The sequence below is a fragment of the Esox lucius genome, chromosome 17, assembly GCF_011004845.1.
Source record: "Esox lucius isolate fEsoLuc1 chromosome 17, fEsoLuc1.pri, whole genome shotgun sequence".
NCBI classification, from domain to species: Eukaryota; Metazoa; Chordata; class Actinopteri; order Esociformes; family Esocidae; genus Esox; species Esox lucius.
This window is the reverse complement of record NC_047585.1, coordinates 25,645,850-25,704,701: the sequence shown is the minus strand read 5'-3', so window position 1 is coordinate 25,704,701 and position 58,852 is coordinate 25,645,850. Positions and strand designations below refer to the sequence as shown.

The following is a 58,852-nucleotide window of genomic DNA, read 5'->3' as shown; positions in this document are numbered from 1 at the left end:
ATAGACCACAATAAACCGATTAAGCTAATAGTTTGCACACAATGTACAACATTTTTAAGAAATTATACTGAGGCCTGTTAGTCCTTCCTTTGAAGTGATGGCTAATCTTGGTCGCAAAGGCACTTAAATGGCCTATACGCCCTCTTCTGGCCGTTGAATTCCTGGAACAATCTCTATTAGTGCTGGGCTGGGGCAGAAACCTGCACACCCTGTAACTCTTTAAGACCTGGGAAGAGGAACGCTGGTGAACACGGGGAGGTACGCTGGCTAGCTATCCTCTCCGTCCCCTTTCTCTCCCTCTATCTCTCCATCTTAAGTCCAGCCCCTGGTGCCACCCACGCTCTCCCCTGCCCTGGCGGAAGGCTAACAGCAGGCCCACGTGAAGGCCTGCTCTCTGTCCACAGGTTTGCTTGCACACACAGACATACAAACGGAGGGGGTGGGGGTGGGGGGGGGGGTACAGTCTCTCGGCAGGGACGAACGGGATGGTGGGGTTGAGGGGAGGGCTGCCTTTGCCCCACACAAAGGCAGCCCTGAAATAGCCCCCTCACACAATGAGACCTGCCACTCTGTCTATGAGATAATGTCTAATTGAAAACACTGCAGCCATTGTGCTCCTGTCACCGGGCCTATTGTCCAGATCGCCCTCCCCCACCTCTCTTTTTCCATTGACGCGGCACGATTGTTCACTGCCATTGTAGCACCCGCACCCTACCCTCTTTCTCCCTCTCCACCGCTCCCTCTCTCCGTATTGTTATAATTTCATTACTCGTTTGTTTTTTGTTCTGCTTCTCCTTTCGATCCCCAGCAGCTCTTTTGTTCAACACATTTAGGCACTTCATTTGGGGCTACCGTCAGTGTGTGTGTGTGTGTGTGTCTGTGTGTATGTGTGTTAAGCAGGTGTCAGTTTCATGATTAGATAAAACAGGAAGTAAATAATCTGAAAATATAGTCTTTCATATTGTAACATTATGGGATCCCGGTACATATCTGCAGATGGCAAGACAACAATTATGAAATCTATATCTTTGGTATTGTAATCACAGTCAGAAAGACAGTGATAATGTATTCACAGTCAATTTTAAAGACAATTGTAATTTATTCATAGTATGTTTTAAAGACAGTGGGAATGTAATCACAGCAAGTTTTAAAGACAGTGGTAATGTAATCACAGCAAGTTTTAAAGACAGTGGTAATGTAATCTGAGTAAGTTTTAAAGAGAGTGGTGAAGTATTCACATTAAGTTTTACCGACAGTGGTAATGTAATCACAGACTCATTACACAGCAATGCACTCCTATGACCTTTTGTAGTTATGAAATATTGGTTGTACATCGATAGGCCTTGTTTGTACGCAGTAAACCATAGTGGTGGCCGGGAAGAGTTACTTTATATGGTGGCTTTTGTCCCAGCCAAGAACTAATACATTACATTCTAGAAAATATCAACTATAGGTCTAGACCAGGTATCAGGTAACATGTATTGCTAAATTAACAGGAATATATTAACAGGATGCTACCTATTGTCCCAAACCCTAGGTTAACATTGTTACAGCTGTAACACTGAGACACCACTGGTACAGATTTGGCCTTAACGCCAGATTTTAGATCAGATTCTGTGTGTTGCAGCTAAAGAGTCGCACAATGAAAAATCTCTCCACATTTCCTTTTTTCCACAAATGGTATTTCAAACAAAAAAGCCTTATCGGACCTGAGTATTAATCATAGTGTTAATTGGGGGAAAGTAAGTTTACTGTGAATCGTAACGGCCCTGTGAAAACAAGATAAGGGTCTGGTGAACAGGTTCTAGCCGGGGGCCATTCAGTGGGTTGTTGGATAGAAAGAGTGTGAACAAGTTGAAAACAGGTTATTTTCTTTTTTTCTATGAGCAAGTCTGTCTTCCTGAAGAGAAACAGTAAACAGTCTGGAAGTCCCCCACTTCTGTTCTGAGAGAGTTAACTGGGTGCTATCAGTGATCGGAACATGATTGTGTTTGAAACAATGCTTCACTGCATAGGTCAAAAGTCATACATACCTGTTAACCGGTTGATTGACTAAATTTGTTCTGAGGAGAAAACGTACAGAGACCAGTCTGAGGTACATGGTGTAAACACTGACAAATATTATGATGTATCCATCTTGTTTAACTCGGATGACCAAAAAGGGAGCGTACGTTCTCCACAAAATAACAAATGTCATGGAAGTGTTTTCAAAAGCCAAGTGGAACTGACATTCCAAGGAGTTGCATTCCTCACCAGAGAACGCATAAAGCCCCAAGTTGATTATCCGTTTTGTAACATGGCTATAATTTAATGTTTTTACTGCTAGAAAATGCAATTACTGGCCAGAACACGTGACGACATCCACCGAAGTAGTGGAAGTTTACGTTCAAGGAAACAACGCGTGCCCTGGAAGATTTGAAGACAAGGTGAAATTAGTATTTAACAATGTCACGGTATAAACATACACATTGCCTATGTCTCGCTCTCTGGTACATGTATGCACAGACCAACACAGGTTAATGTGACGAATGAGGAGACCGACATGCTGACATTGCCACCATGCAGTAACCAGACGCAGTAAGCAGTATTTGCATTACCACAAGCTATCACTAGCTAACATCTGCTATTCCAGTCTGACTTAGAACTATATAATAGCAGTATGGTAAGATTCCTTAGAATACTTTGTGAGCTTCACTTTTTTTCCTTTTTATTTGAGTTAACAATAAAAATAAGGCTATTAAGGACAATTGACACTATTAAACACGTAATCATCATAGTATAACACCAAGTAAATTAAACTTCGGGAATATCAATCTGTCCAGTTAGGAAGCGTAAGCGGTTGTGAATCAATATCACCTGTTTTGATGGAAATTAAAGTGAAAACAGGTGCATTGGAAAGGCAAGAGCACGAAACCCCCAAAAAAGGGAATGGTTTTGCAGGTGTTGGCCACAGACAATTGCTCTTTCCTTATCCTTCCTGACAGATTATTCTCTAGTTTTACATTTTGTTAGTGTACTTGTCACTACTGGTAGCATGTGGCAATACCTGCAGCCCATTCAGGTTGCACAGGTATTTCAACTCCTCCAGGATGGCACATCCATAAGTGCCATTGCAAGAAGGTTTGCTGTGTCTCCCAATACATTCTCAAGAGCATGGAGGAGATACCAGGAGATGGGCCATTGCACGAGGAAAGCTGGATAGGGCCGTAGAAGGGCATCAACCCAGCAGCAGGACTGTTATCTGCTTCTTTGTATGTGGAGGAACAGGAAGAACACTGCCAGAGCCCTACAAAATGAACTCCAGCGGACTACTGGTGTGCATGTTTCTGACCAAACTGTCAGAAACAGACTCCATGAGGGTGGCATGAGAGCCTGTCGTCCTCTAGTGGGACCTGTGCTCACAGCCCAGGACCGTGCAGCTTGATTGGCATTCACATGAGAACACCAGAATTTGCAGAATTTTCACAGATGAGAGCAGGTTCACTGAGCATGTGACAGACGTGAAAAAGTCTGGAGACTCCGTGATCCAGCATAGTTTGGCAGTGGGTCAGTGATGGTCTGGAGAGGCATCCTTGGTGGGTTGCACAGACCTCCACGTGTTAGCCAACGGTACCCTGACTGCTGGTATGTACCAAATGAAATCCTCAGACCCATCATCAGACCTTACGCTGGTGCAGTGGGACCTGGGTTCCTCCTGGTGCAGGACAATGCCTGGCCTCATGTGGCCAGAGTGTAGGCAGTTCCTGATCCAGATCAGGGAGGACATCCCCCAGAACACCATCCACCATCTCATCAGGAGCACGTGGGGGCCATACACACTACTGAGTCACATTATGTGTTGCCGTGTTTAAATTCACACAAGTTGGAACAGCCTGTGATTCCGATTGTTTACTTTGATTTTGAATCCAGCCTTCAATCGGTTGATGATTTTGGTTTCCATTGGCCGTTCTTATGTCATCTTGTTCTCAATGAATTACACAATGTACAGTAAAGATTTTGATCTTTAATATATTTTGTTCATCGAGACCAGAAGTTTGATTTAAGTGTTCCCTTTATTTTTTGGAGCTGTGCATTTCTTGCTATTCTTACACATTGACCTAATGCAAAAATAAATCTTAAAAAATCCTAAAACCTCCAGAAATTGTGAGAATGACTAACATCAACAAAACATAATTATAAATGTCTGTGTAAAGTGGCGCATGGCAAAGCTGAAAAGGTGGAAAGTGTATTCACATTGTCTTATTTAGGAAATAAATCGAATACAAGAACAATCAAGAAATCCAATTAGCTATGGTTGGAATTAAATCATATTTTCTTTACAGTTTACTGTAAATGTTTTGTTTGTTGTTTATTATAAAAAGTTATTCATAGAAAAGAGTTAATGCAGTAAGTGTGCTTTTACCATCATTAATAATTTAGGTGCTTTTAGGGGTGAATTTTTTTTGCCGGTTTTAGGGTTAACCACTTCTCTATCCACAGTATTTATATAACGTCTTAGTAGAAGTTCTGGTTTTCCCTGCGATGCAATGTTAATAACATGACATCGACTCATTTAGTGGATATTTTGTACACTGCAGAACACAACCCCCAACACTTTTTCTTCTTATTGTCAACGCCTGTTAAGTTAGGTAAGATCAACCTTCAATACATAAACGATTTGATTGGTTGCCCCAGTGGTGATTTAAAATACCTGCATATTCAGAGGACAAGGGTTAGAAACAGGTTTTATTGTGTAGTTCTACACACACATTTTGGAATGGACCACATAACACGCTTTGCTCTGTTTGCATGAAGTGTGAAGCAGCCTTAACATCAACCCCAACCTAACCCAGTGTCTACTTATATGGGGTGATGACAGAGATGGAACATATGCTCCGCCCTTATCAGTTGCCATGGCGATGTGAAAGCGCCTAGGTACCCAAGTGGGAAAAAGAAACTATTTTACTGCAAATTAGGAGTAATATTATACTACCTCTGTAAGAGTCTCATTAGCATTAAAGATAATTAAAACCATATAAAAGTGTTTTCTGGGATTTTGATAACCTGTTGAGGGTTGAGCAAAAATATAGGGTGGTAACTCAGGGAGTTGAAAGATGAATTCTGGCAAATTGGTTTACTCCATTGCTAGTTAGCTGGCTAATTTAATCAAGTAAAACACCAGATTTCTGTTCCACCTGTCATAGTTTCTGTAAGGATGTGGAAAGTGGTGTGAGCATGGGGGCTTTATCGGTCACTCAATATTTCCATCTGACATTAACTTGTGGTTAACGTCTGTGGTGATGTCACAATGAAGAATATAAAAAAACTGTAATCAGCAATATGACAATCTGTTACCCATCAGTTTAAACGTAGAGAGACAAGTCGACAGACAAGGTGGCAGAATCTTGCCTTGTAGGAGACAAGTTGCTTTTTACTGCAGAGCTGTGGTTGTATCTCAGACACTTATAGATGCAGAAAAATCATCTAGGTAGGTGCTATAGTGGGTGTTTGATGTTCCAGCCTACGTACTAAGGAGGAGTAACTGGGAACTTCAAAGACAGAGGTGTCTCATGAAGTAGTCCTGGCCTGACTGTTGTTTCTCCCTCTCTGTATCATTGACACCAGCTGCACTCAAGCTAGTCCTTTATTGAACTGCATCATCTATTTCTGGAAAGCCATCTCCTATTAACTGTTTATCTTCTTTTAAACATCTTTGACATTCTGTAAGAAAAGTCCTATTGTAAATGTATATTTTATTATTACTTTTGAGGCAACCAATCCAGAAATGTGGCAATGTTCATTCAGTGGATATCAAAAGTTAACACCTCATTATTGAAAATATAGTTTTTCTTTATGTAAATGCTAAAATCAAGACAAATGTTGTCAGACAAATCTTTCAATGCTTTGGTTGTGTAAGTGTGCACAGTCTTTACAATGAGGTTGTGACTGTTCAGAGGTAACCAATCTGAAATATGTATCCTGTGAACCAGTGTCTCTCAACATCTGAAAAAATGATGTCCTGTATACAACAAATCTTCCTGCAAGGCAGATCTGAAAAAATTGTCATGTACACAAAATGCATTTGCATTTTTCATACGTGTGTTACACATTTCTAAGAGGCAATTTTAACAAAGCTTGAACTCTTCTGCAAAGATGATTTGGATAAAATAAAATATATATATATATACTTTTTCCAGTTTTAATGAGACCTACAGGTGCTGGTCATAAAATTAGAATATCATCAAAAAGTTGATTTATTTCAGTAATTCCATTCAAAAAGTGAAACTTGTATATTATATTAATTCATTACACCCATACTGATATATTTCAAATGTTTATTTCTTTTAATTGTGCTGATTATAACTGACAACTAATGAAAATCCCAAATTCAGTATTACTGAATATTGAATATTACTTAAAACCAATAAAAAATTTTTTTTTAGAAATGTTGGCCAACTAAAAAGTATGAACATGAAAAGTATGAGAATGTACAGCACTCAATACTTAGTTGGGGCTCTTTTTGCCTGAATTACTGCAGCATTGCAGCGTGACATGGAGTCAATCAGTCTGTGGCACTGCTCAGGTGTTATGAGAGCCCAGGTTGCTTTGAAAGTGGCCTTAAGCTCTTCTGCATTGTTGGGTCTGGCGTATCGCATCTTCCTTTTCACAATACCCCATAGATTTTCTATAGGGTTAAGGTCAGGCAAGTTTTCTGGCCAATTAAGAACAGGGATACCATGGTACTTAAACCAGGTAATGGTAGCTTTGGCACTGTGTACAGGTGCCAAGTCATGTTGGAAAATGAAATCTGCATCTCCATAAAGTTGGTCAGCAGCAGGAAGCAAAGAAGTGCTCTAAAACTTCCTGGTAGACGGCTGCGTTGACCTTGGACCTCAGAAAACACAGTGGACCAACACCAGCAGATGATATGGCACCCCAAACCATCACTGACTGTGGAAACTTTACACTGGACTTCAAGCAACGTGGATTCTCTGCCTCTCTTCTAATCCTCCAGACTCTGGGACCTTGATTTCCAAAGGAAATGCAAAATTTACTTTCATCAGAGAACATAACTCAGCAGCAGTCCAGTCCTTTTTGTCTTTAGCCCAGGCGAGACGCTTCTGACGCTGTGTCTTGTTCCAGAGTGGCTTGACACAATGAATGCGACAGCTGAAACCCATGTCTTGCATATGTCTGTGCGTGGTGGTTCTTGAAGCACTGAGTCCAGCTGCAGTCCACTCTTTGTGAATCTCCCCCACATTTTTGAATGGGTTTTGTTTCACAATCCTCTCCAGGGTGCGGTTATCCCTATTGCTTGTACACTTTTTTCTACCCCATCTTTTCCTTCCCTTCGCCTCTCTATTAATGTGCTTGGACACAGAGCTCTGTAAACAGCCAGCCTCTTTAGCTATGACCTTTTGTGTCTTGCTCTCCTTGTGCAAGGTGTCAATGGTCGTCTTTTGGACAGCTGTCAATTCAGCAGTCGTCCCCATGATTGTGTTGCCTACAGAACTAGACTGAGAGACCATTTAAAGGCCTTTGCAGGTGTTTTGGGTTAATTAGCTGATTAGAGTGTGGCACCAGGTGTCTTCAATATAGTTGTCAGTTATAATCATCAAAATTAAAAGAAATAAACACTTGAAATATATCAGTCTGTGTGGAATTAATGTATACATTATACAAGTTTCACTTTTTGAAAGGAATTACTGAAATAAATCAACTTTTTGATGATATTAAAATTTTATGACCAGCACCTGTATAATGAGAGCAATTCAATTGAAAAACAAACTGAAATCTTCGAAGGGGAAAAATGAAAAATAAAAACCTTACAATAACCTGGTTGCATAAGCGGTGAACCGACGACAGGGTCATGGGCGGCCAAGGCTCATTGATGCACGTGGGGAGCGAAGGCTGGCCCGTGTGTTCCAATCCATCAGATGAGCCACTGTAGTTCAAACTGCTAAAAATGTTTATGCTGGTGTCGTATGTGGGTGATTGGAACTGTAATCTATACCATGCCTGTTATGTATGCTCGATGTTTGTGTGGTTGGCGGGCTGTACAAACTGACACTTACCTGTGGGCTGGAATACTACGTGACGGCGATTGCGTAGTGGCAGGTGCCTGGCAGCCGATGATTCGTGCAGATGGACTTTGATTGGCCCAAGGACTGATAAAGCGGATGACAAGGAACAGAAGGGGAAGGGGGGAACGTGGAGAGAGGTCGGATGTGTGCGAGGAGGTCGGAAGGAAACTCTTGACGAGCAATTGGACGAACTACTGAGGAGCGATCGGACCAGTGGACGTGATGTCATGCTCAACGCTTGCTAAGTATAATAGAAAGGGACGCCATCATTCTGTAACCTATCGTACTCTTGTAAGAGTGTGCTACAGGTTGGAAGGGAGTGTGTCACTCAGTAACCGTGTTTGCCCCCGACAGATGGCGAGCAGGGAGGCAACAACTAGCGAACGACAACTCCACCAGGTCGATTGGGAATTGGAACAAGGACGTAGGGGCACTGCCGGTTTCCCAAGAGGGTACATTCTTCGGTGCGGTAATCGGCGCTATAAAGACTGGCAGAGATGCTTTTAACCGTACTGGCCGTGGGGATCCGCGACCAGTACAGGATATTTTATCCTCAATATCATTGTTTGTAATTTTATGTTTTGTATCATCAGGGAGGGAGGTAACCAGCTGCCATGAGGAGGCTGTGGGTGCTGTCTATAACGAATGCTTAGAGGGAGGGGTATAAGCAGGGAGTAGAAGCATAGCATGTAGCTTCCAGTACATACATGCATACATACATACATCTTCTTCCGCTTCATCCGGGGCCGGGTCGCGGGGGCAGCAGTCTAAGCAGAGATGCCCAGACTTCCCTCTCCCCAGACACTTCCTCCAGCTCTTCCGGGGGGACACCGAGGTGTTCCCAGGCCAGCCGGGAGACATAGTCCCTCCAGCGTGTCCTCGGTCTTCCAAGGGGTTTCCTCCCGGTGGGAGGGGACCGGAACACCTTCCCAGGAAGGCGCTCTGGAGGCATCCGAAACAGATGCCCAAGCCACCACAGCTGACCCCTCTCGATGTGGAGGAGCCGCGGCTCTACTCTGAGCTCCTCCCGGGTGACCGAGCTTCTCACCCTATCTCTAAGGGATCGCCCAGCCACCCTGCGGAGAAAGCTCATTTCGGCCGCCTGCATCCGGGATCTTGTCCTTTCGGTCATGACCCAAAGCTCATGACCATAGGTGAGAGTAGGAACGTAGATTGACCGGCAAATCGAGAGCTTCGCCTTGCGGCTCAGCTCTTTCTTCACCACGACAGACTGATACATCGACCGCATTACTGCAGAAGCTGCACCGATCCGTCTGTCAATCTCCTGTTCCCTCCTTCCCTCACTCGTGAACTCACCCCTAGATACTTAAGCACATGTAGCTTCCTTTATTTACTAATGTGTGAATTGGGGTGGAACTTGGCTGTGCCTTTGAGTTAAATAGGAAAGTGTGGGTGGGTGGGTGTATGTTTACCTATAGATATGAAATGTGTGCTGTGAGGTTGTGGTGAATATTTATGTTTTTTGTCAATGCAGTTTGTTTTCTGGGTATACTATTTCCTGGGGGGACATTTGTGTGAACTGTAATTTACTGTGGCTACTTACCTGTCGGTTTTGGGATGCCCAATCCCTGGTGTAACTATTTATGTGCATATATGAAATTATGAAATTAAAGTTAGTTGTAATTCATCTTGGGTTGCATTATCTATGAGCCTGGGAGATCTCGCTTGGCGGCACTTGCCCGTGACACTGGTATTGATAAAAAGGTGTGAGGACACACAGTGCATCGCAGTTTGTTGCGTATGGGGCTGCGTAGCTGCCGACCAGTCAGGGTACTCATGCTGACCCCTGTCTACTGCCGAAAGCGCCTACAATGTGTGTGTCAGAACTGGATAGATATATATATATATATATACAGTAGTGCTCAGAAGTTTGCATACCTTTGGAGAATTGGTAATATATGTACCATTTGTATGTACAGTGGGGCAAAAAAGTATTTAGTCAGCCACCAATTGTGCAAGTTCTCCCACTTAAAAAGATGAGAGAGGCCTGTAATTTCATCATAGGTACACTTCCAAAAGAATTCCAGAAAATCACATTGTAGGTTTTTTATGAATTCATTGGTAAATTCCTTGGTAAAATAAGTATTTGGTCACCTACAAACAAGCAAGATTTCTGGCTCTCACAGACCTGTAACTTCTACTTTAAGAGGCTCCTCTGTCCTCCACTTGTTACCTGTATTAATGGCACCTGTTTGAACTTGTTATCAGTATAAAAGACACCTGTCCACAACCTCAGACAGTCACACTCCAAACTCCAATATGGCCAAGACCAAATAGCTGTCAAAGGACACCAGAAACAAAATTGTAGACCTGCACCAGGCTGGGAAGACTGAATCTGCAATAGGTAAGCAGCTTGGTGTGAAGAAATCAACTGTGGGAGCAATTATAAGAAAATGGAAGACATACAAGACCACTGAAAATCTCCCTCGATCCGGGGATCCACGCAAGATCTCACACCGTGGGGTCAAAATGATCACAAGAACGGTGAGCAAAAATCCCAGAACCACACAGGGGGAACTAGTGAATGACCTGCAGAGAGCTGGGACCAAAGTAACAAAGCCTACAATCAGTAACACACTACACCGCCAGGGACTCAAATCCTGCAGTGCCAGACGTGTCCCCCTGCTTAAGTAAGTACATGTCCAGGCCCGTCTGAGGTTTGCTAGAGAACATTTGGGTGATCCAGAAGAGGATTGGGAGAATGTCAGATGAAACCAAAATATTACTTTTTGGTAAAAACTCAACTCGTTGTGTTTGCTGAGTTGCATCCAAAGAACACCATACCTACTGTGAAGCATGGGGGTGAAAACATCATGCTTTGGGGCTGTTTTTCTACAAAGGGACCAGGACGACTGATCCGTGTAAAGGCAAGAATGAATGGGGCCATGTATTGTGAGATTTTGAGTGAAAACCTCCTTCCATCAGCAAGGGCATTGAAGATGAAACGTGCCTGGGTCTTTCAGCATGACAATGATCCCAAACACACCGCCCGGGCAACGAAGGAGTGGCTTCATAAGAAGCATTTTAAGGTCCTGGAGTGGCCTAGCCAGTCACCAGATCTCAACCCCATAGAAAACCTTTGGAGGAAGTTGAAAGTCTGTGTTGCCCAGCGACAGCCCCAAAACATCTCTGCTCTAGAGGAGATCTGCATGGAGGAATGGGCCAAAATACCAGCAACAGTGTGTGAAAACCTTGTGAAGACTTACAGAAAACGTTTGACCTCTGTCATTGCCAACAAAGGGTAAATAACAAAGTATTGAGATTAACTTTTGTTATTGACCAAATACTTATTTTCCACCAATATTTACCAATATATTCATTAAAAATCCTACAATGTGATTTTCTGGATTATTTTTTCTCATTTGGTCTCTCATCTATGATGTAAATTACAGGACTTTCATCTTTTTAAGTGGGAAAACTTGCACAATTGGTGGCTGACTAAATACTTTGCCCCACTGTACCATTTCTGCATACCCTTAGTTCTTAATACTGTCTATAGCCCCTTTAGCATCAATGACAGTGTGCAGTCTTTTGTAATAGTTGTCTATGAGGCCCCGAATTCCTGCAGGTGGTATAGCTGCCCATTCGTCTTGGCAAAATACCTCCAGGTTATGCAAAGTCTTTGGTCGTCTTGCATGAACCACATCTTTGAGATCTTCCCTGAGTGGCTTGATGATATTAAAACATTAATGGCTGCTCCAGAACCTTCACCTTTTTCTGCTGTAACCACTGGAGGATCAACTTGGCCTTGTGCTTAGGGTCACTGTTGTGCCGGAAAGTCTAAGAGAATCCCATGTGCAGCTTTCGTGCAGAAGAATGCAAATTGTTTGCCAGTATTTTCTAATAACATGCTGCATTCATCTTGCCATCAATTTTCACAAGATTCCCCCTGCCTTTAGAGCTCACACACCCCCAAAATATCAGTGAGCCACCACCATGCTTCACAGTGGGGATGGTATTCTGTTCATTAGGCCTTGTTGACCCCTTTCCAAACATTGCGCTTATGGTTTTGACCATGAAGCTCTATTTTGGTCTCATCACTCCAAATTACAATGTGCCAGAAACTTTGAGGCGTGTCAAGTTGTTGTCTGGCACAGTGTAACTGGGCTTTTTTGTGGCATTGGCGCAGTAAAGGCTTCTTTCTGGCAACTCGACCATGCAGCTTATTTTTGTTCAAGTGTCGTCATATTGTGCTCCTTGAAACAACCACACTGAATTTTTCCAGAGCAGCCTGAATTTCTCCTGAGGTTACCTGTGAGTTTTTCTTTGTATCCCGAATCATTCTTCTTGCAGTTTTTGCTGAAATTGTTCTTGGTCTACATTACCTTGGCTTGGTATAAAAAGATAGTTCAATTTTCAACTTCTTAATAAGTAATTGAACAGTACTGACCAGCATTTGCAAGGCTTTAACCAGATAGCACAAAAATATGCAAATACTAACAGAGGAACATACAAGTACATTACAATACTGACCGCACATTTCTAAGTAATTATTGCCTAAACCCCATTTAACACCAAAAATACATACCCACCCAAAACAGACAAACATAACCAAACAAATCATTCTAAACAAACATCTCCGTTTAGAATAAACACAACAAACGTTAATAATAGTCATTGAAATAATAATCCCATTACAGCACCGTGGTGTCAGACAAACCGCAGCTAATGGCCCGACATAATGGAAGGGGGTTACATATACTGTAGACAGGGGGTGGTACACATACGTCTAGGATCCAATCCTGCTCGCGGTTAGTTTGAATAACAGCAAGTGTGACTGTTTAAATAATAATGAACAACTGACTTAGTACATATCACTATTAATAAACAAAATACAATAAAAGACAGATAGTCAGAGAGCATACCGAATTCCTGTGGACTATGGATAGCTGACTATTTTTGCTAGTTTTGACTGAAGACATTTTTAGTGCTGCCACCCAGACCTTGAAGGCCAAATTAACCATCCTCCCACCCCCACACAAGAGCAAAAAGTGTTTGACAGCCACTGCTGTGGACAGACAGAAGGGGGCAGGGCGGATGCAGGCACCAAGAACAAACTAAGACCAGGGCCAGGTGGCTTAGGAAGGGTCAGATGAAGACACACATGGGAACAGGAAGTGGTCTCTGGAGAAAGGGGGTTATCTGACCCGGGCACTATTTCCTGTCTGTAAGATGGCCGACAAAGAGAGGTGAAGTCTGCCCTAAAACTGGTGTGTCTAGTTAAGCCTTTTGTCACCCAAGCTCACCAAAATATCTCACTATGGCCAATTTCACTGCACATCTTTTTTCTTTTTTTTTTACTTGTCCATTGGGACAGTCAACTGCTATGTCTGTGGACTCAATATTCTCAGCCAGACTTAAGATGTGGGAGGCGTGTGGCATTGGGTCAGACCATTCCTCCCCTGACAGCACAAAGAGTCAGCTGGCACTTGAAAAACGACGTCCGATGAGCGATGCATGCTGCCACAAGCTGAGGTAACCCTTCCTTTTAAGATGAGGCGTGGGGATTCGGGCCTGTAAGAAGACACCTCCACCCTCGCAGTTCAGACTCCTTGCTCCTTTTCTTACTACCATTTGTGGACTCCCATCTGTCCTCGGCTGCTCGTTTCCATCACACTTCCTCCACAGATAGACGCCCGGCCTAGTGTTGTAATTAATACTATTGTTAACTGCAAACTCAAGGTTGGCCTCCCTGACTCAGATCATCATGTTACATCAATGTTGTACAACAGTGAAATGGACAACCTAGCTTCATATAATGCAGTCCATTAATACCATATGGAATACTTTGACCACTTATGGTAAGATGGTTGGATCATGGTCAGTCAGAACTGTTATTTCTCAAGCTGCAGACAAACTTAAAATATTTTCAAATGAATTCAAATGACCGTCTAATGACCCTGTTAAATTACACATTCAAAAACACTGTGGGCACAGCACCCTCTGGTGGTCCATCAACATTATGACATTAAACAAAAACGTGGAAGCAAATGTAAAGGCTGCTGGAGAAGAAATCATACAGAAATCAAAATTTGTAGTGAATTCAACAACACAGCTATTTTCCTATTGGTAGTTTTTTGAATTCTTAAGTAATATGGTTAAATGTATGAGGTGTGTGTGTGTCTGAGGGCACGTGCATGTTCCTGGCCTGCATATTGGGAAACTAAGAATAACTGGTTAAGATGATACATTTCATAATTGAAAAAAGACAACAGTTACGAAACAAAACGTAATTTATTTCAGAGGAAGTTGGTAAAAAATTCTAAGGTATATTACCCTACACAAACACTATTGAGCTGCAATGTTGTATGCACAAAACAGAAAAAATAAGTGGAGAAAAAAAAAATAATCACTAGATCCTCAAATCCTAAACCGCATCTGTTAGCCTTTGTCCTGATGGACTGAGTTAGGTGGCTACGCTCTGAAGAAGGGTGATGTTATCTCCTTTCAGCATGATCCTCCCTAAGAGACAGAGGGAAGAAGAGAAAGTGCAGTGATAAGCTTAGTGTAACTGACACCTCAGAATTCATGAAGACCAGACACCAACATTTCTAGAGATTAGTCTATTGCAAATGGTGTTTATGTCACCTCATCACTACAGTGTGAATTGAGCTATATTTTACTTAAAACCTTTATTTTAATTAGCTTGGTGAAATATTTTTGATATAACCCCAACGCTATTAACTAACATGTGACCTAAGAAGCTTTGTGCAACTGTGCCATGAGGCTTCTGTTCAGAGGACACCAAGAGCCAAAAAGCCCCAAATCATCTGGAAGACACTGAAAAAATTTAATAAAACCTTAGTAACCAAAAATGTGTTGAAACCAAAATTGACATTTGGCCTAAATGCAAAACACTGTAGAACAAATCCAATACAGCTCATCTCCCTGAAACGACCATCCTCACAGTAAAGCATTATGGTATGGGGAGCAGATAATGGGAGATGTCTTGAAGGAAAATGTATTTAAACACACAGCAGTCCATAAGTATTTGGATCATGACAATTTATTGTAGTATTGGCTGTCGTTTTGAAGTCGCTGTAGATGTAAAATGTAACAATGACTAAGAGGTTGGAGTATAGTTGGTTAGCTTTCATTTGAGGGTATTTACATCCATGAATGGATTTTTCATATTCCTTCCCTTTTAGGGGACAAAACAAGTAAGGGTGTTTTGTTAACCTTTAAAGGATTACACAAACATCTAACATCTAGTTCAATTCAACCAGATGGACCATATAACGTCGCCCTTGACACGCTAAAACAAACAACGCATGATTGAAGTGGTTCAGTCTGAGAACAACCTCACAAAACCTACCCAAAGGCTTCCTGTTCTTGGTCTTCATGTGGACCTCCTCAGCATCATCCAAAACCAGATTCATGTACTCATCAAAGCCCTAAGGGACCAAAGGACAGTGTAAACAGGGTGGGAGTCTTTTGACAGTTTCAGCTGAACAGTATATTTACGCCACTTCTCTGAACGGTTGCATATCTTGTACAACCTGTTTGGGGTCATGAGGGAAAGCTCGAAAACCACTGCCACAAATGAACAGCCACCAAAATGCGGGTAGATTTTTGCATTGGTTTGTAGAATGTTCATTTCATCAGTTATGCTGGCGGGCCGCAGACTGCAGGTGTTTCACTCACTTTTATGGGACAAATGAATCACTAAAATAAAACTAATCGAGAAGGTTTCTGGGGGTTTTACATTGTATGGTTAACATTACTTTTTTACATATTAAAGTTTGAACTGAAACTGCTATCAAAGACATATGACAGTAGTCAGTATACCCTATTAGTAATGTATATTACTAGTAAACACATAACATTACTGAGGTTGGGTAACCAGAAATTACACGTGTAACCAACAGATTACATTTAGATAACCTACCCCACCATATACATTACATATCCCACCATGAAGCTGACACATTGATTAACCATGCTGTTGTGAAAGTGAGACAATATCTTGGTGCCACTCTATCTTAAAGCAGACGTCTTAGCTAGCAAGGGCAGTGTGATCGCAAACGAACATTGAAAATCCATCAGGCATTTAAACAAAAGAACATACATAGCTGAGAAACAAAGAGAAAGTCCCACTTATCCAGATACAAATAATCTCATGCAAAATAAATGTTCCATTTGCCAGCGGGCCTATATCTCAGCCTTCGGCTGCCACCTCTGGGTGCTGGTGCATGCAATTAAAAGATTAGCCCTGGCATGAATGCAAACAAAAATTCCCAAACCACAAGGACTAAACCCTTCCGAACTGTCTTGTTAGCTAGTATAGGAATAAACATGAGGATTGTAACTTACAATGATGCAGCCCTCTATCCTCATGTTCACCTGTTCATAAAGCCACACCTGGATACGAGAGCGCTGCAGGGAGGAGAGGCTGGGATTACATTTCAATAAGCACTTTAAGGCCGAAATATACCAATCAAAAAAATATTTGTATAGAATTTTTTTATTTGAAATAGATAGTTGTCACTTTCACCAAATAATGTATTGTGAAAGGATAAAGACAGCAGCACATTTGAAACGAGAACCACAACCACAAAACATGCTTAAAATAATTAAAGGATGGAACACTTACATTCTGTAGATATCTGAAAATAAGGTTCTGGTGGCCACAGGGTTAAAGAAATATGCCAGATATGTGGTAGCCTAGTAACATAGCAAATATGAAAACAGCTAAGAGATCACACAATATTACCACAATACCTGGGTGCCATTCTGTGGAACTGACCTTCTGAATGTATTTTAATTCAATAACGCGATAGAGATGCACATGGAGATGAGCTCCATGAAAAAACACTTGATCAATCATGGAAATAATGTAGGCAATATGAAATTTTCTCTTCAAGACATTAAGAAGCCATGAGATACAGGAACATTGGGGCAGGTACAGGAAACCAGCAGAGAAACGATAGTACATTGCTGAGCTCATAAATAATATCCTGTATGTATGTAACTATTGCTCACCCCATCACTACTCTGACTGAACTGGACCTCAGGCCAGGGCTTCAAACTAACACCGTCCACAGGTGGCACTGGGGCACCAGTCCTTCAGTGGATGGCACAGGCACATGACTGGGATTTCAATCAAGTCAGTAACGCCCAGATCGCCATACAGGTCCCACTGTCGACAACCGATAAACTGAAAACTCAAGAATCTACATACAAGCGTGTCTTCAGACTAAGAGGCTATTGCAGACATATGTTAGACTTGTAAATGTGCGCATTAAACGAGACATGAAAACAGAATTTCCTAATACATTTAAAAATGAGATGGAGTTGTGAATAAATGGAAGTTTTCTGCATGACCTAAAGGCCGATGGACACAGTCACACATCACTTCATTTTGCAATCAGATCTGCAGCCTATTTGTTACATTTTCCAATACAATGCTACAAAACCAAGAGGATATTTTATATTTATAGGAAGTTTGAACGTGTTTCCTTGCAGAAAGATCTCAGATTTAAACGATGTTAATGACATCTCGCCTTTGGTGACATAGTAGGCCATTTTGAATTTGGCTAGGATCTCGGCTTGCGCACTTTATCATTCTGCTTCTTTCACCGCTGAATTGCAAAAATTAAAACTGGAACCCAAAAAAGCCAAGAAATGGTTACAGTCTGGAGCTCTGTCTTAATACTTCTTCATATCACAAAGTATTGTATTACCACACGAATGCTCTACACGTAATATAGTTTATTCAAGACAGGAGAAATGTAATGTTTCAGGGCCATTATCATTGCTAAAAACTTGGTAGCAACTTAAGACAGCTTACAAACGGACTAAGGAGATAACTACTTGTTCCCTTTACAACTAGCACCACTAGAATTGGTAAAAAGGACATTCGTCAGAATGAAAGGTTTTGTAACGTGAACGAGGTCGGAAGCCATTACGCCTTGGTCACACACATTTTAGTACAACAGAAGTACAGTACATTCATGTCCAACAATGAAATGAGGGAGCATTTTCAGTGCAGACGGCAGAACTGTATGGTTGAAAACACGTCACAGCTGTCCATAAGACAAATCAAGAAATCGAGTTCTTAGCTGCATATTCTGGTCACTGGAGATGAGAGAACACACGTTTCATAACGCTTTACATAAGTTGTTTTCAACTCCAGGCCACGGGACCCACAGTACTGCTGGTTTTCATTCTAGCCCTCTCAGTATTGACTCATTTAGACCTAGGAAACCAGGTGAATGCAATTAAATGTAAGGTAGAATAGAAAACCAGCAGTAGACTAGATCCCGAGGCCTAGACTAGATTTCAACGTATCATTGATTCTCGCAACAGGGGAATGTTTAACTTTTTTTGCCTACCCTGATACAATTTAATCACTCTGTACCAGATGTAAGAAAGGTGCCGTCAGGGCAGTCATCGAAGAATCTTTACTTTAGCTGGCTAGCTAAGCTTGTACGAAAACATAGCCAGCTATCAGGCTATCCATTTACATTCCGACTGGTTAAAATCACGGAGATTCAGTTACCGGGCGAAATGTAAGCGCTTTCAGGAATTTCGTTTACTGCAGTAATGGTAGTCAACCAATTATAGTATAATAAAATGTATATTAGCTTCTACCTACGTTGAGTAGCAGTTACAATGAATACAGCTAGCTAGGCAACTACTACTACTAGGCCACTACACTAGTATTACACTGTAGGTATGCTAACGCTAGTACTGCAGTTAACGACAATTATTGGCCAGCATAGTACTAGTAGCATTTTCATTACAAAAGGATACAATTGGCTGCACCATAACCTTCTGGACCTTCTGTCCTTGTCCCCTGTACGCCATTCTCCTTGTGGGTTTACGCCGTGTTGCCTAAAATGTTTTATTCGCCAGACATATGCACTCGCAGGCCGATATCGAAATCTTCACGTTGTGTGGTTCTCTACAATGGCGCGCTTCCGGACTTCCGCTTACTAAAGAAATTAAGTAACCTTTCCTTAACGTTGTTGTGCCCCTACCGGCAGGAGGCAAATAATGCAGATTCCGTCATATACGGTGCTGTAAGGAAATACGTAAACATATTTGGACGTAGATTTGGATTGAAGTATCCATATATGGCATCTGACCGTATATATTGTGTACAATCTGAGGTCCTACTGTCTAAACCACAGGTTGTTTTAATTGGTGCTCTTCAAGGTTTAGATCTCTGGTCAACCATATTCAGTATATAAATCAACAATGTTGCACTTGCTGCTTACTGATTCCCTTTAGTTACCTCTATGCATACAACACGTTTGTTTACGTATGGCTACTGTCTGCTGATCACTCTTCAACAGAAATAACACACATCAATAACATCGCTAATATTTACCTCAATACGTTTGACATTTTTTCCCACATTGTCTCACCGGGTTAAATTTGGGTTTTATGCTTGATATTCGGAGTTATCAAGCATAAAAATATAAAATCACGTGAAAGTAGAGAGCAAGGTACACCCTTTGGTTTGTCGGTTTTGTTCCGTTTTTAAAAAACGATTTTACGTTACTTTCAATGGAGGATAAGGCAAAGGGACCGTCTTGAAAGTGCATTCGCAGAAATCATTGTTCAAACATTTTCTTTCTTTGCGACTTTTCCCCCACATTTACAATTAAAAAAGTGTGTAATCATTTGTTTATACTAAAAAATAAATAAATAATTAGATTAACCCTAATTCATTTTACAGATGATGATATTATCCAATTGAACTATTAGTTCTAAATCCATATATACTTTGGATCGATGTATATTATAAGTATCCGTTATAATTGCTGTTTTTCCTTCTACTTTAATCTCTCATTCTAAACTGCAGTTTTCGAATAGCTCAAAACATATATCAGCTAGTGACGTACAGAAAAGTTTACAATGTTCCTGTACCTGTCCTTACAAAGGTACACCTCTCATTTTCCCCATTATTTATCTTCATTTTTGTAAAAGTGTTGACCTTATTACAACATACAGATGCATTTTACAATAGGTTCGTATCCAGGTGACATGCACCTCTAAAAACAATTGTATCTATGCAATACCTTTTTAATAGCTCATTATTATACATATATGGGATGGAGATCTACAAACAAGTGTGGTGTGTTCCTGTACCTATCCTCTCAAATTTACACCTATGTTTTACAAGTCAATTTTCTGTATTAAAAATATATGTATCAATACTATTGCCAAACATAGATTAACATTTTTAATAATTTCCTATCAAGACATGTACCTCTGAAACCACATTTATTTTTGTCATTTTCAATTTTGTTAATTTTAGCAGCTTTTGTCCTTCTCTACCGCCATTTTTAATAGCTCGCTATCGCTGAGCTACAAATCTACCAACATGTGGTGTGTTACCTTTCCTCTAAAAGTTACACCTCTTATTTTTTCCAAAACAATTCTCTGTATAAAATATACTAACTACAATTTTGTTATTACAACTCAATGAATTTACAGGAATTTCTTTATAAAAGACTACTTTTTAATAACTCAGTATCCATATGAGTTAGAGATCTCCAAACAAGTGTGCTGTGTTATGGTAACTCTTCTGAAAGGTACTCCTTTTTTCAAAATTAATTATCTTGATTTTATTTTAAAATTACATGCATTGTTACAACTCTTACCTAATTCACATGAACTATTTTTAATAGCTCCCAATCCAGATGTATCTCTAAAACCACTTACATTTTGTTCACTGACCTTCCTTGCCAAGAGTACGCCCCTTACATTTTACATTTTCAGTTTCAGTGAATTTACAGGATTTTTTTCTGAACAATGATTTTTGAATAGCTGACTATCCATATGACCTGGAGATCTAAAAACAAGTGTATTGTGTGACCGGTACCACTAAAACCACTTGCAGTTTGTTCATTGACCTTCATAGAGTACACCTCTCAGTTTTGCCATTTTCAATATCAGTGATTTTATCAAAATGTTTTACTTTGTCTCCAACACTGTTGGTTTCTATCTATCAGAACGCTAACATTCTTTAAAAATCCGATAAATCAGCCCATAAAATAGGTGTTCCTAAAGCATTATTTGTTTTTAGCTGTCACTGTATGTCAACCCAATCCTTTGCCCCGAAGTTGTCTCCTTATGGCGAAGAAAATTATTCCTGAAATATAGCATTAAAGGAATTAAATGAATTCCTCTTTTTTATCCAAAACAATGTCCTATTTCATGCATGTTCACTAATACTAATACTAGTACTAATACTCAGTGCACTTCACAAAGTCCGACTTAAATGTGAAAAGGTTTAAACAAGTATTAAAGATTGATACATGGGCCTTCCATTGATTTGCTGAAATTCACAAGTAAATTCTTTTATAGCTTTCCTGTAAACTCACTCCTTTAAAAAATGAAAGGAACAGTTAACCATTCCATTCCAATATGAAAGGAACAGTTAACCAATCCATTCCAATATGAAAGGAACAGTTAACCATACCATTCCAATACGAAAGGAACAGTTAACCAATCCATTCTGACAATCGTACATTCCTAATATAAATTCAGTGAAGGGTAAATGTAGACATGAAATGTTATTTTGAAATAAAATGTATTTTTGGATCCAGTATGCATTTTTAGGTTCTCTTTAAATATGGTCTGTGTTTCGTGTAGTCTTTCACCACTTCAGTTTTAGTAACTGTAGATATCTATAGAACAAGGTGACATTTCTCAATGTCTTGACCAATATTGTGTGCCTATGTCCTCCATACACAGGAGCAGCGCAGCGCGGTTTTCCCAAACTGCATTGACAGTTCTACTTTTAAAGTTCCATCGTAAAGCGGGTGGCCTTGGAATGCATCTGCTGCAACACGTTTTGGAGCGCCAGAGAAAAAAGTGGCACAAGCAGTTAAATCTGCAAAAAACACCTTCAGGAAGCTCACCCTTGCTGAACAAAGTTGCTGCAAGGTCAGGTTCAGCTGGTGAGCATAGCAGTGAACAAACTGGACACGTGGGTTTGACTTCCACAAACTCCAAAAACCTCTCTGTCACTGTATTGTCAGGCAACATGTATTGCAACACAACCACCATTTGTGATTTACAGGAGACATCAGTTGTCTCATCTGCCTATATGGCAACAGATGATGTCTCGTTCCACTTGCTTGGCTCCCTGTACACTTCATACATACAGTCCTAACAGTTTGTTTTGCTACAGTGGCTAGATGTCCCTTTGAAGATGGGCTGAGCGTCATAGTGCCTTTGAAGTCTTGAATCGCCCTCACACAGTCTCTAAAATGCATCTGAATATTCCAGGATTCATGGAGTCCACCGACTCGTCGTGCCCCCGCAGTGCAGTTTCACATTTTCCACACAGTTTAACATGGTTTTTTGAAGTAAAAGTGGCTAACGGTTAGCATACAAAAGAAGGCACTCTTCTGTTTTCCATGTCTGCTATTTGGTGGAGATGGTTACTTGGTCGTGGATGGGTTAAACCCACAGTTACTTCTACCAGCAGTTGAGTGATGACTATATCCCGTGGATGATGGGCACCAAGTCTCTTTACTTCAAGCTTCTCAAGTGGGGCTGACAGCTACCGGCTGTCAGCCCCACTTGGCATCAAGTTCATGTGATCTGTGACACTATCATTCTGAGCAAGCATATTAATATTTTCACACGTACATTGCATTGTGAGAGACGAGCTAAGCCCCACATTCAAGCTTAGCCTAAGGCCCTATTACTACGAAGTTGATTCGGCAGAACGCAGTCTGAAGCAGCAAGGCAGGGACCAATGAACATGAAATAAAATCCTAACACAAATTATATGCAATTTAGGAAGATGCTACATTCATATATAATAAATTATAGGAGAATTAAAAATAACAATTTTGTTGTAGTTCTTTCTGTTGACAACAGTTTTTTTTGCCCCTAATGACCAGTCGCCCCTGGCTGCTGTTACCTTTGATAATGTCATCACATTTCCTCAGATAGGATGAAACAGACTGTGTGAAAAAGAGGGCAAGGATTTGCATCAAGGCTCAACTGAAGTCACATTCAACCTTATTATTTGCTTTCAAGGTTGTGTGTCTTGACGGTGCAACAGGAAAGTGCTGGAGCCAAGCAGTTATGGATGGAATTTAATCGTTATTTGTCAACAATCTCAGCTACGGGTAATGGGGGCATGTGCTTCCCATCCCCTGGTAATGCTAGAGCATAACAAAGCACTCTTTTGGATTGGTCGGTAACCAGTTCTTCACCACACCTCTTGTGTGGCCAGTGAATAAAGATTCACTGGCCTTTGGTGGCGGAGCTGCTGAATTAGTATGCCTACACCAGCTTCAGTGTACAGGCGCACACCAAAGGGATCTACAGTGGATATAAAAAGTCTACACACCCCTGTTAAAATGCCAGGTTCTTGTGATGTAAAAGAATGAGACAAAGATAAATCATGTCAGAACTCTTTCCACCTTTAATGTGACCTATAACGTGAACAATTCAATTGAAAAACATTATGAAATCATTGAGAACCCCCCCCCCCCAAAAAAAAAAACAATAACCTGGTTACATAAGTGTGCACACCCTTAATCTAATACTTTGTTAAAGCACCTTTTGATTTTATTACAGCACTCAGTCTTTTTGGGTAGGAGTCCATTAGCATGGCACATCTTGACATGGCAATATTTGCCCACTCTTCTTTGCAAAAGAGCTCCAAATCTGTCAGATTGCGAGGACATCTCCTGTGCACAGCCGTCTTTAGATTACCCCACAGATGTTCAATTGGATTCAGGTTTGGGCTCTGGCTGGGCCATTCCAAAATGTTTATCTTCTTTTGGTAAAGCCATGCTTTTGTGGATTTGGGTGTGTGCTTTGGGTCGTTGTCGTGCTGAAAGGTGCACTTCCTCTTCATCTTCAGCTTTCTAACGGATGCCTGAAGGTTTTGTGCCAAAATTGCCTGGTATTTGGAACTGTTCATAATTCCCTCCACCATGACTAAAATCCTGGTTCCAGCTGAAGAAAAACAGCCCCAAAGCATGATGCTGACACCACCATGCTTCATGGTGGGTATGGTGTTCTTTGGGTGATGTGCAGTGTTGTTTTTGCGCCAAACATACCTTTTTGAATTACGGGGGACTTTTGGGGGACTTTTGCAAACTTCAGCCAGGCTTGGATGTTTTTCTTTGTAAGAAAAGGCTTCCCTTTTGCCACCCTACCCCATAGCCCATTCATATGAAGAATACGGGAGATTGTTGTCACATATAGCACACAGCCAGTACTTGCCAGAAATTCCTGAAGTTCCTTTAATGTTGCTGTAGGCCTCTTGGAAGCCTCCCTGACCAGTTTTCTTCTCGTTTTTTCATCTATTTTGGAGGGATTGGCTGGGATCAGATAGGTCATCAAACTCTAGATTGTGAAGGTTGATCTTGTTTGGCCGGCTGTGTTGTTGTTAAAGGCTGCGTTGTTGCTAAGTTATGCTTTGTTCTTGAAAGTGTTTTTGTTGAAGGTGTTGTCGTTAAAGGCTTTTGTTGTCGGTGTTGTCGTTAAAGGCTTTTTTATTGTCGGTGTTGTTGTTAAAGGCAGTGTGGTTGTAGGTGTTGTTGTTAAAGGCAGTGTTGTTGAAGCATGGATGTCTTTGTTGCTGCAGTTAAGCAGGCTGTAGATTTTGTAACTGTCAGTTTTTAAAAAATCCCCCTGTTTTTGAGGACGACAGGATTGTTGTTGGTTTGGTTACTGTTATTGGTTGTTAGAGTGTTTTCTTTCCTATTGCAGGTAAAGGAGATGGAGGTTTTCTGGCATTTTCTTGTTGAGTGTCTGTGGTTTGGAGAATTGTCTTTTACACCTCTCCTATTGTTGCTCCACCCAATCCACAGCCATTTTCTATTTGACCGCAGGTCCTCTCATAACAGTTCTGTGGACATAACAGTTCTGTGGACATATTTCCCCAAATGTCTGACTTGTATGTCGTTGAATAATCAATTTGGTCCTTTTCCAAGACCTCAACTAGTTTGTTTGGGACTCCAATTTCATCTCATATATTAGGTCTTTGTAGTACCTTTTTTCCCTTCACTCTTGTTCACTCTAATAGAAAAGGATTAAGATTAAGTGTTTTTGTAAAGTGCTGGATTGGGGTAAATAACAATATTATATATTTTTAATACGTATGTCATTCAGGTGTACACAGAGACTATATCATGATGATAACATTTTCACATTGAAACTATAGATTATTGTCTTATATATTATTATATGTTTAGTACAAGTACAATGTATAGGAAGTTACTTTTTATCTTGGAATTTTAAAACATCTGTCTTTACAATCTTTAAATGAAAGCACTTTCCGTACCTAATTTCCCAATGGAATCGTTTATTGAAATTGGGAAACATAAATGTACATCTGAAAATCTTTAGATAGGTGCATAAAGTTAAAAAAGTCGTTTGCATATTCTTATTTATTTATTCTTTTAATTTTAAAACAGGAACTGAACTCTTAGTCTCGTATTTCTTTGTCACCTAATGTAAATTAGAATGCAACATGTTTCTGGACAATTCTACATACATTTGGACACTGCCACGGATATACATTTATCATACATTATTTACAATTTGTATTTTCAAAATATGATTAATTTCAAAATGGCCTGTCTGATATACAAGGTCCTTCACTCCCTCGCTCTGCCACCTCTGAAGGACTTTATTAAATCTAGAGATAATTCTCTGAGGACCACACAAGCCTCTACCAGAGGAGACTTGATAATACCTCACAGGTGCCCCACCTTCAGTCAGACGGTCCTGTCTGTCTGGGGTGGGAACCTGTGGAATAGTCTTCCTCTAACACTAAGAGAATGTACTACTTATAGCTCGTTTAAAGTCCAGTTTAAGAAATGGCTATGGGCAAATCAAAGTTGCACACATTAGTATGTATGTTTTATCCTTTTTTAAATTGTTTTACTTTTTAATGTGTACATGGATTATTGTTTGTGAAGTTGAATGTAGTCTTGTGTGAATATTGTACATTGGATTTAGCTAATTTATGAACTGACTGTAGATGTAAATTTTATTTTGCAACAGAACCAAAAGGACAGGCTACGTAACAGCACAACAACAAAAACAAAACAGAACAAAACAGAACCTTACACTGCTGGCTTAATGTCGTCAGCATAAATGTCTTCAGTTAAAATGTTCTTATTAAATATACAAAATTAACAGTCATTTTGTGGTTGTTTCTCGACTGAATGATGGCTCATAAAGCTTTCAGAAGACAGATGTATATTCTGTAAATCCACAGGTGTGTGTTTAATTACAGAGTTCAAAAGGTCAAAAACAGAGCATGAAAGATGTTGGATTCTTTGTTAAAATATATATAATTAAATGTGGGATTGTCTTTGGAAGGACAAAGGACACAAGACCAGTCTTTAGATTTCTAGTAATAGTCTCTGAGTTTTCACAATTACATTCATAAATGGAAATATGGGCTGTGGATGCAGAAAGAGATGAGATTTGAATAGCATGCAACAGGATTTTATTGATTAATTTGTTACATTGTTTGATAGTGACTGGGTCACCAGACACAGTTGTTTACACATCCAGAAAGACTGAGGTTAGATCTCGTCTTACAGGTGTTTCCTTGCTTTGTCACAGATCTTAAACCTGTGAAAAAGTATCAAATTTAAAGACACCTGTCAGACAAGATCAGTGTAATTACATGATTTCAATGTGTTTTATGGCCATGTTTGCTCTTGTATTGTTAATGATTAGTTTGATGGTGACTGGGTCATTTAGTCACTAGTCAAGCTGTTTGACCTCTTTTAACGCTCCACTAAAATTTTATCTTGGAATTGTGAGCAGTATAACATTTAAAGTAAAGTGTAGTTTAACTTGGATTGACTTTACTAACTGTAATGTCTCTATTTCTTTCCATGTTTGGTCTTTTATTTCACAAAAAAATATTTTCTTGTTGAGTAGGGCATGTTCCCATCCCTATATTAAAATGTTTCAAAATGATATGTATAGGCGTCATGCCAAAAAAAATTCACCAAAAGTAAAGCAATTGGAGAATTAGGTATGAATACCTACTGCAATCAAAATAACTCAAATTGAATTAAACACAGACAAAACAGTGTTGACATTAGAACATTTCCCAACTCCTCCTTTATAAATTGATGGGTAATTTCTGAAAGCTAAATTAGTCAAAGTTCCTAGGGTCGATCATCACCCACAATCTCAAGTGAGAAGACAACATTGCAGTGCTCACTAACAAGGCAAAGCAAGAGATGCAGCATCTGAAAACCAAGTTAAATCTCACATTAAATTCAAACTCAACTCTATACTGGTCATCAGTCTCAGGATCCATTCTCATTTTCATCTGTAACCATCTGGATTGTGCTTGTATCTGCCCGCTGCAGAGGTAAACTGCAAAACATTGTTCTGTCCACTGTAAGGGCCCGGAGATTGCATCTGCCATAACGGCACCTGTATAGCCCCTTTGGCTAGAAATCAGACAATAAATATCATTACTGAACTTTCCCACACTTGTCACACACTTTTACTGCAAGGCATTACAGCGGGGATAATCAAATCTGGCCCTCAAAGCCAGTTCCACTCTATTTTGCAACCCTCTAATTAGGGACTTATTTAGACCTGAGACTCCAGGTGGGTTCAATTAACGACGAAGTAGAACAGAAAACCAGCACGCTCCAGCCCTTGGATGGTAAGATTTGTTGATCCATGCATACAGTTTCTAACTAATAATATTAAGAATGGTGTTCTGAGTTTCACATTTACAATCGAGTGTCTATGGGATGTGCTGGGCAAACAAGTCTGATCCATGGAGGCCCCACCTCACAACTTACAGGATGCCTGTAAGGATCTGCTGCTAACGTCTTGGTGCCAGATACCATAGCACACCTTCAGAGGTCTAGTGGAGTCCATGCCTTGACGGGTCAGGGCTGTTTTGGTGGCAAAAGGGGGACCAAAACAATATTTGTTTGGTCATAATGTTATGGCTGATTGGTGTAGTTATAATAATATACATCATTTTAAAATGAAATTATTGTAAAAAATAAGAGGTGTACCTTTCAGAGGAGAGTTACCGGAACACATCACTCTTGATTGTAGATCTCTAGCTCATGGAAAGTCCTTTAGAAAGACAAATTCCTGTAAATTCACCGAAATTGAAAATGACAAATTCTGGGGCGTACTCTTGACAAGGAAGGTCAGTGAACAAAATGCAAGTGGTTTTAGAGGTCCATGTCATCTGGATTTGAAGCTATTTAAAATAGTTCATATGAATGAGGTAATAGAGTCGTAACAATGCATGGAATTTTAAAATAAAATCAAGATTATGAATTTGGAAAAAATAAGAGGTGTACCTTTTAGAAGAGAGTTACCAGAACACATCACACTTGTTTGTAGATCTGTAGCTTATATGGATAGTGAGCTATCAAAAAGGATTGTATAGAAGGATACATTCTGATAAAATCTACAAAATATAAAATGGCAAATCTATGGCACGTACTCTAGACAAGGAAGGTCATTGAACAAAACGCAGGTGGTTTTAGAGGTTCATGAGTTCATATAAATTAGGTCATAGAGTTGTAATAATAGATTTTTTAAAACTAAAATCAAGATAATGAACTTGTTTATAATTTCAGTGCTCCCTTTTTCAGTGCACGTGTGTCTTGCATTGTCTTGACAATAGACTTCAGAAAAAACATTTAATAACAAGCTCATGTTAATTACGCTTTAACGCAACATCATACTTTCTGTACATTGATGTTTAAGTCCAATTTTCATGTGTATTTGCACAATGACCCCTTTATATTTTTTTGATCTTTTAGTCCTCTACTGGCACACATGTGTATTGCAGCATTTTAAACAGGCAAAAAGTACAATAGGTCCCTACTGTAGTTGAGTAAAAAATAATAGTTACTGTTAAAATAACTATCTTGTGCGAATCCAGTATTAATGTATACATAACCGTCCAGTGACTACCGATGTATAACAGCATTTATATTAATGTATTTTTATATTTAGCGTAAATACAGAATACGTACTTACACTCTTACTAGGCAATACATTAACCCTGTTTTAAATAGGTTTGTCTCAATCACTACATTTTCCTACAAATACTTTTTTTTTTTTTTATCTTGTTACGTTTTACGTTCTACGTAGCTACGTGTCCCTGCGCTTTTGACTAGGAAGCCCCTAGTGCGAACCTGCCAACGCCCGGCGCAGAGACACAAATTGAGAGGATACGGTACGGAAAATAACTAATTTTCATAAATAATTCTTCCAGTAGAGTAAATATGTTGTTATTATATGTCATTACTAGCATGTGAATATCCGTGTATATTTCGGGCGGTTCACTTCACTGGAGATTTAATTGTATATTTTTCATATTCTCATTCAGCATCCGCCTACTACGTTAGCCAATCTTCTGCAAACTAGCTAGCTATCGAAAGGAAGGCTAGTTCAACGCTAATCATGCCTTTTCAATTGAATATGCTAGCTATGTATGTAGTTAGCTAACATCAGCGAAATGAACTAAATTGGTGCGTTAGTGGTTGTAATGTAGCCAGCTACTTAAAAGTAACCATCCAACGATCTGTCAGTGTTCGCTTGAAAACGGTCAAGGACTGTAACGGTAATGATAATCTCTATTTCTTCATCAATGATCGACAAACCTGTTACTCAGCTGTCAGTATAACGCTAGGTTTGCCCCTTACTATTAGCTAACGTTTGCTAACCAAGAGAATGGCGATGGTTGCTTACTCTGCTGAAAACCGCCAGGGAGGGTACTATGTTGGGAGGAAACCGATGACTCTGTACGTAGTCGATTCACATGTTTTATATTCTTTCACGACATCATGGCTTGTACACATTTGTTACATGTGGCGGTGCCATGCATGTTATTAATTTAGACCATCTTTTTCTGGACAATTTTTGTACTTATATTATTGTCAGAAGTTTGTCAGGTTCAGAGGTGACCACACAGGAGGTCCGGGAATGTTGTGGCGAATCAAAACTCCCAACGTTTACGGTATTACGTGATTACTCTGTTTTAAGATGTACTTAGATATAATTAGGGACAAAGTTTGTCTAGTAAGACGAAAAAAATGAAATCATAGTCTTGGATGATGAAAACAATGAAATAGTAGGGACTTTGTATTTTCATTGCAAGTCTACTTATATTTTGAAGATGGACTACTATATACACAGACAGGAACATAATTGGACAACTCGCACTCCTAAACTTGCTTTATGTGGGTTTGTTTGTAGTCGGATCCCATGCTTCTGTGGCCCTAATTACAAATGCGTCTATTTCAGCTTTTGTGTTTATTGATTAATTTCAGTATGAAAAAATAGAAGTAATCAGCCTAAGCCTAAATATTAGCCTGGGCTGCGGTTTGTCCACTAGCCTGCTGTTGATCAGATGTAATTTTTTCCCAGCAAATTGCATGCTGTCATCTCACTAATGTGTAATTGTATGTGACGTGTGCTTGCTAAATATGTCGAGGAAAGCATGTATGATTTTGTCCCGTCCACGTGACGTGGGTAAGATTTGTCAAGATGCACAATTTTTCTTAACCAATGCACATTGACAAGACATCTCTCAAGACATAGGTAGCATATTAAAGCTGTTGATTACTTTTACAATGTTGCCTATTTATTACATCCATTCAGTATAACTAAACATTTTGAAAACCAATTTCTAGGTTATTTTCCAAGACTGAAAGTCTCATAAGTTGCCGTACCTTGTGGATCACAAACATTTGCGTCTTTCATTGCCACTTCATGCAGGACAGAGCACAGAGTGGCTGTTTCGACTTTAACGGGCAATCGGCGTACAATAAATTGAAGACCAACAAGGATACAGTCAGTGTTCCATTACAGACCTGAATAAAATAGATGAAATAATAAGCCTGTCACTGACAAATCACACATAGTAAATAATGAGTCCTAGTCACCTCCATCTTTACATTTTTGACAACACTGAAAGATGGAGACTGCAGTGCTCAGCACCGTCTTTCTTGAACAAGTGTACCCCCCCCCCCCATTGAGCTCTGTATTAGGTTGGTGTCATGCTGTAAGTTGCTTGTTGAAATGAAAACTCTTCTCAAATGTATTGTTGATTTGTTCATTGCAGGCACTGTGTGGCGTCCTTCCTCTAAACAATAAAGACTTGTCTTCCCTTACCTAACAAAGCCGGTATAATACTAGCTAGTCCAGGGTAGTTTAGGCTGGGATGGATAGTATTGCAAGTGTCTAAAGTGAATATAAGGAGATTACAAGTCAATGCAAACTGATAGACGGACCGGCAAGAAAGTTCAGTTGGGGAATATGTCAGGCACTCTGATTCATTTTGTAGAATAATATTGTTTGAAACATTGTCTTAAAACATGAAGTGCAGATGTTTACTGGTCATTTTTCCTTGTTTTTATGCTAGTAACATAGTAATAATCGTGCATATTGCCCTTTTAATGCAACGGTCGCTGTAGTGCCATTGACACTGGTGGGATACTTGTGTGCGTGGAGTTAATTTACAGTCAAGTATGCTAATTAAGCATTCTCCAACATTGATGATTTGATGGCTAATAAGGCTCACAAACTTTGTGCAAAATGCATCCCTAGTCAACCTTAATTTATTGAATTATGGGATTATCCACCATTTTCCTTTCATCTGTGTATTTCTGACTATGACTACTTGATAGTAATCAACAGATTAATCGATAAAAATAGTTGTTAGTTGCAGCCCCTCAATGCACACACACGCACTTCACACGTTTCTTGCTAGCAATGCTAGTGTCTGCCCTGCATCAGTCCTAAAATCTGCCCTGTGGCAGGCGACAATGTTACTGTATTTTACATTAGCATTTTAGTCATTTAGCAGACGGTCTTAACCAGCCCTACTTTTGCTAAAAGCTCTGAGATGCTCCACTTTTACCAGTTTGCTTAAATGTCCTGTCATGATACAAGGCATTAATGAAGTGATTATACATCTTTGACCTCGTCTCATAAGATGCAGTACCAGAGAATTATGGAACATGTTTTTAAGATGAAACAATACTGTATTCATCTCTATCAAATTGTTTGCAGTATGTTTCTGATCGCCCAGCCCTACATATAATCTGGGAATTAAGTAGGATGTGCTACATGCAACAGATCAAAGACTGAATACTTACAAGCCTGTATCACCCTAAGTTTTCTCTAAAACTAGTGTGCCGTCTTGGGTAATATTTAAATTATAAATATTTTGTTAGGCTTTTATAGCATATTATTATAAAGTGAGGATTTTACAACGCAACCAGAGTGCAGTTTAGTGGGCCGAAATCCCACTAATCATTCCCGGTGCAGTCTTAGCTTAAATTCCTTACATGCTCAAAGGGAGAAAAAAACCAGCTGCTCAATCGATTGTTTTGTTTAAAAGGGGATGCACTGCTCAATGTTGTAGACAGAGCTCAAACTTCTCATACTGTTCTGTATCCAATCTCGCTGATTAGATCCATATAAAACGTAATACTTCTACCCAGGGCCGTCGTCAGTAATTCTGAGCCCCCTCACTTATACACAACATTTCTACGATCAGCTTGAGAGATCTTGTTTTTCATTTAGGTAGTGTTGTGATGGCGATAGTGTATCCACATGGCTTCTCTTTGGAATATTTTTTTGTCAAGATCACCACCTCCACGTAAGAGGTCAACTTCTTCTGTCCAGATGTGTCGCAGTACTGTAATGGATTATTTTAGTTTAATATAGTGTCTTGTTCCTGGGGATGTGATATTGCGATCGGTCTGCTTTGTGTTCTCCAGGATGTTTTCAAAGGGTGTGATGAGTTTTTCATAAGAACAAATGCAACAAATAAATACCTCCTTTTGTGGTGTCCGTTACACATGATTTTATTTCGTATCTCCTAGATGCGTATCGGCACTTGAAGTTTAAACACTTGGTTATGTTGTTACATGCACTGCATGATCTACAAGGAAAACATACTTTTACAAACGCGTCATTACTCTCTATCTGATTTCACTAATCTGTTAGATGTTTTTCGATTGTTTATATGTGAGCCAAGGTGTGCAGTTTTGAAAGGTATCTGATTATAGTATGTGCCAGTGTTTGTTTACAGTGGACTTAATGCTTGAACAGCTATCCTCGAAAGCAGGTCGTTCTCCTACTTGACCCACTCTGTTCAGGTACTGTGGTAACAACAGCATAGTCTACGCAGTTATAAAGGATTGAGGGTTTGTTTCCTAATGTCATACCAATGGCAATTTCTTTAACTTTTAATGGTTCAGATTATTTTGGGGAAAAAACATCTTTACTAGACCTAGAAACTATTAATGTAATTGGCATGGTCGTGAATGTTATTTTTGTATTGGGGATGAGTGTTAACATTGGCACAGGTTCAAGTTGTTAAGAAGAGTAACACACAATTACCATGCTAGCTATGCTAACGACCTTGCTGGCTACGTGCATGACTTCAGGATCATGATGGTAGCTAGGTAGCCTGGCACCACCATTAATGGAACATTAGATAATGACAGTGCTGCATTTTGGGGGCGAAATGTGCTTTTCAGTCTTTACTTCAAATGCACTGGCAGTGACACGCTCAGTGGGAGACCACCATGTCTAGTCATACAGATTGGCTTCAGAGCTGAGTTATGTTCACCGAACCGCTTGGGGTGCATGCTTTTGGCATCCATCCGGAAAGGCAGAAAAAAATAGTTTGGACTCAAACACAGAACAGTATAATGTTTATTTATCAAACATTTGTGGCCTTGTATGCACCAATGTTATTTAGCAGGGCGTCCCATGAGTAGGGAGCCTAGTCTACCATACTATTAATAAGCCTGTGGTATTTATCTCAAGGAATAGTCAGTCTTGAGCAAATGCAAACCACTGTTTTCCCCCAAACCAATTATGGTAAGATGGTACAATGGTTTCTGCAGTGCAGCCTTAAACAAAGATTTCTATAAAATCTTCAGATTCTTCACCTGCTCAGCAGAATTTCATCAAAAATAATCCCAATTTGTTTTTAAGGTACAAAACCTTGAGATTGTGTAGACCCTGAGTAAATATTTGGGTCATACCAGACGCCTGCTGTTATTAGAGTAAAAATATCTGTTTAAAGAAAGGGGTAGAATTGTCACATCCTGAATAGTTCCTGAACAGGGTTGGTGTGCGTGTTTGCCAGGACTAAGCATGAATGCTAGCTATACGAAATGGGATTTTACATAATGGGGTCCCCTGGAAAAAACAATCAACTCTTTTTGTTTCTACACTGTCCTTTCTGGCACATGGTTTTTCATTTGTTCTCATGCTCCACCAGAGAAGAAAAATATGTGATGGGTACATCAGCTGATTTGCATAGATTTTTATTTGCTGGTTCATTGAAGAGGGTTCTCTAAGAGCTGCTTATTGAACATAATTAATTACTTGAGTCAAATCATAAGAAGGAGTAGGCATGTTGGTTTGACTGAGCAGTTTACCACAAGCACTTTTGAAGTTAACCTTAAGCTACATAACTGTGGGTCATACACATAAAAAAAAAAGAGGATGTTTATTTTTATCCTGCCCAATTTGAATGAATCGCATTCATTGACACAGTCCCACAATGTAATGTAGTTTGTGAAACAATTTTGACATAAATGCGCTTTTCACATGCTCCGCCACAAAATCTCATGTTGCATTTTCCTATATGCTGTTCTCCAATTGTGCTCCTAAACGTGTTTGTGATTTTTCAACTTAGCATGTGTTCCTTGTCAAAAATGTGAGTGTGAAGCCCTGCTGTACTGCATATATCTGATGTATAAAGCCTAATGTATAACAAACACAGCCTACAGTATACAATAGGCCTCAATCTTCAATTAATTATTTCTGCCTAGAACTACGTAAACAGTCCTTTTACCCAGTTGATAATCAATCTGAAATATTGTGTGCAAATGTGTGAACCAACTTTAATACTTTGGGGAGTAGTTGAAATGAGCATGAAACCTTGACAGACATTAAGGATTTGTTTTTTGCTAACACATTTTTTGTACTGCATCTCCGTAGAATGTTGACTCGTGGTAATATAACATACTTTTTCTCTGAGGAGTTTGTTTCATAATATATGTGAAATGTCTTTGAATAATTCCCCTTCCCCTCATCTGTCAATGAACCTGGTGGGATAGAATGCTTCTTTTAACAAATGGGGAGAAGGCAGATGTGGGACCTGTAGTGAGCTGACAGTCATACATAGAACCAGGTTCTCTGAAGCCCTGGCAATGTAGAGGTTCTTTAAATTGCGTGAGCATTAAAAATAACAAATTACATGTAGGCATGTGTGTAATTGTGTTCTGCAACACGTGGGCACGCAGTCTAGTTTGTTTGTGAAATGCTGTCATCGTTAGTTCTCCATCTTGTCATGTGCTTAAGTGGATTTTTCTACCAGACAATCTGGCCAGCAGCCAATTATTTTAGCCAGCCAAAAGCCGGCTATAGCTATCAAATGGAATCCTCCTGCATCGTATCGGGCATAATCAGCTGTGCTCTACGTGTGAGGGACCTATAAATACGATGTGTGTTGGGCTACTTGTGGTCTTGTGTTGCTGTTCAATACTGCCATGGGACTACCTGTCATTCGCCCTGGATAAGTGTTTGCTAAATGACAAATGTAAATATGTTGGCAATGATAAAATTGTTCCAAACATTGTTTAGAAAGATCCAGAAGTGCCACGATGGTATAGCCAGAAAATCCAGAAGTGCCACGATGGTATAGCCAGAAGTACAAGGACAACATGGCTGTAATTTAGTAAGTTGAGGTAGACTGGGGAGGCTCTGACACCGATGGTCGGATTCATCAGTAGTGTGGGGAATGCTTAGCAGTTGTTCTGGGTCTTTAACGGTGCTGGGCCCTACCTCCCCAACTTAGTGTTTATTTCTTCATCTGCTTCGTTTTACCCGACTAATCCATAATGGAATTTGTTGCAACTGTTTATCTTAGTTATCGATGGCCCTGTTTATGAGCTGCTGCTGTGTGCTCAATGGTTTGACCCAAGTCGAGATGCCTGGCAGACCTTGTGAGGACCCATGGAAGCGATGTGGTAGCCATATGACATAGGCCATGGTCAGTGAGTGGATTTGTGAGTTCCAAGCTTTGTGTAGAAGTACCTGTGTGTGTGCTGACTGGCCTGTGCTTGGCTACCCGGCTGAACAGATGACGTTATGCCTCTGACCCATTGTCGGCCCTCAGTGGAGGGGGAGGGAAGACTGGTCAGTGGGTGGAGGGAGGGCAATGGAGGGATGGACAGAGGAGGGGTTATAAAGGATCATCTGCGTTTCAGGCTAGAGAACAGGCTGGCTCTCAGATCTGTGCAGCTCAGTGGACACCCGGCCATCTATCCCTGTGGTTGGTCTGCCGTCGTCTGCACTACAATGTGGGTGTGTCACACGTTTCCTCTGAAGATGATATCTGACAATTTACATTCTCTCCTCTTCACCCTATTTTTATTTGTATTTCATATACCAATCTCACAAGTCTCATATCAATAAAAGTATTGCAGTCTTTCTTACCCTGACAAACTTTCAAAGGGATGCATCCAATGTATGCCGTAGGATATTCTGATATTAGTGCATCGCTACCTTCAACAGTATTTAAATGTATGTACTCACAAAAGTAGAACATCTACAATGTGATGAGTTGTTTGCAAATGCTACTTTTATGGGTTAAAGTTAGGGCTGCACGGTATATCGTTTCAGCATCGACATTGCGATGTACGCATCCGCAATAGTCACATCTCAGAATGTGCGATTTAGTAAGGTAAACATATTGGTCTACAATATATATATTTTTCGAATGGAAAACCAGCATTATATCTGTCTGATAAGGTAATTTACTCTGATGTATGGGTTATTGGATACACAGTTTATTATTATTTTAAACATGGTTTGTTGCTGCACTTAGTTGACACACAGGCTCTGCTTGTACGTGACTGAATGATGAGCAAGGAACAGGCAAAAAAGTCTGAAAGTGAGAATTTGGTTGCAAAAAGAAATGCATCGTCAATTACATGGAAATATTTCAAAATATTCGACAAAGTACTCGACAAAGTACCAAAAACAAGTACTTTGTCGAGTGCGCCTTGCAATTGTTGCCACAACACGACCAATTTGTTCAATAATTTAAGGTGGCACCACAAATCTTCGTATGACAAGTGCAAAGCATCTCAATGCCGTCCAAAGCAAAAATCTATTTCGGATGCATTTGCCAGTATTACCATACCATACGAGAGGTTCCAAACGGCAGAGAGAAATCACAGATTCAACATTTCGCGTCGCCAAAGATATGGTACCAATTAACACGGTTACCAAAGAGTGTTTTAAAACATGATCTGGTCGTAATACCATCACACAACTATTTTTCTCAAGTTGCCTTCCCAGGTGGCAAGATCCGGGGCTATTCATAAAAGATAAGCCTAACGACGCCACTGGCACGTAAGGTCACCCAGCAAAATCCTCACATCTGCCATCTAACTGGCACCCAATAGCAGGGTTGTTCCTGCAGAGTAATTTTGGCACCCCCCTCCTCCAAAGAGTTTTTAACAAGCGCCAAAGGAAAATTACCAGCACCAAAATAAGATTTGAAAAAAAACATATTTTCAAATCCTATCCGAATATTTTTAATAGCAATTTATCAAACAACTTTTGAACAAATAGAACATAAACCTTAGGCTAATAAGATCCTCTAACCAACGTAATTTTCCCACGTCCGTTATTTCATGAAAAAAAATAATCCCATTAATACTTTCCACTTAAACATACTACGCCGTGTGCAGTCACGTGACTCCGCCCCATCCAGTCAGCGGCATGGAAGCCATATGGAGCCTGGAGGAGAACTCAAACGGCGAGTCAACTAGGCAACTTGTACCAAATAAAAACAGTGTCTGTTGTTTGGACACATTTTGGCTTCAGTTAAGACGACACCTAACAAAAAGTCAAATGTAAACACTGCAGAAAAACAATTTCAGTGACCAAAGATAATACCACCAATCTGTTTCAGCACAATCATGTTATGGAATATGAACAGTGCATGGCTCAAAAAAGAGACGGACAAGCGCCCAGCAAAAAGTGCCTCCACAAAGCAGGTGTCTAACAAGCATTTCCAAATGCTACACGTTATGAAAAGGATTCAAGAAGATGGAAGAAATAACTGACGCCATTTGTTACTGCATCGCGAAGGATATGGCTCCCATAGGTACAGTGGAGCACAGTGGGTTTAAACACCTCATTAAAACTCTCGACAAAAGATACACCGTGCCAGCGCGACCATATTCTTCTTGAACTGCGCTGCTCAACATGTACAAAACATGTAAAAAGGAAGCCGCTAAACTGAAGTCATTTTGCAGCCACAGCTGGTCTCAGGTCAAGTAGGACAAAGGACCCATACTTGAGCCTTACTTTGCACTGCACTGACGATGAATGGAAGCTGTGCAACAGATGCCTTGAGATGGCATATTTTCCAGTCGATCACACAGCAGAGGTGATTGCGCAGGGCCTAAGAGAGAGGCTTTCTGCGTGGGAACTCAGGGAAGAGAACCTTGTGGATGTAACGGCAGAGTTGTCAAAGCTGCACAGCTCAATGGATGGACACGGCAGCAGTGTTTTGGACACATGTTGCACCTTGCCATTGGTAAGTGCACATCAGCTTAACTGACACAATGCTATAAAACATTCAGTAATCCAATTGGGGATATCTAGGAGGTGACTGGCCGATATTCTTTCTGTATTTATAGGCTGTGTCAAACGATAATGTCTGTTTTTGACTTTTTTTATTCTCCTTTTCATTTCTGTGCTGATGTTCCTTGTTAAGCACTTTGTTTAAAAAGGTGCTATATAAATAATATATACTTCAGCACACTAAATAATTTGACAACAATGAAATAACTTAATATAGCACCATAACGTTACAATGTGCTTGATGTTACAATGTAAACTTCACATTACAAAGCAAGAAAAATAAATAATTCAATTAATGGTGATTTTGATTTTAGGGCATATTGTCCAGTCCTATAGACTACCATGGCCTTGTCAGGTCCTTTTTAGTTAATAAAAAAGGGGAGTGAAATGCTCTGAAGCAGGAAGTGACTTCTGCCACTGAAAGGCCTCTCCCAACCCTACACCCATTCCCACAAACACACTCCCCTCCCCCTTCCAATGTTGTAATAACATTCTTTTTTTAATATATTTTTTTTTATGGGGTTTCATTTATTCAAGCAAGATAAAAAGTCAAATGGTCAGAAACAACAAGAAAATGCATAGATTTCTGTAATAAGGTAACGCATTGCCTTTACTGTATGCAGACCAATCTTACTTAACTGTTGTGCGTAGTCACCCCCCAAAGGCCCATTCTGTGCCTGGAAAAACCTTGAATAGTCCAGTCAAATGTTACATGGTTCATTCATACATCTTAATCTGTTATATCTGAGTTGTGTAGACAGTTTTATGCTGTTTCTAGTGGGGTATAGAATTGTAGAATAGCTGTGTCTGAACCTCGGGCAGTAGGCCCCTGGCTGTGTGTCTGAACCTCGGGCAGTAGGCCCCTGGCTGTGTGTCTGAACCTCGGGCAGTAGGCCCCTGGCTGTGTGTCTGAACCTCGGGCAGTAGGCCCCTGGCTGTGTGTCTGAACCTCGGGCAGTAGGCCCCTGGCTGTGTGTCTGAACCTCGGGCAGTAGGCCCCTGGCTGTGTGTCTGAACCTCGGGCAGTAGGCCCCTGGCTGTGTGTCTGAACCTCGGGCAGTAGGCCCCTGGCTGTGTGTCTGAACCTCGGGCAGTAGGCCCCTGGCTGTGTGTCTGAACCTCGGGCAGTAGGCCCCTGGCTGTGTGTCTGAACCTCGGGCAGTAGGCCCCTGGCTGTGTGTCTCCAAAGTCAGACTGTTTTCACATGATTAACACAGGGTCTGAGTGGGCAGAGTTTTGTAACCTCTTTTTAGAAAAATCCAAAAATAATCCACACAGTCAAACAGCAGTGGCCTACTTCGCGTCTAGAGCTGGGCGGTATGGACAGAAATGTAGCCTACATACTTCAGTTGATGTTACCACAAACAAATAGAACACGTTTTATGAACAAGATCTAACAGATTAGTTAGCAAAAAAAATTCATCTGATAGGTTATCAAGCTTTTTAAATAATTTAACTATTCCTTTGCCACCAGTTTTGAGTGACAAATAAATCAACAATCTGTTTCAAATGTCTCTGCTTCTGCATATTAGTTTATCTATAAAATTAGTTTAAATATGAATATTGATTGTGAACCCACTGGGTGTTTGCTTTGTAAAATAACTCCCTGTTGGTTTATGTGCCTGTGTGTGTGAGTTCAGAAAGCTCCATGAAGGACGTGTTGCTTGGCAGACTGCATGGTGTTCCAATTCCAGCAATTCCTGAATAAGCAAGAAAGGAAATTGGCGATTTCCTCATTTAAATACTTGACTGTGTGTATTTTGAAATACAGACTCTTTTGGCCTTTACATATTAAAATGTTTAAGTTGTTACAGCAATGTAGGTCTGTGTTTTCAGTCTACCAGATTTCTTAGTGTTTGGCAATGTCTCATGGGACGTTTTGGTGCTCGACTGTCCCCGTGTTTTTGACCAAATGGAAAGTCTAATGAAAATATATGGAACAGTTGATGTCCATGGAGTGATATAGAATTCTATAATGTAATAAATATAGAATTCTGTAATGTAATAAATATAGAATTCTGTAATGTAATAAATATAGAATTCTGTAATGTAATAAATATAGAATGCTGATTTGGACACATGTTGACAGGTGTTTTATGGTGGCCTTGTTTCATGTCAGATTGATTGCAGACTTTCAGTGTGTCGGTCATTAATGCTGTGTAAATCGGGGTGTTGCAACAACCGTGTCCCTGCCGAACCGCTGTGATGTCACATTACCCGTGGGGAACGGAAAACAACCGACTTTTATTTACTTGATTACATCATAAATGATCGCGTTACGTTTTCCACTTCATTGTTAAGTGAAATAACTGACTGTAGTCTGATTTTGTCTAATGTTAAGAATCAATTTAAACAATGCTTTAACAGTTTCATCATCTCCTCTGGTTAAATAGCTCTGCTGTGAGTAGATGGACAGATTCACGCTCTTCAAGGTGCAGTTTTAGTGGATTGAGGGTGAATTGATTTTGATTTATTCATTTTAGGCTCTAGGCCTGGACCTATAATTTGTGTAGGCTTTGTCTATTTATTATACCAAAGGGTTTTTATTAGCCAATTTGAAACTATAAACAACATTGGAATGTAGGTACTTTAGTATATTGTAGTGGTAGGATAAGTGAACGTAGTATTAATATAATAATATAAGGTGCTATCTGGTATGGCCTGTTTTTTTTCTCGTCCCCGAAGACAAAACAGTGGGGATATGGTTTTAGTAGCTGAACCGAATGTTACGTCACCCATTTGGTCACATTTTGGTTGGAGAAGGGAGAACATTGTAACATGACTTCCTCTCTGATCCTCTATGGAACCAGACATTTTTCTCCTCACACGGAACGTTGATGAAAGTGCATTCTTTATCAGTAGGCCTAAAGCCGTATGGTAGCATTCTTATAGATTCCCTTGTTGGCTTTCACGATTTATTCAGCATTTCCATTTCCTTCCTTTTATATTTAGCAATGTTTTGCATTCTTATTGAGGGCCATTTGTTCTCTATTTGGCAATGAATATAACTTGTTACATCTGTGTCTTCATGTGAATAATGACACAAAATATTGTCCCGTGAGTCTTTCAGATGTGGTGTGTCCAGGCATGAACACATGATGCACACAAATGCCAGGCAATGATGACATCAATAGACATATATTTTAAATTAGGCAGCGCTAATGTGACGAGTGTCGGCTCAACACCCCGGATCGAAAAGGAATCCCTAGACATCACAATCATGGACTCACTGGTCAGCATAACGCAAACATGAAGAACTTTCAGGCCTTTCCGTGTGTTTATTATCAAACTAGTAGACAATCTTCATTTGAGGCTCATATAATATAGACTAATCTGCTACACGTGCACAGGTCTGGTTTGGTTTTCACCAGTAACAGCCTTTAAATGACTGTACCATCAAAGTTCCAGCATCTCATAGTTTCCTCTTTTCAGTGTGTCAGTTTCCTTCAGGGTGGTACTGTACTTGTCATTAGTACCAGTATACACTCATCTCCCTGAGTTACTATCAAACCATAAGAACCGAAGGGAGGTGGTGAATGTATTCCTTCTCAGGGGGCTCATTACATCCTGTGGCTGTTTGAGACTACTGTCTTGACACAGCTGTACCTGGTCCTGTGTCACACTGAGACCCTCGCTAATCCATCTATTCGTCTGTCTCTCTGTCCCCTCTCCCTATAGATCTTGAATGAGTAGAGAGGATTGTAAAGCACAGCTATGCAGACGATCAAATGTGTTGTGGTGGGAGATGGAGCTGTGGGTAAAACCTGTCTGCTCATCTCCTACACCACAAACAAGTTCCCCTCTGAATATGTACCCACGGTAAGTCCCCTGCACCCCCGCCTCGACGCGCACTGTGTATCCATGACTAAAGCATTATTTCTTTTAAAATCCCTTCAGCAAACAAAATAATGTGTAAACGTCAGTGTAAAACCAGGAATAAACGTGTCTGTATGCTAGTTTCCAGGTAACTTTTCCTCCCATCTGTAAACCTGACCTTTTCGCTAATCCCAATTTCTTAAGCCTACAGAAGCATTTTGGAAAGTCCAACCCTAAGTAAAAATGTAATGAAGTGTGCCAATGCATTGGTGAATGTTCTGTGTGTCTGTTGCAGGTGTTTGACAACTATGCTGTAACAGTGATGATAGGGGGGGAGCCCTACACACTGGGCTTGTTTGACACTGCAGGTACTGTGGGCTCACCAGCTCTTCTGTGTGAATGTCTTAGTCACATTAGAAGATCGTTTCCTAACAAGAAATTGGTTCTTCATCGCTTTAATCATATAGAGTTCTTTTACATCAGGCATTTGGTTTGGTAAACTAATACATACATTAATTAGGAGAGGGTTTTGTTTACTGACTTTAAGCGTAGTCCTGGCCATTTTCTTTACTCTTAGTGATTACCGGACAATCAGTCCCATCTTAGTGGTCTGACCATAAAGGTGCCTGACGTCACTCACACAATACATTGCTCAACTTGATTAAGAAAAAGAACAGTTGTCTTTATTTGAGTAGCCCAGAAAAACGTCAGTTTTTCCGTAACAGTCACTCGTTTCCCCTTAGAAAGAAAACAATAGCTCTCATGATCTGTCCCCGTACCAACATCGCCTTTTTCTGCTGACTTTCTATGAGCCAGTTTTATGTGTGATGTATTGTAGGATATATACTGGTTTGTTTAAATCCTAAATGCTGATTGGCTGATAGCTGTGATATGACACTGAATACCACGGGTATGGCAGTTTTCACTTCAGGCCCCTGACTGTTGCAGTGGAAGTGGCTGCTTCATTCCTGCTTGTTGATTGACCCAGGTGTCCCGCAGAGGGAGGTGCAATTGGCCAGCACCGTCTGGGATTGGGGGGGTGGGTTAGTAATCACAATTGTTTGCCTTGCCTCGTCACCTTCAACCGACTCCTTGTGGTACCCTGTGAGCTCAGTTGAGGTTAAAGGTCGGAGAGTGTTTTTTTCCCTGGCACGTAAGGTTGCCCATAAGTAGCCTACATGATACATTCTGTTTCCATTCCAAAGCTCTGAGGGGTTCCCTCAAAGGGCCAAGCCCTACCTGTGATGGAACTTGGAGCATTTTTATATATATTTCTGGTACATGTATATTCATCATCATTAAAAAGGCCTGAAGACACACAAGCTGGATTATATTTTATACAAAGCTTAATATCACCAAACTTGTACATTCCTATTGAATAATATGCATTCAATTTGTTATGAGCAGACAGTGGCTAAAGCTTGATTTACCATGTTTATAAATAGTTTTACCCTTTAAATAAATATGTTGAACAGAGTTTGATTTATTAAAAACAAAGTTTTTTTATTTATAGGAAACTATGTATTAATGTATACATGACTGTTTATAAAAACTAATAGTTTATGTCTGGTTTAATTGCTAGTCTATCACATTTATTATTGTGTGTGGTGTTGGTACGGAGCCATAGCGTCATGCTGAACCACTGACAACGTGTGTGTGTGTGTGTGTGTGTGTGTGTGTGTGTGTGTCTCTACACCGTTGTGGGTTCTCTGCAGGTCAGGAGGACTACGACAGGTTACGACCTCTGAGTTATCCCCAGACAGACGTCTTCCTCGTTTGTTTCTCTGTCGTATCCCCCTCCTCTTTTGAAAACGTCAAAGAAAAGGTGGGCCCCTCCTTTCCATGTGCTTTCCCATCTCCTCCATCCACTCCTCCAGTCCCCTCCCCCAGTCCCTCTGACACTTCACCTGTGTGTTCCAGTGGGTACCGGAGATCACCCACCACTGTCCGAAGACCCCCTTCCTGTTGGTGGGGACTCAGATAGATCTGCGGGACGACCCCTCCACTATAGAGAAGCTGGCCAAGAACAAGCAGAAGCCCATCACTCCGGAGACGGCAGAGAAACTGGCCCGAGACCTCAAGGCTGTGAAATACGTTGAATGCTCAGCTCTCACACAGGTAAGATCTCACAGGTCACCGGCATACATACAGAAACACAGCATGACACACCCAGGCCATAGAGAGTTCACCTGGCACCACAACCCAGGAAGGGTAGGAGGGGGAGAGTCCCCTGGGGAGACGCCCCGTGTCCTCTGTTCAGTGTGTGCCCGTGGTCGTGGTTGTTTGGTCCTTACAGCCCAGGGGTACCAGGAACCGCAGCGGATCGGGTTCATGTCCCATTCTGGCTGTCCACTAATCAACAGAAACAGATGAAATGTCGGTATGTGTGCTTTTGGGCCATATGAGTATAGATCCACACATTTGGCCTGGAGTGTTCATCATAATTTTGAATCGTTGGTCAAACAGTGTTGCTATATTAACAGGATGTCCCTGTAATCATCCTGTACAGTTTATTACAGATGGATGTTCATTCCTAATTGGGAAACAGAAACGGCTCACGGCCATCTTGTTTTGTAACTCGGGGAGACTAGGGCTGTTGCTGTACTATAGTGGGAAACAATGGGCCCTGCTGGCTCCACCACCTCCCCCCATCTGGTCTCTTCCTGTCCTACCCTGGCCTGGCCTCTTTCTTCCTTCCTCTAGACCTGCTACTGCTGGTGTAACATGATGATGATGCAATATCCTGTTTCCTGCATGACTGGCTCGCTGACTGTCTCCTCAGTAGGCAGGACAGAAATGTCCCCTAAGCACTGTTTCTGGGTCAGATTCAGATAGGGAAGTTTGAGGGGCGGAGTGGGGTAATATGATCTTAGATCTTTAAGTCCTGTCTCACAGTGTAGTCTAAAGAGGCTTCCTCGTCTGTCCAGTAGTGCTCTCTTCAGTCTCACTGTGCTTGGATATTCTACACAATGTTGCTCTCTTTCTCTGTCCATCCTCATCTTTTCCCTCTGCAGTTTCTTCTTTCCTCTGCTTTCCCTTTTCTCCTCCTTTTCTCTCTCGTCCCCTTTTCCCCTCCTTCTCTTAAGTCTTTTTCTGTGCTCATCTTGCCCTGTGTCTGTGTGCCTTGCTAACTGTGCTGTTGTTTTCTCCCTCCCCCTGTGTCGTTATAGCGAGGGCTGAAGAATGTATTTGATGAAGCTATCCTAGCCGCCCTAGAGCCTCCAGAGACGCAAAGAAAGAGGAAGTGCTGTATATTCTAGTCTCCTCTCCTCCTTTCTCTCCAATTGTCTGCTGCTTACTTTACATTTTAACTTCTGTCATCGATCTACCCAACAACTCTTTATAATCGTCCCTCAGCCACAGTGTTACCTTCTATTGTGTGGTCATTCCTCATTTCTGGCCTTTTTCTTTACTTGTCCTCATAGGCCTTATTCTGCCTGAAGGACTGGGTCCATTGATTGCTCCTGGGTTCCCCTCAGATGTAACCATGCTAATGTTGTGCTGGCTTTGGTTAATCACCTCACCTGTCCTCCTTGGGCAATTCGTTTGACACCCTATTACCCATAGAGTAGACCAAGTTAGTGTACTTGTGGGATTTAGGATGTGATTTGAATCCCGGCCTTGCCTGTTCAGTGTTAGCCCTCCCTGTCATGCTGGGTGTGGAGATGGTTCGGAGGTATTGTAGTTCACTGGCCTCCACTGCATTGTGATTGAAGCACAAATCCTACAAGCCTCCATGATTCCTAATGTTAATGTGTCTTTTTGTACTACTGCTGATGTATGACAGACTCTGAGGTCTGACCATGATTACATTTTAGGGTTGGAAGTACCAGAGCCACGTACAGAGAGTTTGGCCATCACGCAGGGTTTCAACCAACCAAGTTCCGCAGCACTTGTTTGATATCCCAGCAGTCATTGGCACCATTTGGACAGTATTTACCCAGCGAAGGCAGACCACAGAATAATGTCCCACTTGCCATGGGCCTCATCTAAGCTAACACCCCAATATCCCTTGTGACCAGTTGAATGGGGACGTCTGAGGCAGCACCTTGGCCATCCCACTGGTAGATTGGCCCAACTCTCTGTATGAATCACTCTGTCTGATGTGCCATGTGCTGCAAGTTCATATTTAGACAGCTTGGAAGTTAAAAGATCCAAAATCCAATATAATGGTGTGAAATTATTTGTGAAATTAATTAATAAAGGACAACTGAAATTGCTTTCCTCTTCTCCGCCTCTCTTTTCCTCTATCTACGAGGGCAGGTCTTGTTTCTACCAATAGTATTGCCTAGACCCATATGACTGAGTACACACAGTCATCCCAATTCAGATGATTTCCTCACTAATTGGTCCAATCTCAGGTAATAATCTGCTGTAATCGGTCAGAAGACCAATTAGTTGAAACAAATCTGAGTGTTGGATTGGCTGTGTAAATCCATCCTGTGCTGGGGATCTGTATCACGTTGGGGTTATGTCAGTGTTACTGATTGAGGTTTCCAACCTGTTTTGGCATGAGAGCTTCTTAGAAATGGAAACGTCGCCAGCTATGTAATACTGTTTAGCTTTCAAATAGGCGCATTCTTTTCCATCTCTGCTGTCACTTTTTCCCAGGTCTTTTGTATGTAAGAGAAGGCACTGCACTGTTTTCTGTCAGTGTGCTTGATAAGGGTTAATAAACAACTCCTGGACCCTATGAATTGTTAGGCCTTTTTCTAAATTGTATTCAACATTGGTTGCAATTGTTTTCTCAGGTTTATTTTTATAATTGTAGCATGTGAAGATTCCATGTACCTTTTTAAAGATTTTAGGGACGGTATATACATTCAATACTCAGTTCTTCTGCAAAAAATGTGGATGGCCACTTCAAGTATGCGTAAGTACAAGCTAACCCGCAGTCATGACAAATATACAGCCCTGTCGCTAGGCGTTTGGGCAATGAAAGAGGTTTGGTTGTTTTGGCTCTGTTCCAGCACATTGGATTCTAAATGAAACAATGACTGAGAGGTGAAGGTGCTGTCAGCTTTAAATTGATGGTATATACATCCATGAATCTTGAACCATGCAGGAATGATGGCCTTTATACAGTCACCCAGAACTTTACAGGGTTTTTAGGTACTTTTTAATCAAACTGCAAACTGGTGTTGTGTTCCTGAGGCTCAACAGTGTTTTTTTTTTTTTTGTGAATCCTCTTCCTTATGCTAGTTGTCTTTTCATTACGGTACTGTGACACATGAATCAGTACATCCTGGGCAGTCTTCTGTTTGCCAGTTGAAAAGGGTTTCTCTGTCATACGCTACAGTGGTCTTCCCCTGGTTTACCAGGGAGTTTGCTGTTGCTGATCTCACCAGTGTTTTCTTGTTTCGTAACTATTTGCCGAACAGTTGATTTGACTCTCACAATCTTTAGCCTCTGTGTCTGAGTAATTACTCAGCTCCCTCAGCTTCACTATGATCTGCTTTACAGGCGTTGACACTTATCTCCTCATGTTGAGAGACAACAGATTTAAAAGCAAAGGCCACACTTACGATCACCTCTAGACCTTTTCTGGTTCTTGCACAAACTAACGATGCAATGGCCAAGAAACCGCTAAGCAGCCAAATGTCCTGTTACTTTGGACAATGTATATATGTGTATATATAAAGGCTGTAATACCTATGTGGTTCAATTTAAAGCTGACCGGCTGCCCATTAAATTCAGTCTCCTGAACGACCAAAACAACCAACTTGTACCATTGTCTAAATACTTCCTGACTGAACTATATATCCTTGTACCAAACTTGCCTGCCTCCACTGACCTTTGATAAACAATTTCCACCTGTGATTTAATGTATGAACAACCGATGCCCAGAATGTATAGTGTGTTTAGAGTTACTGCATTACATCAACACCATCGGCCACCAAAACATGGATGCTTCCACAAATACTGGATGTAATCACAATGGTGGATGGCAGTTTTCGATTTTAATGACTGACAAGTCTTCTCATGTAGGTGCTTTAAAAAACAGAATGTATTAGAACAAATCCGATTATCTAGCACCAACGTGACGTAATGCTAGTTGACCCAATGTGTCTCCAGCCGAAGATTGTTTTATATAGAGCATAACCCTTGGGTGAAGCATAAGTCTTCTGTGTTTCTGCAAGGTTCCCGGAGCCTCCCTGATCATAGAGCTGTATTGTACCACACTCTGGCTCACATGACAGGGCCTACCAGTTTTATACTAAGCTGTTCTACTAAGAAACTAGCAAACATCCTGCTAGGGGTGATTGCATAATAGTCAGCTAAAATCATTGGGGGGGGGGGGGGGGGGGGTCTTCAGTGATTTAGTTGAACATTTTTGTTTGTTAACGCTTGATTTCAGTGATCTGATTTGGTGTTTTATTTGACCTCTGTTGTGATCCCTGTGAGACGCTGAACCCGTGTTCTCTCCTACCCCCTGTCTTGTTGGCCTGGTGTTTGTCTTGAACATTCACTCCCCAGTCAACCTCACTTGGAAATGAATGAGGGCAGGTGTTTTCCTTGGTTCATGATCTCCCCAGCCATTCTGTGAGGATGGCGTGTCTTTGGTTTTCCTTTACCCAGTGCTGTTTGGATTTGATCATTTGACCTGCCTGTGTTTTCTGAAGATGAATGCCCCTCTGTTCATACGATTATGTTGACCTGTATCTGTGTGTATTTGTTGCCCTTTAATTGAACCTGTCTGTGCGTGTTGCCCTGTTAATTGCCCCTGTGTGATTCCCCTTCATTGATCCTGTGTTTTGTGTGTTTGTGTCCACAGAAAGGCCTAAAGAATGTGTTTGATGAGGCGATACTGGCTGCCCTGGAGCCTCCAGAGCCCAAGAAGAAACGCAAATGTGTGCTGCTATGAGTGACCACTCCCATCCCACCCATGCACGCACACACACACACGCACGCACACACACCCACAACTCGACCCTCCCCCAAACCCTCCCCCGGCTATTCCTCTCCTAAGGCTGGTTGACAGCCATATACTTTTAAGACAAGTATAGAAACAAACAAAATGAGTATCCCATTAGACACTGCAATAAGGAGACATTAGATGATCTATCCCTGTGTTATCCCCGGAGAGAGGGACAGGACAGAACTTACCCTGTGATTGTGTCCAGGACGACCACCCTTCTACTGGTCATAACAGTCAACAGAACCTTTAGATGAGAGAGAATTTCATATGTAGTCCGTGTATCGCTGTGGGCTAAAGTGACTTCTACTCCTCATCTCCTACCCGACTTTCCCAAGCCTCAGACCTGTCAGGACCGTTCACATTTTGGTTTTGACTCAAAATGTGCACAACTTAATTTAGGCAACTAATCAAGCCTTGGACCAATTGAATAAGGTGTGCCAATTTTGGATTTTAAGCTAAATTGTTTAATGTCTAGGGAGGCTTGAGGCGAGAGGGGAAACCCTGGTCTCTACTGCTCAGTGTACAGACCTTGGCTTTGATGGTCAGTCCAGGTGAAAGGGCCGGAGGTGAGGAGAGGCAGTGGCTGACCAGTGTCATGTACTACACTAAGACCATGTCACTCACCAGTGTTTGAACCGTTTGTTTTAACGAGTGCCCACAGGCTGTTGATTTTAGCTCTCGTATGGGTAATGACCTAACTGGTTCTTAAACGGTCCTTGGCGGCTTTCCCTGTAACTGATGTTAATGCTCTCCTTGTCACCTAGTTTCTGTGTAACTAGCCGTTTATCAGTTCTGACAGACATCCTCGACCCCTGAATGAAATGACTGCCTGAGTGACAGCATGCTGCTGCATTAAGCTGCACCCCTCTTTACGAGCACATCGAGCAGCCAATCGTGTTGCTCCACTTCCAACCCCGTCTGAAGCAGCTCTGGCGGGGTGCCCTATTTAGTTCTTTACCTCCCTTCCCTGACAGAACAGAAGTCTCCCATTTAGGATCAATCTCCAATCTACTTGCCCTCTCCCCCTGGATACGTGCAGATCTTAATTAAATGGATAGGAAAACATTGTTACTATTATGCTTATACCTATCCAGTCCTTTCTGAGCTGTAATGTGGGCGTTAAATATGTTAGAGGTTAGATCATCTGGCCACTATCCAAAGGGGTTGTTAGATCGGATCCCTAATTCAGCTTTCCTTGAGCAAGACCATAATAACCCTAACTGCTTCCGTAAGTGGCTTTGGGTAAAATGAGAAATGTATAGTAGGAGTGGTCAGGGGAGGAGCCTAGGAGCAGATTAGGGCCTGGCCTGACTGAAGAATTAAACTGAAGCCATTGTGGATGCAGGAATTGGCCTTTTGAAGCAGGGAACTTAAACAGTGTTAGCAGAAACAAGTGTGTTCTTAATGCATTGCTAGGGGCCAAGGGGAGTCAGTCAAGCATTATTAGAAGAATCATTGAGGTAACCATAGATCTAGAATTAGTAGAGCTAACATTTCCTGTTCAAAGCTCTGTGGCGGGTACACCGGTGGCCATATGTTGTCCTGTTTAGATGTTTTTAATTGATGCTCATCAGAATTCTGTGCCACATCAGAATTCTGTGCCTTTCTCAGTGTTCCATGCTGTCACAGCAATGTTACTGGCCCGTCATGATAGGTGTACCTCCTGTAAAATCTGTGGTCTGAGGGATTGTCTGTTCTATTACTTGTAATTCTATGGTATTTACATTGTGGAAACGGTCGTGTAACATTGTGGTAATGCATGTAGGAGAGCCCCAGGTCTCTGAGATGATAGGTTAACAGATTTAATAACAATGTAAGCTGACAGACACGTCCATGTAGGCTTCAGATGTTTTTACCAAAATCTGGTTTGTTTTCTTTTATTCCGTTGTGCTGTTTTGGATTTTATAAAAAGATTACTTTCTTTCCTTTCACATTTTAGGGGCTGGAACTCAGCTGAACTCTAACCTACCAGTTTGAAACACAAACACTCCTATTGGTGGAGTGAATTTATACCCCCCCCCAATGAAAGAGACGTGTCTTTCACCAGCATCATGAACTTTTGATTGACACTGGTGGCTCAGAGTTTGGTTGACGTCCAGCTGATTTTATTATTATTATTATTATTATTATTATTGTTATTGTTGTTATTATTATAACCGTTTGTTGTTTTGGTGGAAAACCAAATGCTTTGTCAGATGTCTCTTTGTATATGCATTCTTTAAGAAAATATTAAACTTATACCTTAATTGCCTTTACTCCTGCTCCTTAGTCATTTTTAAATATCAAAAGGTGATGAAGGGGAAAATTACAGCAAATAAAATGTAGGCCAAATAGTGTTATTCAGTTAAATCAACATTCTGGGTAACGTTTAGGTACCAGACTAACAGATTTGTAACAGATTTTTAGCTAATTTAAATAGCTTTGATGTTTTCTCAAGCAATGTTTGGTCCAAGAATCCCTGAACATGGTCTGGGTGGGCAGGGGTAAGCTGAAACTAGCTGTTATATGGTTAGGGTTGGAACTGTCTTTGTTCTTGGTCAAGTTAATTAAAAGCTGCAACTCCCACTGAGGTCAGTATACATAGTTGACTGAATGTTTAATCAGTAAAAAAACATTTGATATTCTCACTGGTATACAGTGTTACTGTCTTTAGCTGTTGTATAATGTTATATAAAGAATGGAAAACAGAATGTTGAATGTGCTGTGCCTTGACTAGTATCAATAAAGCAACTCTCAACTCTGCTGAACACAGTTGGTGAGTGTCCCTCCCACTTCCATTTCAGCCTCAGTTCATCTCTGTTTTGGGGAGCGATGTAATGGCCTGGTTCCTTTCAGTTACATCTGCATTCTTAGCCACATGCTAATGCTTATTCATGGGTTGGAGCTTGCTTACGGACTTACATAACTCTGGACCTGGACTGTGGTAACGTTAATCACCCTCGTGTGGTAATGTTAATGACCCTCGTGTGGTAACGTTAATCACCCTCATGCGGTAACATGTTGATGACCCCCGTGCGGTAATGTTAATAACCCCTGTGCGGTAACCTTAATGACCCCCGTGCGGTAACGTTAATGACCCCCGTGCGGTAACGTTAATGACCCCCGTGCGGTAGCGTTAATAACCCTGTGTGATGATGTTAACCCTGGTCTGGAAGTTAGAGCATCTGAACAATAAATGAAGGGTTGCTAGATTGAGTCCCAGAATCAGCGAGGTAAATGTTGTTCTGGGTTTATCCTTAACTGTCAAATGTAGCAACACCCCGCAACTCTACAGATGACTGTTGGCCGTTGTCTGCAGCTGTATTCTAAGCTTTTGCGTGGATGTTGGACAATTATTAACCAGCAGGGAGCAATGTTTGGCCATACATTTTAGGCATTGCTCTCACTGCTGCCCTCTGCTGGAGAAGGACTGGATAGACTGATAACTGACTTGTCTTAGGGATCCATACTTCTAATACAGTACACTGATGTAATTCTTCGCATATTTACATGTCTGCTGCTATGGTCTCTGTGATTTGGTCACACGTGCGCGCCCACACAGATGTGCTGAAATCCCTCATTATTGTAGGTGAGGGAGAACTCCCAGGCTGGGTGACCAAGATGGTCTGCCCCTGAGAGGGATATAAATATGCCTCCTACATGCAGGCAGACACCCACTCCTGCAATGCCTTCACACATTCCTTGCGTTTCTGGAGTGCTGTCTGTCAGCGCCTTCTTATGCTAAAGAGCCGCTGACAGCCATTAATTATCCCCAGGCTGAACTAAAGGCATTCCTGTGTGTTTTAGCTAGGGGTAACCACCTGCAGGGAGGACATTTAACTCACTCTCACTGTTACTGTCCAAGCATTGCTTTGCACACTAACTGCCATGCTGTTTCTCACTGTCCAAGCCTGTTACACTTGACATTATACAGCCTGACTAGAAAAGTATTATTTTATATTGTTTTGCCAGAATAAGTATCATATACCCTCCCCGAACTGAAAAGATCCCCTCATGGGCCACATCACTCCACAGCTAGCCCAAAGCCATGCTGGTGGTTTGGCCTGGCCAGACATGCACATAACACTCTCTTCCCTTCTCTCCTTGAGTAAGGAGGCCCAATAGACTCCATTGCTCTTCCTCATTACTGACAGGCTGGTTTTAGTGTCTCCACTGGGCGAGCCAATCAAGATCCAGTCTGTCTAAATGACCCCTAAGGGACCAGCCAATCACGATAGAGCGTGTTGAAACGTCTCCTCTGGGAAAACCAATCAGAGTTGGGGAAATGACTGAAAAGCACACAAGAAACCCTTCCAACCTGCGACCCACAGATGTAGACCCACACGTATTCATGCATAGCTGGCGGAGAGAAATGTTCCAGGACTTCGTACTGTTATGCAGCGTTTTACGACCCAAGTGTTTCTTTTACGATGATCTTCACTGAGGATGATGAAAAGCACAGTTGAGGTTTTAGCGGTTTCTTAAACCACTGCGGTAAATCACGGTACATATGGTTGGGAGACGCGTGGACATGCCAGCTGACCCTGTCCGTTTATCTGCACGCCTGTCAGTCTTATTTAACTCGGTCAGTAATCAGTTCCATCATCCCATATCTCTGCCTCCATGAGTTTTTCACTTAGCAGTGTTGCTAGCTATTTAGCCATCTATCCCTGCTGTCTTTAGCCGTAATGTATGCTGGACAACTGTTTTTCCAACCAGTAAGTTGATCTAAGTGCATCTGTGGCCATGTTGGCATGGTGAACATGACTGTGGGCATAGCAGAAGGAAAGGAACATTCTTATTTATGATGTTAGAAATACTCTAGATTTCATCTGGAGTCTGAATTATTTTCAATCCTATCATGATATTTCAGCTCGGTGGCACAGTGGCTGGTCAGTTCATACGGGAGCCCATGGACATGTTGCTGCTGTCACCGCACAGCTTTCCGTGACCCGATGAGGAGCCACCGGCCTACAGAAACCTGTGAGACTCATGGTATGTCTGTAATACACACCGCCGGTCTCCCCTCCGCTGTAGTACACACCGCCGGTCTCCCCACGGCTGTAGTACACACCGCCGGTCTCCCCACAGCTGTAGTACACACCGCCGGTCTCCCCACGGCTGTAGTACACACCGCCGGTCTCCCCACGGCTGTAGTACACACCGCCGGTCTCCCCACAGCTGTAGTACACACCGCCGGTCTCCCCACAACTGTAGTACACACCGCCGGTCTCCCCACAGCTGTAGTACACACCGCCGGTCTCCCCTCGGCTGTAGTACACACCGCCGGTCTCCCCACGGCTGTAGTACACACCGCCGGTCTCCCCACAACTGTAGTACACACCGCCGGTCTCCCCACAGCTGTAGTACACACCGCCGGTCTCCCCTCGGCTGTAGTACACACCGCCGGTCTCCCCTCGGCTGTAGTACACACCGCCGGTCTCCCCTCGGCTGTAGTACACACCGCCGGTCTCCCCTCGGCTGTAGTACACACTGCCGGTCTCCCCACGGCTGTAGTACACACCGCCGGTCTCCTCTCACCATCAACGCTGCGGCTCCAGTCCTGCAGGTACCTTCCCGCAGGTGCTGTCGCTGTCGAGGTGTGAGGAACTTTTCACACGTCTCCGCGGGCAACCGTCCGACGTGTCGACAGACGGCCCTGTCTGAGACGGTCATCCCAAATTCCCTGTGTCCACAGCTGTGTGCGTACGTGTCTGGGAGGGCTGACGGGAGGGAACGCCACAGAGGGTTGGTCATCACGCAGTCCAGTGGAAACCAGCACCGAGTGAAAACCCCCATAGATAGATTCACCAGCATGGAGAGAGGGCGGTGCAGCTGAGCCCATATAAACAGGGCCGAGCCAACAGCAGCAGGCAGCCCTCATGTTCAGTGCCTGGAGAGCTTTGGGCCACGTTACACCCGCCACTTTCCTTCGCTGTCTTTCTGTTTGATCCACGCTGTTCTCCTTATCTGATTCATCCACTCAGAGAGGAGATGTTATCATGGAGGTCCCAACCATCTGTTGCACTGATACAGTGTCTTCTTGGGCTCTTGTCCCCCACAACCACCTATACACACTGCTCCTCACTCTCTCCACCCCCCTGGCTGATTCCCTAACTTCATTGGAAAAAGTGAGGTCAGCACCACTTCCACATTAAAACACTGCTTTCTTAAAGTTGCCATGCATTTGAGGTGGATGTGGAGGCTGACAGAACCGCGTCTGTAACTGACCAGGAATGAGCCAAACTCCAAAATCATAACCTGTAATAAAGGAACCATATTCACAAGCCATGGCCTGACTGTCACCTGTTTATCATATAGCTGTGTGTTTTTTTTGTAGTGTCTGAATATGGGTTACTTTTAGGTTTCAGTGTTATCGGTTAGGTTAAGGTTAGGGTGTTAGGTTTAGGCATACAATTTGCCTATTATGGTTAGGTTTGTGGCTAAGGAACAGGGAACATGGATTGCGGGGTGTTGCTACATTTGACGCTGTGGGTCACCGAACTACACAAAATGGTAGAATGCCTCATGACAGGAGCTAGGTGGAGCTATTGCTTAGAAAATACACTGATCAGAAAAGAGGGTTCGTACTTCAGTCTCAACTTTCCTTGATCAGTCTCTTGATTCTGAACAGAGAATGCATTGGGCTTAGTAAAGGAGATTGTATTAGCTTCTAGTCTGCTGTCATTCCCTGAGTCTAGTAGAGGCTGCTGTCATTCTGTAGGTCTAGTAGAGGCTGCTGTCATTCTGTGTTTCTAGTAGAGGCTGCTGTCATTCTGTGAGTCTAGTAGAGGCTACTGTCATGTTGTAGGTCTAGTAGAGGCTGCTGTCATTCTGTGAGTCTAGCAGAGGTTGCTGTCTTTTTGTAGGTCTAGTAGAGTCTGCTGTAATTATGTGAGTCTAGTAGAGGTTGCTGTCATTTTGTAGGTCTAGTAGAGTCTGCTGTAATTCTGTGAGTCTAGTAGAGCCTGCTGTCATTCTGTGTTTCTAGTAGAGGCAGCTGTCATTCTGTGAGTCTAGTAGAGGCTGCTGTCATTCTGTGATTCTAGTAGAGGCTGCTGTCCTTCTATGAGTCAGGTAGAGGCTGCTGTCATTCTCATGGATATAGCACAAAATTCTGGGCCCTGTACATAGGCGGTCTCTGAGGGCCCCTCCCCACTTTATTCAAGATTCAAACATTTTTGAGGGCCCCTCTACACATTAGGGCCCTATATACTTAGTACCCCTTTTCCCCCCGGTCCAACGCCCCTGGTCATTCTGTGAGCCTAGTAGAGGCTGCTGTCATTCTGTGAGTCTAGTAGAGGCTGCTGTCATTCTGTGAGTCTAGTAGAGGCTGCTTTCATTCTGTTGGTCTAGTAGAGGCTGCTGTCATTCTGTGAGTCTAGTAGAGGCTACTGTCATGTTGTAGGTCTAGTAGAGACTGCTGTCATTCTGTGTTTCTAGTAGAGGCTGCTGTCATTCTGTGAGTCTAGTAGAGGTTGGTGTCATTCTGTGAGTCTAGTAGAGGTTGCTGACATTTTGTAGGTCTAGTAGAGTCTGCTGTAATTCTGTGGCTCTAGTAGAGGCTGCTGTCATTCTGTGAGTCTAGTAGAGGCTGCTGTCATTCTGTGAATCTAGTAGAGGCTACTGTAATTCTGTGATTCTAGTAGAGGCTGCTGTCATTCTGTGTATCTAGTGGATGCGGTGAGCCAAGTAAGTTCAGAGCCGCAGACTGGTTGTGGTAGAGGGTAATATGGTGGTCCAGAGGGAATAGATCATAGCAGACTTCAGGGATCACCATAGAGGAGAAGACAATGTAGTGGTTTGTGTATTAATATACTGTATTCTTTATGCGTAGCTGACATGGTCAGTATGTTTTTATGTTGTAATTTATAATTATTTGTGGTTCTTGTGGGTTTTTAAGAAATGTAAAATCAATGGACAGTGTTTGTGACTTCATACATAGTACTTCTAAAAGCTCTTCCACAAATATAGGTTTTTCTGTGGCGGCAAAAATAGCTACATTTGCATGACAATGCACTTTAAATCAGTGATGCCACCCATAACGTCAAACCAATCAAAATGCTTGGCTCGGTGGGTGCTCCAGTGGTTCCCACTAGCTTAGTGTAGTACGTACAGAAGCATGTGAGGATTGCCAGTGAATTGCCAATTAACACATAATCAAAATATATGAATCTTTCGAAATTTTTTGGGAATAGAGCACAATGGCGAAAGATGATCATTTAGTCTTTCTAGCAGGTTTTCAAATGTTTTGTAATGTTGTGAACTAGAATCTGGAACTTGTGTCCTCCTACCCACTCTGAAGACAGTGAACTGGTGTTTTGGCCATTACTGGTTCAATGATTCTGATGGTGGCATGACAATGGAAAGATTCCAGAGGTATTTGATATACTAGACAACAGTTAGGTCGGCAATAACGTGAAATGTGTGCACTATTAAAATGTAAAAACATCGAGCTAGCTTCTAAATATCAAAATCATGAAATCACTACAGGTCTTCTAGGTGCTTTATGTTTAGCCTGTGGTTTTTCGCATTGAACCTTCGAGTGCTGTGGATAACATACGAAAGACAGGAGGGAAGTAGAGGAATGGAGGAGAGGTGGATCACAACTGTCATCACAAACAAGAACCATCTGTCTCATTTGTGTAACTTGTTTTCTTTTAATATGAGAAGTATGCTGGTGAGATGTGAGTTAGAGGCCTGGGAGGGCAAGGCTGAGAACTAAAGCCTCCATCCTCTGCCTCTCACTCAGAGAGCATGGATTTGGCCTGGTTATCCCCCAAAACCAGCCCATTTAACCCCTCACACAGACAAACGCACACTTACACACACACTGACCCACACACAAACACTGGCTGCGGTCCATGTTTACCATACGTCCCAGAGCAGATATGAGCAGTATCACAATTATGTATGTTAAACACCTATTTTAAATACTTTAGTGTATGTTGTCATTTGTATTTTGCTGGCCTGATTTGTAGCCCGAAACAGAACTTATTTAATGTTTTCAAGTCCAATTTTCAACTACGGTGGAGAACAATACCCAGAAACCATTGCGGTTTATTTTTACAATTAAGAAAGGTAGTTAAACAACCACAGATGGCAGGGGTAAGTAAAACATTTGTAGTTTCCTGTTACTGATCATTTTGTTGTGGTTAAAGGGGGATACCTGTACTGTATACACTCATCCCTTCAGTTCTACTTATACAGGTGCTGGTCATAAAATTCGAATATCATCAAAAAGTTGATTTATTTCAGTAATTCCATTCAAAATGTGAAACTTGTATAATTTATACATTCATTCCACACAGACTGATACATTTCAAGTGTTTATTTCTTTTAATTTTGATGATTATAACTGACAACTAATGAAAAGCCCAAATTCAGTATCTCAGAAAATTTGAATATTGTG

At 41.4% G+C, this 58,852-nt stretch overlaps 2 protein-coding genes and 1 long non-coding RNA gene across 4 annotated transcripts; 2 read left to right on the top strand and 1 right to left on the bottom strand.

The window, feature by feature from the left end:
- Positions 1–14,301: 14,301 nt before the first annotated feature.
- Positions 14,302–19,002, bottom strand: snrpe (small nuclear ribonucleoprotein polypeptide E). Its single transcript, NM_001304070.1, is given in 5 exon segments — positions 14,302–14,546; positions 15,400–15,478; positions 16,398–16,460; positions 16,678–16,704; positions 18,840–19,002. Coding segments are annotated over 5 exon segments (279 nt in total). The 5' UTR covers positions 18,894–19,002; the 3' UTR covers positions 14,302–14,490.
- Positions 19,003–29,182: 10,180 nt separating this feature from the next.
- On the top strand, positions 29,183–51,716 carry cdc42 (cell division cycle 42). Of its 2 annotated transcripts, none has more exons than XM_010896145.4 (6): positions 29,183–29,268; positions 42,405–42,545; positions 42,838–42,910; positions 44,258–44,367; positions 44,463–44,660; positions 49,318–51,716. In XM_010896145.4, exons 2-6 carry the CDS (start codon positions 42,441–42,443, stop codon positions 49,405–49,407), a joined length of 576 nt encoding a protein of 191 aa, XP_010894447.1. In that variant the 5' UTR covers positions 29,183–29,268; positions 42,405–42,440; the 3' UTR covers positions 49,408–51,716. The 2 variants fall into 2 exon arrangements, with proteins under 2 accessions (XP_010894447.1, XP_010894448.1); XM_010896146.4 differs by lacking the exon at positions 49,318–51,716 and adding an exon at positions 45,713–46,762.
- Positions 51,717–53,739: 2,023 nt separating this feature from the next.
- On the top strand, positions 53,740–55,719 carry LOC117592951. Its single transcript, XR_004574695.1, has 3 exons — positions 53,740–54,025; positions 54,314–54,435; positions 55,139–55,719. It is a non-coding gene; the product is annotated as an uncharacterized LOC117592951 (long non-coding RNA).
- The last annotated feature ends 3,133 nt before the right edge of the window (positions 55,720–58,852 follow it).

Excerpts from the sequence above, each read along its gene's own strand:
- cdc42 (XM_010896145.4), top strand. The coding sequence starts at position 42,441 with ATGCAGACGATCAAATGTGTTGTGGTGGGAGATGGAGCTGTGGGTAAA. Across the intron at positions 42,546-42,837 it reads CCTCTGAATATGTACCCACG|GTGTTTGACAACTATGCTGT; the intron begins GTAAGTCCCCTG and ends TGTCTGTTGCAG. Across the intron at positions 42,911-44,257 it reads GGGCTTGTTTGACACTGCAG|GTCAGGAGGACTACGACAGG; the intron begins GTACTGTGGGCT and ends GGTTCTCTGCAG.